This window comes from Rhipicephalus sanguineus, chromosome 9 (assembly GCF_013339695.2).
Source record: "Rhipicephalus sanguineus isolate Rsan-2018 chromosome 9, BIME_Rsan_1.4, whole genome shotgun sequence".
Taxonomy (NCBI): domain Eukaryota; kingdom Metazoa; phylum Arthropoda; class Arachnida; order Ixodida; family Ixodidae; genus Rhipicephalus; species Rhipicephalus sanguineus.
Genome location: NC_051184.2, coordinates 73913574 through 73985662, shown reverse-complemented (window position 1 = coordinate 73985662; position 72089 = coordinate 73913574). Strand labels below are relative to the sequence as shown.

At 46.4% G+C, this 72089-nt stretch overlaps 1 protein-coding gene across 1 annotated transcript; it reads right to left on the bottom strand.

Moving 5' to 3' along the window:
• Positions 1-31353: 31353 nt before the first annotated feature.
• Positions 31354-65764, bottom strand: LOC119405646 (DNA (cytosine-5)-methyltransferase 3C). The gene is made up of 11 exons (XM_049419471.1): positions 65641-65764; positions 64026-64165; positions 60013-60078; positions 58208-58400; positions 56576-56721; positions 50008-50098; positions 43146-43297; positions 37585-37670; positions 36075-36150; positions 32812-32930; positions 31354-31518 (listed from the first exon to the last, which is right to left on the bottom strand). Exons 1-11 carry the CDS (start codon positions 65762-65764, stop codon positions 31365-31367), a joined length of 1347 nt encoding a protein of 448 aa, XP_049275428.1. The 3' UTR covers positions 31354-31364.
• Positions 65765-72089: the final 6325 nt, after the last annotated feature.

The following is a 72089-nucleotide window of genomic DNA, read 5'->3' as shown; positions in this document are numbered from 1 at the left end:
AACTTGGTGTAGACCAAAATCGGCATGGGAGGGTAAGAGGATTTGACGAATATGACTCTCGCGTCATGACATGAATAACGGAAAAATCCAGTCGCGTATGTTGTCAATCCTTTTCTCCAGACATATGTGGCACATAGCCGTTTACCACTGGCCGCGGTGTGCGGTTATGCGCCACAGGTGATTGATAGTTTACATCTACCCAGGAACTGCGAGAACAGACATTAGTAATTTAAATGCGAGAGCGCTAAGACAACGCTGCCGACATCGGCAGCGTTGTGCCGACGAATGGATAGAATATAGAGATCACAGCAGGAATCGAACGCAAGCATTCTGCGTCGCAATCAAGTATTCTACCACAGAGGCACGCCAGGTATATAGACTGGTTTGGAAAAGCAGCCTATGCAGGCGTAACGTCGGTGCAACGTCAAGTTTGGTTGTGGTGCTGGCCATCTAATTTTGCAAGAAAGCAATACACAGTACGCATGTACTCCTACGATACCGGCGTCATATCAGATTAACGTCGGTGGTTCCAGTGTTGGCTCCACTTTTATAACAGTGTAATAAACGTTACATTTGTATTCCTATGATTCAGCAAGCTATATTGAAGCATTGCTCGGCCCAAGAGGAATACATTAACGAAAGTTACGTATGATATCCACATGGCTGCACCATAAAGTGCACTTAGTTTCGATAATACTGGCGTATGTACTCTAACGTGAGGGTTGACGTTACGTTGCACCATAAGGTTACCCTTTAAACGCCAGTGTTGTCGACGTGCCTGGTAAGCCCACGATGTGCACACAGCTACTACACTTACAAAAACACGTTGATCCACCTTGTAACGCTTGGCTCAAAGCCATAAAAAATTTGCAGTGGCTTAGCTCGCCTATGCCAGGATATACGTAGCGTTAGCAAAGGTTCAGCTGATTATTCTTAGCTTTCCATATTGTCTAGCATTATTAGTCTTCTTCTGTTCATTCTTCGTAAGCTGAACCGCTAATTGCCAGGCAACTACTTCGGGATCCGATAAGATAAGCTTCTCGCCTCTTCTGCGCCGTTGAGCAGCATTTGTGTTCTCCTTCTCCATGGCGTTACCCACCTGCAAACGCCAGTCAGAGGCGCTATCACGCGGCTCTAGCGCTGTGTCAGACGGCGACTGCACCGCGAAGGCGAATAGCTGCGCGCGCGCTGGCGCCAATGTGTCTACCATGGCTACGACGTCACTCCTCTCGAATTCGCAGACCAGCAGCGGCGAGTCGCGGGCGGCAGTGGCGGAGGGCGCGTGAGTTCGCGGTGGCGGAGAGAGCGCGGTGGCGGAGAAGGTGAGCCAGCTGTGTGACATCAATGAACTTTGCGCATGCGCAGCACGGCTCATGAGGATCCACGCGAAATCGGCTCCGGCTAGGCAAGTGTAGCTAACGCTACAAAATACAGCATAGAAGTACTTGCTGACTGTTTTGCATGAAACAGATTCCCACAACGCCTGGGATCTGCCCAATTTCTTCCGGTTGATTTCTTTTAAAATGTGTTGAAGCCTGATTTTACAGCGAAAGCTGTTATCAGATGACAACGGCAGTGGGGTAGTGGTCCCCCGCCGCCGCAGTTGTCCGTTACCAATATTGCGCGAAATAAGAAAAAAATAAAAAATAATAAAAATAAACAGGCCCAGATTAGATTTGAACCCGGGTCCTGTGCGTGGCAGTCCGATATTTTGCCACACAGCCACGCTAGTTTTTTTTTTTTCATGGTATTTATCACACTTAGTATTACAGTGCACAATAAGAGCACAAATAAAGCAAGCAAAAGTACAATCACATAGCGACAATAGGCGCTCAAGCGTTACTAAGTGCACACTCGATGGCTAACACAACGTGCAGTAGAACGGTGAGAGTTCTTCACATCGTGCTATACTGGAAAGGTGGTGAGGCCGAGCACCTCACCAAGAGGGGGTATCAGTACGGTCTAAAGTCGAGGTCGTCATAAATGTCATTTAGCTGAATAGTCATGCGAATGAATTGCATGCTTGAAGAAATGCTGGGTTCTGCGTTACGGTCCTGCATACGTGTCTTCCATAAGCTATGCATACCCATGAGGAAAAACATATCATATGGCACTTCATCAAGCGATGTTGGTATAAGAGAACGTACGGTGTGAGAATTGACGACAAAACTTTTCTTCAGTGCTCTCTGAAGGACATCCCAGAACAGAATAGCGTCTTTGCAGCTAATAAAGCAATGTTCTATTGTTTCCGGCACATCACATAGACGGCAGTTAACAGAAGAGACAAAAATACCTTTTCTTTTCAACCATGTGCTTACGGGAAGTGTTTCAGGGTGGAGTTTATAGAAAAATATTTTTGATTTAGGAGGAATATACATTTTGCGCACACGTTTCAACACATCGTGGCCTGAAAGATCAGAGTACAATGAACGGTACAACGGAGGCGCGAAGAGCATAGTTAGTAAATCCTTATATAGTACCTTGCGCGAGACTGTGTACAGGTATTCCATGAAAAAGCGAGCTTTAAGGAACCGAACTGCGAGGCAAACTTCCTGCATGAATCCCCACGAACACGGGCGTTCGGAGAAGTTTGATGAAACAAATAAGTCTGGCAAGTAATCAACAAGTGTAACCTGCAAGAATGAACGGATTACGGGGTGGGAATTGTCTCGAAAAAAGGAGAACCGTGAAACTGTTTGCCATAGATAGAGATGTACTAATCCCAACCCACCCTCACTAACTGGCCTGAAAATGTTGTCACGGCGCATGGGCTCAAAAGTCGAACACCATATGAAAGTAGCAAAAATTCGATGATGCGCATTACTGGAAGGAGCGCGTTCCTAAGCTTGAACGACAGGCCCAGACATTTGTTCACCATCGACTTTCAATATTCGGGAGAGCTGAAGCTTGCAATACTTTCCTAGCAACAAAGCTTTACTACGTATTTCAACTTATCCATTGCGCAAGATTTTATATACAACGCTTTCACAGCCACGCTAGTGACTGGAACTCCTTTGTAGAAACATCCTTACAGGCGTCATGCCGGGAAAGGAATCGCGTTAAATGTGTATAAATATAGCGCGTCAGAAGAGTAAAATAACGACCAGGCGTCCCACAATGCTAGTTTCGCAACAAGTGCCCGGGTTGCTAATTGCTTCAAATTCATCACAAAAGGCTCAGCCATAATTCTTCATAATCATCAGCCACAGGCAGCATCAACAATGTTCACATAACGCCTTACAGATGTGTAGTGGGTACCTCGCTATCCGCAGAAAGATGAATAATGGCATAGTGAATGCTTCCCTACTTTACAAAAATTATAATTTGCGGCGTAGTGGGTACCTTGCAAGTGTATACTTGTATTGGTTTCCCCAAGAGAGTTTAGAACGGGCTCTAGAAAGGCCACTCTTGCAGCTTTCGATGTGACTGTGCCGCGCGCAGGCCCGGCGTTTTTTATGTAACAGCTTGGCGGTCTTCGACAAATAGTAAATGTAGTTATCGAGTGGATCGCAGTCCAACAAATGAGACATCCACAACACTCGCTTGTCACCCAAGGAGTGGAGAAATTCGCCATCTGTGGGACTTCCGCGCGGGCTCAAGCGACGACCCACACGTTTCCTGCCTGGAGCAATATGGCGGCCGTCGGCTTCACCGGCGGCGCGCCGCCTCCGCTCCAGAAGTTTTTTTAAACCTACTTCGGTAAGACGCTGTGGCCTCTCCCTCTTACACTCTCTCAGCAATCACGTGGTGGCGTCGGGGAACGAAATTTTCCAGACGCGCGATGAACCAATGCGTTGTATCCTAGTCAGAACGCGCTGGCACCCGCTAGCGCGTTCGGGCCTGTGCAAGGGGCTGCGTAAGACGCTGTGGCCTCTCCCCCTTACACTCTCTCAGTAATTACGTGATGGTGCCGGGGAACGAGATTCTGCAGACGCGCGATGAACGCGCGTGGCGTGCTCCAACAAGAGTTCGGGACAAGTAACAGCAACAGCAACTACAGTGAATTCATGGTGTGCTCCACTTGCAAGGACGGAACTTGCAAGGACAGATGAACGGAACTTTAAGTCGGCCCATGTGCTGCATCGCATCCCCACATGGTTCCCTTAAGTGGGAGATGGTGCAATTATTTTCTTTATTTTCTGCGCCCCTCGCGCCAGCCTTGCTGCCGCGCCGCTCGAGGTCACGCCCGACCTCTTCTTCCCTCACCGTGCAATCCCGTCGATGTCGATGGTGCTACAACAACATGCTTTAGACAACACTCCCCACTCAAACGTGGAAAACATAGAGTTTCTTACAAGAATACCTAGAGGGAAATCTGGCGCCACCGTCCATGCGAATTTCTTAAGGGCCGCCGTTGGAGCGCTGGGAATGACGGTATATGTGCCTGCAAGGCTTGTGTTGGCTGGTGTTGTGCGAGGCTTCGGCTCAAAAGTGGATACGACTGCGCAAATAAAGCTTCTCTAAAACAAAACTTTTATAAATGGATGTCATTTACGCGTAGTATATTTTAAAATAAACGTCCACTCACCTTGATGGCATAACCAAACGGCGAAAGAAAGAAACAGACGACGAACGGTGGCAGAGAGAACGCTGCCTTTGTCGTCTGCCTGCCAAGTTTAGCGGCCGTCGGTTACTTTTTACGCTTCGTTTGAAAGTTTGAAAGTTTGAAAGTTTATTTAACATAACACATGTATTGGTTACAAAAAACACACTTTTGGGACCCAACAAATTTGTTAAAGGGTCCCTACCGAAGTTAGCTCTAGTAAAAAACATCGATAGCAGCAGTTATTATACACATTGTAATAAGATCGAACAGAAGTGTCTGAGTTAAGTATAGCAAACAAGTATAGTACAAAAGAAAATTTCACACAAATTACAAATTTTTCGAGGAATGCTTAATATAAAAGGCATCTTAAGAGGGGAAAAAGGGAGGGAAAAAGGTAACTGTGAGCAAGTGTGCTATGGATTGTCAATAAGGGAGTGCTTTAGGTTTCTTAGAAATGTTTTCAAATTTGTTATACTGGTTAGGTTACAATCGAGTTTATTCCAAAGAGATGTGCCCTTAAAGTTTAGTGTAGAGCGACCGTAATTAGTATTTACCTTAGGCAGAATAAGACGACGACGCGATACATTCACAGCAGTGCGATGCGAGTGGTGAAGCGAGACTGTTGTCAAGACGAGTTTTTCATAGATAATTTGATGCATGATTGAGGCAATGTTGTATGTTACCAGATCATAGATATTGAGGATGTTGAGGCGTTTAAATAGATCTTCACTCTTAATGTGTATATTGTTCGGTCCTAAAATGCGGAGGGCTCTTTTTTGAAGCGTGCACACTGGTGACAAATGAGTTTTGTATGTGCAACCCCAGATCCCTATACAGTAACTAATGTGACAGTGAACAAATGCGTAGTAAAGGTTGATAAGTATGTTGGGAGGGAAGTAGTTGCGACATTTTGAAAGTATATGTAAGCCATATGAAGTTTTGTTAACTACAGAGCGCACATGAAGGCGAAATTTTAAGTGTTTGTCGATTATAACACCAAGAAACTTTGTCTCGCTAGATTGTTTTATGGGATGGTTATTGTAAATGACGTCACAATGAATCGACGTTTTCTTTTTTTCAGAGTGGAATAAAATAAAAACTGTCTTCGTTGGGTTTAAGTGAAGAGCGTTCGAGTTGCACCATTGGGTGCAATATTTCTAATTCAGAGTTAAGCTTATTGATTAGGCTGGATTCCTCAGTATCAGCTATTATAAGATTAGTATCATCTGCATAGAGCACAGGGGTCGCACACAAAAGTTGTGAAGGCAAGTCATTTATATACAGTAGAAAAAATAAAGGTCCAAGTATGGACCCCTGGGGAACGCCGATGTTAATAAGGGTGCTGTCGGACTGAGAATCTCCTAGCTGAACAATTTGTTGCCGGTCTTCCAAGTAACTACGAATTAACGTCAGAGGTAATCCATTAATTCCGTAGCGAAGTAATTTTTCGTTTAATATAGCATGATTTAGCGAATCGAAGGCTTTTGCGAAATCTATGAACAGTCCTGCCACTACATAGCCATTGTCTATTGACTTACGAATTATATCTGTAAATGTTGAAACTGCAGTTTGCGTGGACAGACCTTTTCTGAAACCGGATTGGTGCCGAGAAAGAATATTGTGCTTTTCCAGATAGTCATGCAGCCGGGAAGCGAATATTTTTTCAGGTATTTTGCTGAAGAATGGCAGCACTATACATCGACGCAGAAGTTACCAATGTTAAATAAAACTAGTTTTTCTGAAATAATAAAAAACAAATAGCTCACTACGTGCTCCTTCAGTAAGAAATCAACCATTTTGACGCAAGGAACGCGTTGAAGCCAGACGCGTCTTCGAGGTTTCTGGGCTCTACGTGAAGGATACGAATCCGAGTCAAGTTCGAAGCTCACATATCCCGGCATTCCCATACGTCCAACAGCTTGCAGCGCCACTTTTCCCTCTAGGTAAGTGTAGGAAACTCTATGGTGGAAAATGCCCGCAACAATAACGTATTGTCAATGCGTGAGAACTTCGACCCACGAATAAGTAGACACAGGAATGAACAAACGTAAGAATTTATTTGAAACTCGCCCAACATGACCGACTACGCACAACATATGCCACTTTCCAGGTACAGAGCCCACAACACAGCACACGATGGCAAACAAAAATGCAACCAATGTCTAAGACCAAGGCCCGTACACCGGTCCAAAACAACAGCTGAAACGCTGGCATTAACAGGCAACTGCGACGCAACATTTGCACAGCATCCTCACTTGCACAGATGCACATGTGGATGCTGTACTTTTTAAAAGAAGTTTGGCAGACTTGAACAAAAAGGACTTCTGCAGCTCCACTGCACTCGACAACAAGCAACGCCGCTAGTAAACTTGCCGTAAAATCCTGAGCAAGCGCCCCCCCCCCCCCCCCCCCAACAGTGAAAGATAATCCGTCAGGTTTTGGAGGGGAGGCCCTTGCACGTTCGCAGATCAAAATTCAAGATGACGGCGGAAGAGCAGTTAAGAATAAAGAATGCACATCCGTGCGTCTCATGAAATGCTTAATTGAGTACACACTCATTACCTATTTTCATTCGCCTTCGACAGGCGAATAAAAACAGTTAAAATGGGGGGAGGGAAGGGGAGGTTGGCGCTAGCGCGGTCATTGGTGTAATATTTCAACTCTCCCAAAAAGGGTGCGGGGACCCTTGCTCGAGATTTTACGATACGCCGACCCTAAATAGACTGCTTACCCACACAGAACGCCCTGCAATAAAAGCTGGAAAAGATTGGCCTGATATAGGCACACAGTATTCCATATAGGCCGCAGGCTTTTAGATTATCCATTGTCAACAAAAGAATGGCAATGGATCAAGGGCTTGTTTCTTTATCAGACAACCCAATGAAAGTATCAGAATATGAATCCAAGCAAGCTACAGGGGCCATCATTTGTAGGCTTTTAACTGTAGTGCAGCAATTATGACGTAACTGGAAAGGAAAAAAAAAGTCAGAGGGAGAGATGATATTCGTTAGTGAAATTGCTGGAGAGGTTAGCCTGGTTTGTCGCCTGGCTTGCTAGTCCAGGTGTCAGGTGATCACTTTGCAACTTTGCTGTGAGTAGCGACTGGACCTACAACCTTCAGATAACACGCTGGATTCTCTACCAATAGGGATACAGCGGCGTTCGCTTTTTCGTCCACCTTATTGGGTACTTATATGCATGTAATACTCATGAGCTTCACCCTCTTGCATTGGCTTTTACCCCTATTACCACGACTTAAAAAAGTAGGTGATAATATAAATGCATAAAAAGCCGTAGATGATTGCGTTAATGATGATATAACGAGCTTTCAGTCAAAGAAAACAAACATGTCAAATGAAATGTTAGAGACCACCCAACACAGCCCTGCAAAACAGAACACAGAAGCTGCCAATGACAACTTAGAAAAGGGGACGGGGTGCTTGAGATTACTGAAAAGGAAGAGAAGCAGACATACCCTCCTCACAAACGGGGGGGGGGGGCTATGGGATGAGTTGGCGCCACGAAAATGTAACGTAGCGTATTCCGCTGCGTTACTCCAAATCAACACAGCAAGCGAGCACACTGAACCGTCAGAGCACCGATAGAATCCGATATTTACAGCGTTCAAGGTTTTTTTCGGCGAAGTATGAGCGAAAAACATGGTACTCACGCATGCATTGCAGGGATATTTCTCTAAAATAGTCTAGCCCTTGCTTGCGGCAATAAGGTCCAAAACTGCCGGCTCACAGTGCAACTCGGATAAACCCCTTATTGTATGCTAGCACCTTGCCTTTAACTTTCGCGTTTACGGTCATTACCACACATACAGAAGCCATGCGTAGGCTTCACTTGTACGGGGCAAAGGCCAGAAGATCCTAAATAGCGCTGCTAATGACGTTCTACATTCTCATTTTAATAAACCGCTAGCAGCCTGATTATTGCAGTTTCCTTGACACCACCAAAATGAGGTAAATATGAATGCCGAAGCGAGGTCAGTGCATGTGCTACCCAACACAACCATGTCAAGTAAAAATATGTGTAGTGTGCATCGGTATCTTCACCATATACGATCAAAATATCTTGTTAAGAATGACAACCTCTTCATCCAAGTAGCGACCGTAATCGAAGAGCCAGTATTTTTATTCAAGGTAAACATATTTGGACAGCGTATTCTTTTCTACCTGATGGTGCCACAAGCTAAATGACATCGACAACCGCAAAGGCACACTCGACACAACACACCGATAACTTTCAACAACCTATTTTTCTCTGATCCCATTTGTACATATTCTCTCAATACCACGTGCTCATATATCTCTAACATAAAAAGAGGAGCGCCTCCCCTATAGGAAACCCAAGCTCAAGTTTGCGGCGCGACGACAGCGCCGCGCCAGCCGCGCTGCGGCTCTGTCGGAAAGCTCTGAACCTTCTTCGCGGCCGACTCAGCTCCTTTCACGGTAGCGGTAGCGCACGTGCGCACGCGTTCTTCTCTCGGTGCGGGTAACTGGGAGGCCGTCAGCTGGGTACGTTGAACCGAGAAGCTTGCTGTGTGAAGCTGCGCATTTCCGCGATGGCAGAAGCGACCCCGCGGAAGCGCAAGCGTGGTCCGGAGTATTGCGGTTTAGCGGCCAGCCACAACAGTGTAGAGAACACCAAGGCAAGGCACACGATTCACGTGTTAAACTGTATCGTTTCCCGGGCGTGTCGTACGAGAAATAAAGGCGGCAAGCGTGGATAGCTGACAGCGCTGTCTCGCCTTCTATTTTGGTTGTCTGAGTTCATCGCTTTCTTCGTTCCGACTACCTGAATCGGCAAGTAACGCGGCGCATGCACGCAGCGACTACATTAATCATTACTCGCTGTCTTCTCGTATTGTTAAAAGTCCAGTTACGGTTGTAGGTGAAGCAACTTTGTGTTTTGATTCCCCGTGTTCGTGAGACCTACCCGTCGTTGTTGAACGTTCACATTCGCGTTATATCGTTAGCATTGTGCGGTTGGTTGAATTCAACTGAACTCGGCACAGTGTCAGAAGTTCGGCGCCTGCATTTCACGCGTCGGGAAGGCTGCTTATCACGCCGGAACGGACGTCTGTGCATTTGCAGCAAGCTTTGACATCGTTCTGCAGGTTTGCTTTGTTTTTGTCACTTTATTAGGGTGATATATATTTAAACCGCTAAATATAACTGGCACTTAATACATGCTTTGCAATTGCAACCTTGAAGTAACCACCTTCTGACTTTGTGCGATTTTCTAGCCGCGTTCACGCAGCAGGTTTTATACGCCTGTCAAGTCGATATCATAAAAAGAGACTGCAAGCATGACCCGAGAGCCGAAAAAACGAGGCGAGCAGTTCATCTTCCTTCACAGTGGTTGAAGCTCAGATAGCTGCCTCGCGTCTTAATTGGCGGGTGATTCTCCAGCGGCACGGAGGACTTGACTCTAACCTTCTCAGGAAGCAGTGCCATGGCCGCATAATCTTTTTTTCGCACGCCGCCAACGTTTGTTCACGAAAGTACACGGCTGCTACTGTAAGCATGCCGTATCAAAACAACAATCATATGATTCGTAGTCCACGCCGCAGAACATCGATAGCGTGTACGGCTTAATTTCGGAGTGCATGTGGACGATTATTCATCTTTAACATGACAGAATGAGACTTACCTCGAGGTATACGTCCTACACGGTGTAATCGCGACTTGGGAAATGCATTTCGCTTTGAGTCGGGCGTCGTTGTTGTCGATCGTCTGCTCTTCACCGTTAACGTGATTGACGAACCTTTCTCATTTTATCAAGTTCGCTTTTCGGAAGTGCCAGTCAAGCTTGAAAATGCTTTTGAAGCCGCACTGCAAGCGGTACATTGTGAGGCGGCGCAAGTGCACCGCGAGAGCTCTGCACGTGCAAAGCGAGCGGCAACGCGGCGGAGTGAAGGGAAAACGCGCGCTGCTAACACCCCAGTTTCTCTTTTTCTGCCAGAGATGGCGCTGCCTGTCAAGAGCAGCAGCGCCGCTAAGCGTTGCTTGGGAAGCCTATGGGGAAAATTGGGGCAAGTGACGCTTATCCTGCACGTGCCTGACCTACTGCTTTTCTTTCTTTCTTTTCCTTTCTTTCTTCCTTTTTTTCTTCCTTTCCTTTTTCTTCTTTTCCTTTCTTTCTCTCTTTTTCTTTCTTTCTTTCTTTCGATCGTTCACTCGCCACGGTAGTCCAGTGGCTACAGTGCTCGACTGCTGACCCGAAGGTCGCGGGAACAAATCAAGGCCGCGGAGGCCGCATTTCTATAACGGCGAAATGCTAGATGCCCGTGTACTTAGATTTACGCGCACGTTGAAGAACACCATATGGTCTATATTTCCAATGACCTCCACGACGGCTTCCTTCTCAATCACATCGAGGTTCTGGGGCGTAAAACCTAAAAAAATTATTATTTATTATTATTCTTTCGATCATTGCTTCCTTCGGTATTTCTAGATTTCTTTACGAGGGCGCGCCAATGCAGTTCGCATCGTGCCTAATGACTCACGTTCCGGTTGATGCGTTCATACCCCGGCAACAATGAAATGTGTCAACGTGAAGTGACAAGTGGCCTCGATAAAAGATAGATTTCCATACCAGAAACGGTTAATCGCCGACAAGCCCAATATCGAGACAGCATCACTTATTGGAAAAAGACGCATACAAGTACGCATGCGACGGACGCGCTTTCTAAGGCCCTATTTCCGTACTGTCGACGAATCGGCGCCGAGTTTTTCGCGTACAACGCCGCGACCGAAATATGTAAGTCATAACAAGCTTTGCTTGGACTGAGGAAGCAGCGGAGCTGGTGGCGTTGCCCTCGTCCTCACCCTCACTCCTTTAACAGCGAACCTGTTTAGCCAATCGTTCCTCGTCCGGCGAGTCAAAAAACTATCATCATCATAAACGGGTATGTGACACTGAAATTGGTTGAGTACAACTCCTCACCACCTGCTGCACTAAAAATGAAGAAGGCCACAGTTAGCCCAACAAATGGCTGCGAAGCGACGGCGGCGAGCCGAAGACCCCGAGTACGTACGAGGAGAGAATGCTAGGGAACGGGAAAGGCAACAGCGGCTGCCAGAATACCCCTAAGTGATGGAAGGCCTACGCCAACGACGACGTGCCCGTAAATCCATGAGCGGTGCCAACTCTTGGTTTCAGCGCGAGGTTCTGTCTCTGCAGTTTGGACATCCGCGTCGCGTTTGTGACTGTCTCTGGTTTCACTCGAAGCTCTCTGCGCGGAAATTAACGTACAAACAACCTCGATTCACCTAGCTAAAGCCTAGCAACGACCTAGAAGCAACCTACAAACAACCTGCATAACCTAGCGGCTGCGAGAAGGTCCCGAAGCGATGGAAGGCCTACGCCAACGACGACGTGCCCGTACACTGTAAAAAATAGTTGTAAATTTACAGATAAAATGCATGAATCTTCTGTACCGCGAAAGAAACTTTCTGTAAATGTGTCATGAAGGAAATCTGTTAAAAAGAGAAACCGAAATTTCCGGTTAGTCGTGACCTTCAGCAAAACAAACGACTCAAAACTGAACCTCCACAGTTTTAAATACTTCAAAGACTACAAATGTCTATTAAATAACATTTAATGTTTTTCTGGTTTCTCGCGCAATGCTATTTTGATTAATTAATATTCAGAGCCTTTTCTGCGGTTCTACGTTCGTGCCTCGATGGGCCCTACATTTACAAGATGGCTACTGCTCCCGTCGAAGCGCGGCTACGCATGGCTGCAGTGTAAAGCGCGGCTACGGCACCCTCCTGCTCCTGATTTTTGTGTGCCTGTCAGTGAAAGGTGGGTGGTTTGCTTCTAACTAGAGATCCTTACAACAAGATCTTGTTGATATGCCGGCCCGCTTTCGAAATTCGATCTCGCGTAGTTTCTAATTGCGTGACCACAACGTTGTGCGAGAGTTGGAATTCCTTCCATGCTTCGGTAGAAATACTGATGAGGCCTTGTAAGTGGGTGCTTGAAGGAACGCCTGCTGTTGTACCACATTTATTTCTTTGCTGGCGGCAGCGTACGTCAAGGTATGTCAAGTTGTACTTGGACGGTTGCAGAGCGCATACTACAGCGTTCGCCGAACACTTCATGTGCGTTCTCTGTGGGCAGCCATTAACGAGGTTTCGCTGTACAGAATAATGAGAGGTATTTGTTCACCTTACCGGCTTTGTTTCTTTATTACGTCAAACGTCAAATCTGTGTATTCTGTGTTTCTGCACCTATTTTTTTCTTGTTGCTTGGCCTGACTTTCTCTAAAAACTAATGAAGTGCGTATAGCTGTCAACTCAGCTAACCGAGCGACGTTACAGAGCATATAATTCTTTCTTTTTTTAATGATAGTGCCAACATCTCCATTTTTGTGTGTTTATCTACGTGTAATAGGTAGCTTTCTCCTGCATAGTGAACATGGCCCTGAGCAATGATGTTGTGGCTTGGTGTATGGCATTTAGTGTTTCGTAGTGGTCATTGCATGATAAGTTCTGCTTGGTTGTATATTGCTATGTATCTTTAACATTGCTGGGAATAAGCGAACGCATAGCTTCTTGGCGTAGTATCATTGGATGACCTTCCTTACGAAGCGCTGAGTTCCTGGCGGAGGATAGATAATCTAGGTAAAGCTAATTTACCGAATGGACGTGTGGGACACATCCACTCGGTAAACTGATTGTAGTGAATGGAGGGAATTTGTAAAGGGAATTTATATGTTTCTGAACTTTTGGTGGAATTTTGAGATGTTTGTGCCGACTTATGAGAATGAAGACGACGGCGACACGAAGGCGAGCCAGCGGCAGTTGGCACGCGCGGCGGCGGCACAAGAGAAAAGAGGACGAAAAAAGAAGAGAGGCGCGTGTGGAACGCGCAGAGGGCTGAGCGAAGCTAGCCGAAGGACACGCCGGACCAGGGCGCTGTACGAGAAGTTTGTCGTGGCCGTGCTCAGCGAGGCCTGGTGCTTGCCTGGTGTTGCGGGCGTTGGCGGTGGCTCCAGCGAGGACGTGCCGGACCAGGGCGCTGTCCGGGGAGCTCCTCCGGCCTGTTCTTGGTGGGACCTGGGGAGCCGAGGTACCTGCCTGAGGCTACCGGTACCGGGCGCGGCTCCTGCTGTGAAGCACAAGGGACGTGTCACCTGCGTGCCTGGGCTTGCCTTCAACGACACTCGTCGCCGCACGTGGACTGACCCTCGTCAAGGCAACGTCGTCTACGAGTCGTGAGACTTCGTTTTCTTGCTACCTTGAACGGACATTCCGCGGTTAAGACTTTCAGATTAATTTATGAGTGTTTATCTCTGTGCTTGTTCTCCGTGATCGTCCCTAGAATCCCTTGTCCCCATAAATGTTTATTGAAAGTTATGCGTGCGTATTCTCTTGTAGCCTGTTCCGTTGAGCCAAGCACTCGCAAACGTGACGAACTACCACTCGGTCCTTACAATTTTCTGGCGTCCGCGAGACAGGACCAAGCTCTTCCGTACACCTTAGAGCTTCACGTTGCTTGTGTGTGGTGGGCGGCAATGGACGAAAAGAGAACGCTCGTTGAGTTAGGGAAGGAGATGGGACTCAGTGGAGAGGCCTTGCAGGCATGGGTTAGCGCAGAGCAGAAGGACATGAGGGATCAGCGAGCTAAGGAGCGCTAAGAAGCGAGGGTAGCGGCGCAGGAGGAACACGCGCGAGAGTTGGCGCGTATGGACGCGGAACGGGCGCTCCTCGAAGAGCGAAGGCGTGCCTTGGAGGCAGAGCGTTCGAGTCCGAGAGTCGTAGGCAATGAAACAGTTGGTGGTCAGGGTTTTCGCAGCCCCCACAAGATGATTCCTCCCTATAACGAGGAGAGGGATGAACTAGATGCTTACATACAGAGGTTAGAGAGAGTGGCGACTAGTCAAGGTTGGCCACAAGACAAGTGGGCCTTGTCTTTGAGTCTGTGTTTAACGGGCGAAGCATTAACGGCAGTAGGTCGGGTGTCCGCGGAAGACGCTACCGATTACGCCAAGCTCAAGCAGACCTTGCTGAAGCGGTTCCGCTACACAGAAGAAGGGTACCGTGTGAAGTTCCGGGATGCCAAGCCTGAAAATGCTGAGACCGCACGGCAGTTTGCTGGTCGTCTTCTAGGATACTTTGACCACTGGCAAGAGTTAGCCAAGACAGCAAAGACTTATGAAGCGCTGCGAGACAAAATCGTGTCTGAGCAGTTTTTACGACGCTGCCAAGAAAAACTGGCGATCTTTCTGAAGGAAAGAGGATGTGATGACCTTGACACACTGGCAAAGACAGCTGACCAGTACTTGGAAGCTCAAGGCATCATAAATCTTGCTAGAGGCAAGGAAGGAAAAGAAGAGAAGGGGAAGCCGCCAGGCCATTATAAAGCAGCTGTGACGACAGAGAGCAAAGGAAAGCCTCTCTGCTTTCTTTGCAACAAGCCGGGACACAATGCTTCCGACTGCTGGACGAGATCTAGGGCACCGAAGCCATCACCATGCTGGAAGTGCAAGAAGCTTGGTCATAGCGGCGACACGTGCTCTATTGGCTCTGGGAGACATGGTGAAGCTTCATGCTCTGTTCTAAGACAGGAAGAATTGCAGGATGAGCAGAAAAAACAACGAAAGCCTGCCCACACAAGTGCATGCAAAAGTCATGGCATGTTGGATATTGCCCAGAGCTGTACAACCTGTTGTGGAGGGTGGAAACAGATGCCGACGGTCACGGGTCGTCTTGAAGGCAACTTGGTGACTGTCCTCCGAGATACCGGCTGCAGCACGGTTGTAGTAAAACGCTCACTGGTTCCCGACACCAAGCTAACTGGCAACACACGCATTATACGCTTACTAGACCGGTCGGAAAAGTGTCTGCCAGAGGCCGACGTATTTATTGATTCACCGTTTTTCACGGGAGTTGCTCGTGCTGTTTGCATGGAGAACCCTCTGTACGATGTTATCCTTGGCAACATCGAAGGTGCTGTCCCGATTGCAGATCCTGATTTCAAGCAAACAGATGCACCGAGTGAGGAAGTGACGGCCGCTGCAGGAAAGACGGGAAAATTGCAAAAATTACCTGCACCGCAAGTTGACCCCTTAAACGTCAGCCGGGAAGAACTTCGGCAATTGCAGAGCACGGATCACACACTGGAGGCTTGTTTCCAAGCATTGGACCAAACAACAACGTCCAAGAAACGAGCTACTACCAAGTTCGTGCTGGTCCATGGCATCCTTTTCCGGCATTACCAGACTGCGGAACAGCGACACTTCGAACAACTGGTGGTTCCGAAGAAGCTACGCGCCACAGTAATGAAGATGGCACACGAGGGATTGCTCGCTGGACATCAGGGGCAAAAGAGGACAGTAGACCGTGTCCTTGAAGAGTTTTATTGGCCTGGAGTACAAGCGGATGTCACACGCTTTGTAAAATCGTGTGACATATGTCAGAGAACAGTACCAAAGCACCTCGTGGGTCGTGTGCCTTTGGGGAATATGCCCATAATCGAGACTACATTCCACCGAGTCGCGATTGATATTATCGGTCCTGTGTCTCCAACTTCGGAAAAAGGAAATAGATACGTCTTAACCATGATGGACTTTGCCACGCGCTACCCAGATGCGGTAGCCTTGCCGAGTATTGAAACGGAGCGAGTAGCAGAAGCGCTACTAGAAATGTTCGCTCGCGTTGGCGTCCCACGGGAAATCGTGAGTGACCGTGGCAAGTAATTTACATCTCGTCTGATGCAAGAACTAGGACGATTATTGTCGTTTAGACAACTCCCCACTACGCCGTACCATCCCATGGCGAATGGGCTTGTGGAAAAATTCATTGGGACCCTCAAACAGATGATTCGGCGAATGTGTCAGGAGTGCCCTAAACAATGGGACAGGTACTTGGCTCCACTACTGTTCGCTTATCGCGAAGTCCCGCAAGCGAGCCTTGGTTTTGCGCCATTTGATCTCCTTTACAGACGATTCGTGCGTGGCCCAATGTCCATACTTAAGGAATTGTGGGCAGGCGAATGCGTCGATTGTGAGATCAAGACCGCGTACAGAGATGTCATCGAGCTAAAAGAGAGGTTGCAGAACACCAGCAAGATAGCTCAAGAAGAGGTCCAGAAGGCAAAAGCTTCACAAAAGAAGCCTGATGACAGGACGAAAAGACTTCGAGAGCTCTCTGCAGGCGATAAAGTGTTGCTGCTCCTTCCATCGGCCAAGAATAAGCTAATCCTCACGTGGAAAGGTCCCTTTACAGTCCTAGGGAAACGTAGCGAAAATGATTATCTATTAGACCTAGGTTCGCGAGTTAGCTTATTTCATGCTAACCTCCTCAAAAGATACGAGGAAAAAGAAACACAACCCCGTTACCGATAGTGCCTGTTAGAACGAAGGTGTGCTGACATTTGCTCAGAACTATCGCAAAACATGTGCGACTTCACGTAAATAGCATTATTGCGTTGTTGGACTTCATGACTGTGTAAAAGTTTTTGTGCCGAACAACTTTCTTGAGTGGGGGGATAATTGTAGTGAATGGAGGGAATTTGTAAAGGGAATTTATATGTTTCTGAACTTTTGGTGGAATTTGGGATGTTTGTGCGGACTTATGAGAATGAAGACGACGGCGACACGAAGGCGAGCCAGCGGCAGGTGGCACGCGCGGCGGCGGCACAAGAGAAAAGAGGACGAAAAAAGAAGAGAGGCGCGTGTGGAACGCGCGGAGGGCTGAGCGAAGCTAGCCGAAGGACACGCCGGACCAGGGCGCTGTACGAGAAGTTTGTCGTGGCCGTGCTCAGCGAGGACTGGTGCTTGCCTGGTGTTGCGGGCGTTGGCGGTGGCTCCAGCGAGGACGTGCCGGACCAGGGCGCTGTCCGGGGAGCTCCTCCGGCCTGTTCTTGGTGGGACCTGGGGAGCCGAGGTACCTGCCTGAGGCTACCGGTACCGGGCGCGGCTCCTGCTGTGAAGCACAAGGGACGTGTCACCTGCGTGCCTGGGCTTGCCTTCAACGACACTCGTCGCCGCACGTGGACTGACCCTCGTCAAGGCAACGTCGTCTACGAGTCGTGAGACTTCGTTTTCTTGCTACCTTGAACGGACATTCCGCGGTTAAGACTTTCAGATTAATTTATGAGTGTTTATCTCTGTGCTTGTTCTCCGTGATCGTCCCTAGAATCCCTTGTCCCCATAAATGTTTATTGAAAGTTATGCGTGCGTATTCTCTTGTCGCCTGTTCCGTTGAGCCAAGCACTCGCAAACGTGACGAACTACCACTCGGTCCTTACACTGATACATCGAGTGACTAGCCAATGGGGCACGGGCTTGACGTGTACACGTGCTATCTTGCGTCATCGCATTCCGCCTGCGTTGCGGTGGAGCACGTCTTCTCCTCGCTGGAAGAAACTCGGCGCGTTTAGGATTGGCGTGTTCCCTGGTGGGGCTCATGTTAGATACGCGGTTGTTATCCGTGGTTTACACACAACGACGTGAAGCCATGCACACTTCAGAATAGGGGGCTCAAATGCGCTCGTAGTACAGGCGGTGAATCGGGGCACATGTCACATGTGATCTCTCAGTGGAGCACCAACGCCGACGCCGCTGTTGTAGCCGTGCGTGAAGGCTTATTGTGGACATTGATCGTGACTACCGTTAAAGAATCCTGGTTACCGGAGGGGCGGACTTTGTTTTTAGTGGCGTATTGAAGGGCGAATGAATCTTTCGTTGGCTCTCGTCCGTTTTGTTCACCAGAGCTTGGCGGCAGTAGTTATTAGACTTCGATCGTCGAATGAAAGTACCGATACAAATTTTGAATGACGCCACCAAGTTACGAGATGTTTTCTTCGCTGAACGCGAAATTTTTTAGCTCTTTCAGGCGCACGTTCTGTCGCGCGTGAGGTTTAGGGCGTCTGGAAAAAAAAAAAGACATGCGCACGTTTTGGTAGACAGCTTTAGAAGGGCATCCGTTCTATACCTCCGCCCTATCGACAAATAGGCTACAAAAAGAGCACCTTGGCAGCTAACAGCGGCTCCCGAACTGCTCAGATGACTGGCATATGACGGATTGGTCTGTGTGTTTAGCCAGCTATGCTACCGCGACAGATGCGCTTTGTTTATTTGACGGCGCTGTTTCCTGCCGAATGACGCCATGCGAAACAAAGTGTAATTGCGCTAATATTATCACTAAAAAAATAACATCTACTCCTCTAAGCGCATCGCTCCTTGAATGAAGCGAATTGCTAACTAGAAATGTTCTGCGATTTCTAAACATTCACAATATTCTATAGATTTTGAACATATATATTGTTTTCCTGCTCAGTTCAGAACTGACGGAACAACTTTGGGCCGTCCAGCGAGCCGTGGCGGCAGCGCGGGAGCAACAGCTCCAAGCGGCCATCTAGGCGGCCCCAGGCCCGGGCCTTCCATTCGCCGGATCTTAAATAAGGTTATTTCACTCACTCACTCTTTTGCGGAGAAGCATATTTCAAGCTATGTAGATTAAAGCACGTAATAGGCAGGAATTGGCGTACGAGGGTTCAACCCCCCCCCCCCCCCAATGAATTGTTAGATTTTGCATGTGTAAATATGCACGCACGAACATACATAAAGAGCGGTTGAACCCCTCCCTCGAAAAGAATTTCTGGCTACGGCCCTGCAGGCAAGTGCAATTCGTCTTCTGGCCCATTGGCTTAGCCCATCTCGAACGAGTTTTTCAGAAAAAATAAAAACCAATTGACCCTCTACTTTTCATAAAACGAAGGACATTTTGCTCCATCTCAGGTGGCAAGCTTTCCCAGATTGATACAGGTCAGTGGACAAATTTCCCCGCCACGTGCCCTTTATAAATGGATTCCTGGTAACGAAAAAGTGTGTCGGAAATCACAACTTGGTGGCTCGCTAGCCCAAATAATGAAATAGTCGACGCGAAGCAACCGTCATTGCGAACGTCATTGCGTATGCATTGTTGATTCCTTGCGTAAACACTTTCTTCAATGAAGGTTCACTGAGCGCCCCCACGTGCTCAGGTGTTAATCGTCTGCATGCTTAGCCTCACGTCTGTGAAAATGCGCATGCCTTTAAAGGCTTTTTGAAAGCATTAGGAATATGTTTCAATTAGTTATAGCATTTCATGTTAAAGATTCATTCTCTCTGAATTGGCAAAAATGTTTGTTGCAGTCATGCATTAGCCTCCTTTGCTTTCTTTTTATAGCTTTACAGAAGTGCTTACGGTTATAACAGACTTTGCTATTTCTTTCGGTAATTGCAGTTTTTTATTTATTTCAGCGCTTGATGTCTGCAGTCTCTGTGGTACCACCAAGACGACTGTGCCACGTTTAATGAACTATGCCGCACGACACAAAAACATGAGTGCATTCTGCATGAAGTGCCCATTGGAACAGCACAGAAAAGTGTTCCGAGAGTTCCTTCTCTGAGCTAGTGCTACGAGATATCGAGGACGAAAATAGGACTGCAAAGAAAACGAAGAGTCCAAAAGGATTTATATGGTTGTGTGTCATGGAAGCCCAAATTACCTGCACTAAGACACAACATAATGGATCACACTAAGTTGGCACTGATGCTATAGTGCCCTAAGGTGGTGCTGCATCTCGAGCTACGGGAAGGTAAGAGGATTATTTGACAGTGGCCTGCTCCTCAAATTGCTCGCTGCTTTAATTTGCCTTCTATTATTGAGAGCATTTATTTATTTCCATTTTATATCACATCTACAATGTCTGTAGTTCAATAAAAATATTGTCTAACTTTTTAATTGTCTTCGTATGCTTGTTTGAACTCCAGGGTACAGGAGTTTTAATGACTACTTATCGCATAATTAACTTCAAACTTTTATTACTGCAGGAAAGTACAAGTGAAGATAGCGTCGGAGACGTGCCGTGCTCCGCTTTCATCATTGCCAAAGGTATTTCTATGAATACTTGCAATATATTGCTGAATATTTCTTAACAGGAAATATTTTATTCCAGGAGAAAGCTTTCTGACTGCCGGGGCATGCATTTACCACCTGTATTGATACCCATGCTGTGATCGAATCCACCACACGATGCCAGGCATTCAAGTTGATGTTCTTTACACATTTCGCCTTTACTACTGAATACCGCAAAGGGGTCAGCCTAACCCTGGAGTTCACACAAAGGTAAAACTTAATAGAAGAAGAAGAACGGAAACTTTATTGTCAAATCAATGAGATTTGATTTTTCTGACTTTTTGAACAAGAATCATGCAACTAACTTAAATTAAGCCACATTAGATAGTACAAAAGTAGGCAAGTACTGGGGAATTTCTAATATCTGATACTACACTACAATTTGGCTAAGCCAATGAGGGTGCTGATGGAGGGAATGATCAAATGGAAACGTTCAGCTTAAGTGTAAAACTGTCTACGGGAATTCTGAGAAATCATAAAAGATTTTAAATAGTAACGATAGTATATGGGACGGTTGACGTGTGAAGTATTTTTAATCTCTGTTTAATGAGGATTTTGAAGGGGCACCAAGTAACATGAAAATTTTCATTAATTTAAATAAGAGCTAGCACTTTTTGATGCAGTTCTTCTGCCGGAGCAAGGTGTGTGTCCGGGCTAGTTGGTATACCATAGTTGTGAGCACAACGCAGAGAGAGAGAATAAACAAAGGACCGACATGGATTGCTGCAGTCAAGCGAGAATTCCCTGTAAGCAAAATGGGCACAGGTTGCATCAGCGACACGTATATAAGTTTTTTTTTAATATCTTTTTAATATCTCTTATTGTTTGCAGTGGAGAACATGTGCACGCATGCGCTTTAGGATGAGTATGTTCTTTCCCTGATTGTCTGAGGCAATGCCATAAAATCCGTGGTGAAAATTGTGCCCGTGGTGGCCCGTCATCCACTTTGTCCGGGTCTATCCGCGCTACAATGGTTTCAGTGTAATTTTTAACAGATCTAAATTGTGGGCGTGGAGGCAGTACAACTGTGGCAATGGCTTACGAGCTTCGCTTTCACGTTATACAGGTCTTCTTGGTCTGGCTGCCCCTCACGGTTCATTCCGAAAGGCCGGCTGACACCCTTGCCAAGCAGCTACAGTTTCCCGAAGACTGCGGCTTTTCTACGGATCCAAGTGCCTGCGTCGATACATCTGTGCCTCCCGAGCCTTTCCAGGCATCGTCACCGTCAGGGACATCAATCTTATCAAGCAATATAAGCGGCAACAGCGGACGTCACTGGTTCAGTGGGCGTGGAGGCAGTACAACTGTGGCAATGGCTTACGAGCTTCGCTTTCACGTTATACAGGTCTTCTTGGTCTGGCTGCCCCTCACGGTTCATTCCGAAAGGCCGGCTGACACCCTTGCCAAGCAGCTACAGTTTCCCGAAGACTGCGGCTTTTCTACGGATCCAAGTGCCTGCGTCGATACATCTGTGCCTCCCGAGCCTTTCCAGGCATCGTCACCGTCAGGGACATCAATCTTATCAAGCAATATAAGCGGCAACAGCGGACGTCACTGGTTCAGTGGGCGTGGAGGCAGTACAACTGTGGCAATGGCTTACGAGCTTCGCTTTCACGTTATACAGGTTGGTGAAACCTTTACTTTATATGCTAAGAAGACGAGTAACCGTTGCTTACTGCTGCTTCCACGCCCACAAGTGTTGTACGTCTTGTCTCGCGAGTGTACGGATGCCCTTTGTTCACTACTCTTGTGTTGCGGCGACGTTGAAGCGAACCCAGGGCCCCCTAAAAAGGCTGCTGGGCCAGTAGATGAGTTTGAACACAGTACCGGTTTTGATGATGCGCGCCATAAGGAAGTCATGGCAATGCTTTCCAAGATTAGTACACGCTGTGATTCGTCTGCCGCAGTGCAGTCCAACTTGGCAAAGGCGATCGACGAGGTGAAAGCGAACCAGCAACTTGTGGCTAACAAATTATCCGAAATTGAAAAGCGGCTTGCAACAGTTGAAACGAGGGCTAATTCGGTTGCCGACATCGAGAGGGAATTGCAAGTCACGAACGAAGCGGTCGGCAGCATCGCTCAAACAAACGACGTCTTGGTGTCCCGTTTGAACGACCTCGAGGACAGAGCCCGAAAGTGCAACTTAGTGTTTTTTGGTATGCCCGATAAAAATGAGACCTGGCAAGCTACCGAAGAGGCAGTCACTAACTTACTCTCTAGTAACCTAGGCGCGGAGTTTCACCCGAATACAGTAGAAAAGGCCCATCGCTTAGGTGGTCCATACATACGCGACAAATGTCGCCCTGTGATAGTAAAATTTGCAAGCCTTAAAGCAAAACAACTGGTGCTAGCACGTCGATCTACGTTGAGAAGCCATAACGTCTCAGTATCGGAGGATTACTGTCAGGCCACACGAACAGCACGCAAGATGCTGCACAACTTTGCTAAATCGTTGCCTGGCAAACCCGCTTTTCAGCTTCGTTACGACAAGCTCTTTGTTAACCACAAAAACTATTCTTACGATGCTTGCGCGGGCGTTGTTCGCGAAACCACTGCTCATTCTCGCACTAATGGTAGCGAATTCCGCATCGAAAATAGGACGCACTCCACTTCCGATCACAATCGTGACTTTCACGCCCACTCATCGTCTGATACCGCACGTTTATCACGCGCGCAGACTTTTAATGCCACGTCCTAACAATCGGCAAGGGGAAGTGGTAGTGGGAAAATGTCGCGTCCTATATCGGTGCTCTACACGAACATTCGTAGCATAATAGGAAAGCGGGATGCTTTTGACGCTATTATCGACTCCTGTGAAGCTGACGTGATTGCTGTAACCGAGACGTGGTTGAATGCTCATGTTTGCGATAACGAAATTTTTACTATTTCGAAGTCGTTGAACATTTATCGCCGCGATAGGGACGGAAGGCAAGGTGGCGGCACTTTGCTTGCCATTTCAAAGCATTTCAAGTCTTTTCTTATAAACGTGACGTCTACATTGGAAGCAATATGGTGCGGGGTGGTGGTAGATAACAAGACGCTTGTCTTTGGTGTTTGTTACCGCCCCCCAGATACGGACATTAGCTTTGTCGAGGAGTTTCACGACAGCATCAATACAATTATAATGCGGTACCCATCAGCCTCAATAACTATTCTAGGCGACTTCAACTACCCTACCATAATGTGGACGTCATCGTTACCACAAGTCGTACCATTTTCTTCCAACGGCCAATGCTTTCTTGATGCCTGCAACCTCTTTAACTTTACGCAGATGGTCAACAGCCCAACTCGCGTTACCAGTTCTTCATCGCACATTCTTGACTTGATCCTTACCACAATGCCCGAGAGTATTCATTCATTAAATACACTTCCTGGTCTCAGCGATCACTGTTTACTTCATTTTTACATAGATAACAGCATGCCAAATGCTACTAAGAAACGCAAGGAAATCTACAACTACAATGCAGCAAATTTTGAGGCAATCAACCGCGAGCTCTTTCTCTTTTATGACGCTTACCTGCATGACTTTGACAACAGATCTGTGCAAGAAAACTGGGATCTGTTTGTTAATAAAATCTACGAACTTACTCGAACCTTTGTTCCTAAAAAGTTCATACCTGTAAGCTCTCGCTCACCCTGGTATAATACATATTTAAATCGACTTTCTAACAAAAAGAAACGGTTGTTTCGTGCAGCGAAACTCCAAGGTACGGTTGAACGCTGGCGTTCCTACGAAAGTGCCGCGCAAGCTTATTCATCAGCAGTTTCAGATGCTAAAACTAACTTTCTATCTTATACTTTGCCATCAATGCTTGTAAACAACCCGAGAAAGTTTTGGAAAACTGTAACAGATACTAACGACAGTGAAATCGTGCTTGTTGACTCAGACGGCCTTCCCGTGTCTTCCGGGAAGTGTGCAACACATTTGAATGAAAATTTTGTCTGCAACTTTTCTGCATCGTCTACTTCTGTCACTGTCTCTTTGTCAATGCGCAGTTATCCATCAATGTCTGCTATTGTCACTGAACCTCATGGCATTGTAAAGTTAATTGAATCACTCCGATTGTCCTCTGCTTCTGGTGTTGACAATATAAACGCAAGATTTCTTAAAGAAACTAAACATACCTCATCTCTTTTTTTTGTGCAAAATATTTCAACAGTCTTTGGATGAAGGTGTGGTGCCACGCGCTTGGAAAGAGGCGAAGGTGGTTCCACTACATAAGTCAGGAAACAAGCATTCTGTCACGAATTACCGACCTATTTCACTCACTTGTATACCATGTAAACTTTTGGAGCATATCATCTTCTCTAACTTGGTCACCTTTCTCGAATCAAACTCGTTCTTTAACATGTCGCAGCATGGATTTCGAAAATCATTCTCATGCGAAACTCAGTTGCTCTGTTTTACCCATTCCTTACATGCCATTCTAGATCGGGGTTCACGGGTTGATTGCATTTTTTTAGATTTTTCGAAGGCATTTGACAAGATTAATCATCACCTACTACTCTACAAGCTTAGGACCCTTAATATTGACGACGGCATTCTTACTTGGATCGAGTTTTTTCTAACTAATCGCTCACAGTACGTTATTGCCAATAATTACTGTTCACCCTCTTCTCCGGTTACTTCTGGTGTGCCCCAGGGCTCTGTGTTGGGCCCTTTACTTTTCCTTATTTATATTAATGACTTACCCGATGTTGTAACCTCTTCGATTCACCTTTTTGTAGACGACTGCGTTGTATACCGTGAAATTTCAAGCAACTTCGACACTAGTTCCTTGCAAACTGACATTACTAATATTGCTAGCTGGTGCACAACTTGGCGCATGGACCTCAACACTAACAAATGTAAAGTTTTGCGCATTTCACGTACTACCCAACCTCCTGCTAACTACACCTTAAATAACGTTACTCTAGATACTGTTACTTCGTACAAATACTTGGGGATTCACATATCATCTGACTTGAGCTGGAATCATCACATAAACTACGTTATTAACAATAGTAACCGTACGTTAGGATACCTGCGACGCAACTTTAGTCGCGCCCCTCAAGCCGTGAAACTAACAATGTATAAAACATTAGTCCGTCCAAAACTTGAATATGCATGCTCCATCTGGGACCCTTTTCAACTGAACTTAACTCATTCGCTTGAGATGGTACAGAATAACGCAGCACGCTTCATATTATCTAATTACCATCGCACTAGCAGTGTCACGTCAATGAAACGCACCTTTTCCTTGCAGTCACTTGAATCACGCCGCAAAGCATCTCGTCTCATACTTTTTCATAAGATTTTCAATCATCCATTTTTGAAACCTCAGTTCGTTACGACCCCATCTTATCGCTCAGCTCGTTTAGATCATCAACATAAGGTACACGTCATTAGCTGCCGCACTATCACTTTTTATCATTCCTTTGTCCCACGCACGTCCTCGGACTGGAACCACCTTCCCTTCGACATCGTTTCCATTTCAAATCATGCTTTGTTTTCTTCCACCGTACAGAATTACTTACTTGATGACGCGTGAAGTTCGTATTATATATATATATATATTTATTTCAACTTTTTGTTCTATATTTCTTATTGTACCTGGATTTGTATTAAGTTGTATTAGCCCTACATTGTATCTTCATATGTATTGTAATTGTTATTATTTTGATGTTATTTTGTTTGATTTGTTCATAATCTGTTATTTCATGTACCCCACTCCCCTCTGTAAAGCTTTTGCGATTGAGGGTAAAATAAATGAAATGAAATGAAATGAAAACCAATAGTGCCTGCCATGCAATCATGCGTGTGCACTTAGAAAAATCGGATAGTTCGGCGGTGTTCTCTGGCCCCAGCAAGCACATGCATTATTTATTGACACCTTTGTTTTGTTTAATAGCATGGTAGCTTTGTTTTGACTTGTTTGTTTTGACGCAATGTCACGAAGCTCATACATGGTGGAAACTGTTGAATATGAGGACCTTCAGCGGTACTCCGCAAGTTGACATAAAACTCGCTTGTTACATTCCGATGGACAAACAATCAGTTGCCGGCCAATTTTTTGGCGACAAAATGATCATCACGTGGGCGTGGTGGTGTTGCTCGCGGAGGTACGTAATAAGGGATGGGTTGACAAAACGTTTCGGGTTAACAACGGGGTCTTGGGCCGTGGTCTTATTGTGGATGAACCTAATAACAGGAATTGTGGCTTTTACTCTTGTGCAAAATAGATACTGGATTTGCGCATTCATCAAGAAAATGAAAATGCATTGATATAATAGTCACTTGTTTATTTTTTTCTTGATACTCTCAGTAATTGGGCATTCGATTAATTCAGACGTTTTTTCCAGACCCGTGAAATCCGAATTAATGAGCTTTTACTGTATTTGGGTGAGTGTTTAAAAGCACATGAACCTTGCTCTGTGAGGAACATGATTTCCTTTAAAGTCCTTACACTGAAATCAGGCCCGTAGCCAGAGAGGGGGGGCCCTAGCCCCCCCCCCCCCCGAAATTTTGGTGAAGTATATGTTTTTACCAAAAATAAATAATAAATATAGGTGTTTTTCTCAAAAAGCCAAGATTTTCAACAAGTACCCCCCCCCCCTCGAAAAAAATTCCTGGCTACGGGCCTGACTGCAATACATGACACTATATGACCCATAACGTAATTTTATAGAAATGAATCTTCATCTGGGTCTCGAGGTTATTTTTTTAACTGATTTCACACAACAAACCTTAAAGAGGCAATGGGAGGGTTTCTTGAGCGCTCTACTAACGTAATCAATGTTATTCTCAGTGTGGCCCATTATGTTCAGCATAGTCATGCAACAGACTGGTGCACATAAAAATATCATTATTCGTTTTTAGGGCAGCCGCAGCACCCAACCCTGACAGAAGGAACAAGGTCGAGAAGTCAAGGAAGCAGCGCTGCCTCACACCAGAAATGACCAACTTAATCAAAGCTCTGCGAGACTATAAATGCTAAGTGTTTTGACGAAAAATCTGCAGTGTCATTATGAATATACCTATATCTGCACATTTTCCAAACCAGTTTGAATCTACGGCGACATGTATGCAGTTTTCATTATTTTGAAGGTGTTTACATGCAGCATTTCCTGTGCTTAAATAAAGATTCGTTTCTTTTATCATGAAAGGAGAATCTACTGAAACGTGCCTGTTTTTATTGCGTTATTTACTAGAGTGCTGGAAGCAACACCTTGCGGGTCTAGCTCCAAGAAGTTCACAATGTCCGCTGCGGTAGTACAATGGCTCTGGTGCTCGGCTGCTTACCCGAAAGTCGCGGGTCCGACCTCGGCCGCGGCGGTCGCATTTCGACGTGGGCGAAATGGTAGAGGCCCGTGTACTGTGCGATGTCAGTGCACGTTAGAAACACTAGATGGTCGAAATTTCTGAAGCTCTCCACTACGATGGGCCTCATCATCATATCGTGGTTTTGGCTCGTAAAACCCCAGATATTATTATTTAAAAATTGGAATATATTTGGGTTATGCAAACGCAATATATTGGTATTTTTGCCACTGCATTTGGCTAAACAAAATATTTCTGCGTATCGCTTGGACAAGTGACATAACTACTTTTTAGTACTGCTGTATGCTTTTCTAAGTCATTATATATATAAGTTGATCTTTATGCATAAAAATTATGTTCCCGGGTTAAAATGCAGTAATGAAATAGCCGCAAGGCAGTAACAGAAAACACAGCCTTTGTGACTCGATATCCGAACTTGTACTTATATGTAACGTTTCTGTAAATGATAACAGACACTATTAGCGAAATCACAGATAAATGAGAACAGAAAACAGTTATTTTCAGTGTCTGAAAACTGAAACGTGTTTTTAAACATAAAAATTCTGTACTGTAAAAGAGAAAATAACAGTGAAATAACAGAAAGAAGACCAACAGAAAACCAAGTTTTTTCTGTAACGCAAAACTGAACATTGTGTTTATACAGAAAACTTCTGTAAAGTAAAACGAAAAAAACCTGTTAAAACACAGAAAACTTCATAATAGAAAACATAGCTTTACAAAAAGATTGTGGCAAGAGAGCTGCCAGAGAATTTCTGTTGTTTTTTTTTTTCACAAAATATTTTTTACAGTGTACATTTATAAAAGGTGCGAACGCTTGGTTTCGGCGCGAGGTTCTGTCTCTGCAGTTCGGACATCCGTATCGCGTCTGTGACTGTCTGTGGTTTAACTCGAAGCTCCCTGCGCTCTGAATCAACGTAGAAACAACCTAGCATCACCTATCTGAACCCTAGCAACGACCTAGAAGCAACCTAGAAACAACCTACATTACCTAGCTAAGGTCTAGAATCGACCTAGAAGCAACCAGATTAGCCTACACAATCCTGGCTGTTTCAAGTCTTGCGCAGCTTAGTGCAAGCTTCGCCATTTCTTCCCCACTCCTTGCTATGCTATACTATACACGGGTATGCTTGCTCTCTGTCTTTTCTATATCTTTATTTGTGTCTGTTCCTTTCTATATTTTTTTTCTCTCTGTCTATATCATTATCTGTATATATTTTTCTTTCTTCTCTCTCTCTCTCTCCCTTTCTTTTTCTTTCTTTCTCTCAACTCGTTCTCTCAGCTTCTATTTTTTCTCTTTTCCTACCTTTCCTCTCTATTTCTCTCTCACTCTCAGTACTCGTTCTCTCGGCCATCAGACGATTGCATACCACGCCGAACATATCAGCGCAGGCGTTCTCGGAGCGAAGCAGATGAAGAAGAGGATGGAGATGAAGATAACGAGTAGAGCGCGCGCCGCATCATGATGACGATAGTTTTCTGGTGTCCCCTCACGGCATAACAAAAAGCTTATCCGCTCCATTGTAAAAACCGTGAACCACTCACAGACACATCTCACAGATATGACGAACCAACATCACTGACCACGTGCAGGCACATTTTTTTTTCCATTTTGCTCCTCGAAGAACACTTCACTACTAACACATGTACCCTAGTTCTTTAGTTGACAATTGACGGACTATACTCACCCATGCATCAACAAATGTTCAAATTCTGCTGCCTTCTTTTATTAGAGATGTGAGTTGGGCTAGTCGGCGCGAACTAACTTCAGATATAATTACCGCAAAAAAGGAAAATAGAAAAGGTGAAGACAACAGGTAGGACGTGGCACAAGTTTATTTATGTATTTATTGAAATACCTCAAGGACCCTGTACATGGGGTTTTACAAGAGGGGTGGTAGAAACAAACGAGTTAATGTTCACAAAATATGACTCAACAGCGTTTTTGAAGTGAGCATGGTTGCCGTGAAGGAAGATGTCTAAAGGAAGATTGTTCCAATCGATGGCAGTCTTGACAACAAATGACTGCACGTGCGTAGCTTCTCGTACTTACTGCTCCTTTTGATAGCCGTTTCTTTAAATCTTTAGATAGAGAAGAAAGAGCGAGACAACGCATTTGATAATGAAAGCAAGCAGAATTTCGCGACTTCTGGACACATGCACAAGGAGTCAATCAAGTGCCTAGTAAAAAAATATTAACAAGACTGTTTCACCACCACTAACGTGAAACCTGTGGAGGAGCGAAACATGCAGTGTGCGCCAGTGTTTCCCACAGCAAAATCACTGCTAATGGGCAAAGAGAGACAAAAGAGAGATTAGACACAGAGACCCGCAGTCCGCTTTTGGTTAACGTGCACGCTGCGAATCTTTATAGATCAACACGCGCACAAGAAAAATCTCCCACCGGCACTACAGTGCAGCTCTAGATTCAGTGCCTATATATACTGGGTGGCCGGGGAACGGTTGCGCCGCGCGAGCAGTCGCTTTTTTCAATCAAGAAACTCTCTAGTAGATGCTGCCTGCGTCGCCGTCGTCTCTCGCGGGCGAGGGCGCGTTCTCGCTCCTTGCGAGCTGGTAGTTGAGCGTTCATCGCAGAAAGAGCGTTTCCACAGTCAACGCGCGCCGTTCGCTCACTCTCGCCATATGGCGAGCACTGAGGCGGTGGCACCCTCACTTGCGCTCAAGTAAATGGACCATCCGGACAGCAGACAACGATGCACGATGCACGCCGACACGCCGAGATTCTAAGGTGCATTGCGCCTAACAAAATGTGACCGAAACGTGGAAAATCTCCCCGCTGCCAGCACGATTCAATGCGCCACCAGTAGCGAGCGTTCATGGCCTGTGCAGGGATGCATAATACATGTCTGTGGTCACGCAGCCATGTGTTAGTTGTATAAGTAAGCCAATGGTAAATGATATATGCGTTCACATCGGACGTCGTGTAGTCTGTTAGTTATCTGTCACTACAAACGATTTGGTAAAAACTGACATTTTATTTCAGAAGATTTCTGTTACAACTTCTGCCACGAAGCTATACACCACAGCATTTAAAGGACCAAAATTAGTTAATCTTTGCAGTATGTGGAGTTGTACTGACCTCCGTTCACCATTACGGCACAATATTTTTTATACCTACATTATCAAGTAGAAATATATGTCGCGTTCCTACTCCGAATTATTGCAAGTATTGCAACACGATAGGGACCTTTTTAGCAATGCTTTACAGATGTGAACGTTGCTTCCTCAAGTGAAAAGAGTTTCTCGGTCATTTGGAGAGCGCAACACAATGGGAATATTAAAAGCAAAATAACTTTAGCGCACGTGCGAGAGTAAAAAATTTTACGAAACGAAAAAATTGAGATATGTTCTTCTACCCAGGCGCATCCTTTGTGGTTCGATTCTGGAAACACCTCAAACCTTTTTGCAAGGAAAGCCAGAAATTTTCAAAGAATACGCTGCCGCATTCAAACGGCGATTGTATGTAGTCACAAGGCTATCCGAGTCATTGTGTGCGCTCGGTCTCTGTCCTCGCGCAGTTTACACAGCCAACGAACAATAACATTTTTTTCCAGGATCAGGCTGTCGCTTGTGCGTGGCGGAAGAATGATCGCAGTGGCCGCAAAATATGGCACACGACTGGCACACTCCAGGCCTTTCCCAGCAGCTGGCGTCGTTTGCCCAGCGAAATGTTGCCCACGTCAGTGTAGTGCCTCGGGAATCCGAACAGCCTGCGCGTGAAAGGTGAGAGCAGTGGCAGTGGTACATAAAATCCAAGAAGCGTGAACTTTGACGAATAAAGAGCCGCGAATGAAGTGGGACACAACCAAATGATTCCAACAACCAATTAGGACAAAGAAAGCATAGGGTCAATTAATTGTTGGCTTGAACCATAGTGCAGACATTATTATGAAGACTAAAACGCATTAGTGGATGAAAAAGCACCATTTCCATCTGTGGGATTTCGAACCCACAGCCTTCAGATGTTGTGTGTTTGGATCCCACATAAGTGCTATTTTGCCCACATTATTTCATTTCGATGATCTTAAAAATTACTACACTGTACAGTTAAATACAACAATTATTCGCCTGTATACTTTTCACGGCTTAACTGTCTGTTTCATTCATTTCGCTCTGTCCAACAAATAAACGAGCGCCTTGGCAAAAATGGCCCTCATTTCATTCAGTGAAGGTGGGAGATGCTTACATTAAACAATCAGACACCTGGCAAGCCTTGATGCAGTGTCTAAGAGAGTGCCGTTTGTTGGGTGTGGCACATTTAAAACATTTGAGCGCCAGCGGACAGAAGCAAGGCACCCAGAGCACGATACGCTGAGTAGGACACTCCAGTACCAGAAAGATTCAGTTTGAAATATGTGTGGACGGTGATAATTGATGCAGTGCTAATAATTCCGCCGGAGTCAACTTTTCCAGAACGACACTAGTCGTAGTGCTTACAAAGTGGCGAAAACGGAGTTCTATTTAAACATGATACAACTTGAATGTTTAGTAGCAGACCGAACTCTACATTCCTGCTCCTATTATAGGGAGCTAGAAGGCTGTGTGAAATAAATCAGTCAAAGCCTCTTTTACACTGCCACTGGTCCCGCGCGATGGGTTTTTACGCCCTGTGTTGTTTTTCGCGCTCCTCGTCACTGCCGACATGAATCACCACCTAGTCTAGTCAGCCACCTGACTTGGCCAACGTGGCCGTATAGTATGCTCGACCAAGCTGACAGCCTAGCTAACGTAACTCCCGTAAATTAAGCGGGGGGGGGGGCAGGATAGGCCAGATATAAAAGAAAGCATAAAAGTGACAGACGGGCCGCTAAAGGCGTCTGTCAATCTTTAACGGTGCATTCACTGTCATGTGCGATCTCCACCCAGGGGCGTAAACTTCAAAAGCGTCGGAACTGGCCCGCAGTCGCCCATCTAAAGATTGACCTCCACGTGACTATCTGGGGTGTCGCGGGAAACGTGTGCAGATATGATACCTCCCACCGCTTAAAGAAATTGGCACCCACTCTTCTAGCTCTGTGGCCCACAGCACGTCTTCTTCTCCATTCATGGTGATAGGCAGGACTCCATGCTTGGTTTGCCGCAAAGAGTTTGGATTGGTTGTCACTGTCCGCACTTTAGTGACCTGCGAATAGCGCGACACACAAGCTCGTACACACATGATGAGCATTTTGGGAAAGGCGCATGCTCAGCCATCTCTCAGCAGTGACCGCGTGTTCCGGTCTAACGATGAAAAATAGGCTATGAAAAATAACACCTGGCGAATAAATCTGGTTATCGGAGCTCACTGGCGGTTGTTTCTACTAGAGACTGTAAGGCGCCCGCCCATGGACGCGTTGTGCATGCACATTTGGCGAGCACATTAATGGATAATGCGCAATATTGGCGCCTATGCGTATTTATTTCGGCCTGGGTGCCTGAGGAAGCATACCTCCAAGAGCGCGTGACTTGGTCCTGTATTTGACCGATGTTCACTGAGATTAAAACAGCGCTAAAACACGAACCATACAGCGAAGGAAGTGTGTAGTGTAACAAGTGCTGTATATTGCATTTGTGTTAGCTTTTATTAAGGCGAAAGCCTTAGATGCCTCACGAAACGCGAAAATTGAACGTCGGCGTCGGCGGCGTCTACACGAGTTATGAAAAAAACTACAGCATATCCACGGGTGAATGATGAAGAGCTTGGGCGAAGTTCCTGAAGCAATCATGGTTACACCGTGAAATGTTCAGTGGCTTCGCTTAGCAGTAATCAAAGCGATACGCCGCTTTGATTATTTTTCATTTTTCGTTTTCTTTTTTTTTAGATTTTTTTCTTTATTATTTTATTTTTATTTTTTTATTTTTTATTTTATTTTTTTATCTCTATGGGACAGCGTCATCTATTGAATGATACGGGAGACGCGACGGCGGGGGAAAGCCGGACGGAGCGACAAGCGACAAGGTGATCATATAAGGACCTTCGCTCCTAAAAAATGACAAGCACTTGATGACGTCACCACATGACGCCACAGACAACCAAAGCTTATGACGTCATCATGACTTCACATAACGTGACGTCACCTGATGACGTCATTGCACTACATCGTCCCTTGGACATAAGTGGGCCGATCACGGAGGCAGTACAAAACCAAGTGAGGTGCAGAAAGCTTTGAATGCCTCCGATACTGGAGGCAGCGCGAAACCACGTTATAGGGGCAGAAAGCTTTCGGAGCGGGGCAGGAAGGATCAATACATTAACTGTGAAGAAAAAGAAGGCATTCGCCTTTAAATCGTCTTAGGCTATGCATGAGGAATCCAGGGGGATTTGTTCATGGATCTGTCGCCTTGAATGTTATTTAGAGCGACAATAGCTTTGCCGCACCGTGTCCGTTGTTTTAGCCACCCCCGTCGTTGTTTTTTTAACACGAAAGTGTTTTATGCCGGGGTCCACCAAGTACATACGTCACGGATAGGACGTTTATAAAATGGACGCCAACGGGTGAGAAAGGAAAAAACCAAGAAATGATACCCTGCTGGTAATCGAACCCACGACGTTGCGGCCGCGACGGCAAGCGCCCGACGCCCTACCGACTAAGCTAACTCGGGAGATGCTAGACACGACGCGAACGCGCCTTAGATCTTTCACACACTCTCTTTCGCCGCGGGCGGAGCGAGGCGGTGCCGCCGTCTGTGAGATGTGAAAAGAAGTAATGCTTCACGATCGACACTTACTAGCGCTTACTCCGAGATTGCACGCGATATCGGAGGTCGGGGTTAAAGCGTCTCGATACCATAGAGGTAGACTGGCCGCGCTGGCGTCGCCGAGGCACCCTTGACGCAGTTACGTTCTTTGCCTTTGGCTTCGTGTTAGCGTGCGTCGGCTCATCGGAGTAGTGCAGCTTCCACGTGCACCAACGGGATTTCTCCGCCGCCGACTGCTTCAATTGCGATAGCACCGACTAACAAAACTGCTGCAATACGCGTTGCAGAAAGGACGCGATTTCGACGGGCAAATGTCGTGCCTTGGTGGAGCGAGAGCAGCGCCTGCGAGACAGAAACCAGCGGGACGCACGCGTTTGCGGCTCAGGCTACGAACCTCTACCTCCCGTGTTGCTGAAGCGCAGTGTGTGTTATGTATGCATGAGCACAGGCGTCGGTCACCCATTGCTAGAAAGCGCACACCGTGCCGTTTCTCTCCTTAATTGACGACGCTTTGAAGAAGTGCATACCGGGTACATGTGCTGATTATGAGCTTGTTAATATCATCCTTACGCGGGATTCACGACTCGCTGTGTCCAAACATATGTTCACACCTTCAGCTACCGTGCGCAACGGTTTAATCATGATCATGGGCGTTAGTCGTCGCGATAGATACATGCTGTTAACATGGGTGCATCCACGTCAAACGGTGTTATAGCTGCCAAACACGAATAGACATTGTACAAGCTCTCACATATCACTACACTATGAGCGCTACTTCTGTGAAGACACGTTTCACTTTCGTGTTATACCGATTCCTAGGACGGAGGGATCAGCCATGTTTTTTTTTCTTTTTTTGCCTTGTACTACTTGACAGTGATAAAGGTTGTGTTGCTGCCCTGACGAAAATGATTCTTCTCGAAACTTTCGCTCAAGCGACATACCATTTTGGATTCCCTTTCATTCATTTTCTATAACACTCCTATGCTGAAACTCCGATGATTACGCACATAGAAATTCCCAAGAAAGTGGACGGGGGAACGACAGCCGCCGAAGCTCAATTGGCAGAGCACCGGATGCGTAATCTGAAGATTGTAGCTCTGGTCTAAGTATTTTTTCCCCACGTTAATTTTATTCTATTAATGTTGTAATTGCCAGACCAAAATTCAAGACTAGCAATCGTAACCCCTATCCTTCTTTGGCTTCGTTTTCCGTTGGCTCCATTAGGCTTTGTCTAAACGAGAAAACAAGCCATTGCTTAATTCCTCTTTCGTTCATTTCTTTGCTGTGAAATTCATGTTTATAGCACTGTTTTCACACTATTACGTGGATCTGGTTGGCTACGCAAGAGTGAACGATCGCGAGCAAAGCGATATCGTCATCTATGCGACCACTGTGGTCTCATGTGCAGACTGCGGTCAAAACGTAGCAAGTATAAGAACAGCGGCCTTCAGTCCTCTCCCTGCCGTTTAAATATACCTCTGTGCAGGTATAAAGTATTTCGAAAAAAATGTATCTCCACATCAGGAGTTCCAAAAGCACAATCGCCTCGTTTCGTAACAACCATGCAATTAGCAGATGTGGTACTTACCACAGCCTTCCTACTCAGCATTGGATGAAGGATGCTCTGCAGGCTGGTACTCTGCACGAGTTCAGGATTTAGGGATCTGCGGCGGTGTAAGACGGCGCATCGCTGTTGTCCTTTTATTGGAACAAGGTCTTTCAATATTCTCCTCTGCACGCTACCGCCAAGGAACATAAATAACTGGCACCAACATAAAAGGCCGATAAACCCTGCACAAGTTCTTTCGCGTTGGGCCGTACTGTAGTTATTCGGAACTACCCATGTTTCCTAACTGCTTCACATGAAGCAAGCATATATTGGCGTACTAGGGATGGTAGAAGAGTTGGGTCTAGATGCATCTTGGCTTATGGCGCAGTTCCAAATAACGAATTTCGCAAGTCTGCATCAGTGTTTCACACCTTTACGACTCAATCATGTGAGTAAAAATCATTGCATGCATGTGATATGTCTACTCTGCAGTTTTCAGAGAAGAAAACTTTCAGAGTAGTACTTGCGGCAATATTAAGATTGAGCAGCGCATTCTATAGCTACATGCGAAACATACATATTATTACAGCGAAGGCTAGTTTCCTATTTTTCCGCCCTAAGTAATATATTCTCACGTGGTCGTGAAGTCGACGAAGGCAGCAGACAGCGTATCCGAGATGAAACCTTTTATTTGGCCGAACTTGTGACCGGGAAACTGAAATACAGCAATACACTGATACACAGCGTACGCTGATAGTGGCGAACAGAGCGTCGACCGCCGAAAAACTGACAAGCGGTCAAGCGCGTCGGCTTTTATACAGGCGCTATGGACCTTTCCAGCGATATCGCGGGTGGCGGCGGTATCTCTCGACAAAGCTGGAGCATTCGCGTGCGGCGCGCAATCTTAACAAAACGATCTACTAAAATCGTGAAGCTTCTCGAACACTGCTTCGCAGACAGCGTCGAGCGTTGGTAACCGTCCTTTCTGGTCAAACCCGAATACATCGAAATAAAACAAGAAGTGGGCGTGGCAATATATATAGGCATGAGTTTCGCCCTCTTTCATGGGCTTTTACCCCTATTGCCACGATTTAAAAATATAGGTGATAATATAAACGCATAAAAAGCCGTAGATGATTGCGTTAATGATGCTATAAGAAGCTTTCAGTCAAAGAAAACAAACATGTCAAATGAAATGTTACAGACCACTCAACACAACCCTGCAAAATAGAACACAGAAGCTGCCAGTGACAACTTAGAAAATGGGACGGGGTGCTCGAGATTGCTGAGAAGGAAGAGAAGCAGACATACCCTCCTCCCTCCGTTGATATAGACGGGGGGGGGGGGACGGAGACCTTATGGGATGAGTCGGCGACATGAAAATGTGACGTAGCATATTCCACTGCGTTACTCCAAATCAACACAGCAAGCGAGCATACCGAACTGTCAGCGCATGATACAATCTGATATTTACAGCGTTCAACGCTTTTTTCGGCAAGGTATGAATGAAAAAAAATCGTGGCACTGAAAAAAAAATCGTGATACTCACACATGCATTGCAGGGATATTTCCCCAGAATAGTCGAGCCCTTGCTTGCGGCGAGAAACTGCAGGCATCCAAGAGTGCCGGCTCACACTGCAACGTAGATAAACCCCATATTGTATGCTAGCGCCTTGCCTTTAACTTCCGCTTTTACGGTCATTACCACACATACAGACGCCATCCGCAGGCTTCACTTGTACGGCGGAAAAGGCCAGAAGATCCTAAATAGCGCGCATAACTAATGTCTTTCTACGTTCACATTTAATACACCGATAGCAGCCTGATTATTGCAGTTTCCTTGACACCACAAAAATGAGGTAAATATTGATGCCGAAGCGAGGTTAGTGTATCTGCTACCCAACACGCCTTCTTAAGTAAAAATGTGTGTGTAGTGCGCAACACTATCTTCACCATGTGCAATCAAAGTATAGGTTAAAATAAATTTCTTGTTAAAAGGTGATAATAACCCCTCCATGGAAAGCAGTGACAGTATTGAAAGCGCCGGCATTTTAATTCAAGGTAAAATGATTCGAACAGCGTATTCTATCCTGCTTAATGGCACCACAAGCTAAATGACAGGGGCAACAGCAAAGGCACACTCGACGCAACACAGCGATAACTTTCAATAACCTATTTTTCTCTGATCCCGCTGGTACATATTCTCTCAATACGTCACACGTCATGTACTCATATATCTCTAACATAAAAACAGGAGCCCCTCCCCTATCGGGAAAATGAGGGCAAGTGAAGCCTGGCGTGTGGGTGTCTGACCTACTGCTCTTTGTCCATTCTTTATTTCTTTCTTTCCATCATCCACCCGCCACAGTAGTCCAGTGGCTACACTGCTCGACTGCTGACCCGAAGGTCGTGGGAACCAATCACGGCCGCGGCGGCCACATTTAGAAAACAGCGAAATGCTAGATGCCCGCGTACTTAGATTTACATGCACGTTAAAAGACACCAGATGTTCAATATTTCCGGCGCCCACCACCACGGCGTCTCTCTCAATCATATCGCGGTTTTGGGCCGTAAAACCCAAACAATTATTATTTCTTATTATTCTTTTTTCAATCATTGCTTGTTTCTGTGTTTCTATATTTCTTTGTGGGGGCGCGCCTATGCAGTTGGCATCGTGCCTAATGACTCACGTTCCGGCGCCGGCCCCGGAACGTGAGTTCATGCGTTCATATCCAGGCCACAATGAAATGTGTCAACGTGAAGTGACAAGTGGCCTCGATTAAAGATAGATTTCCATACCAGAAACGGTTAATCGCCGACAAGCCCAATATCGAGACAGCATCAGTTATTGCAAAAGGACGCATACAAGTACGCATGTGACGGACACACTTTCGAAGGCCGTATTTTTGTACGGTCAACGAATCGGTGCCTAGATTTCTTTTAGATGCGAAGCATCTTATGGCGGAGCTCAAACGGTATGCGGCGTCACCCCTCTTACTGCGCATACGCAAACCCTCTCCACACACCTGCTCTCCTGTCCCCCTCTCCACTTCCCCTCTCCCCTCCACCACTTCACTCCTCCTCTTAAACGCGGGATAGACATGCCGAAACGCTGCTTCGCATCGCCTCATGATCCCCTTTAGCGGGAGATGGTGTGGCCCTCCCCTGCGTAACGCCGCGATGGGCGCCAGCGCATGCGCGCGTCGCCTCCCCCTCTCTCTTCTCTCCTACGCTCCACCCTCGCGCGCCTGACGACCGCGTTCCCCGCTCGCCCTGTGAGAATTAACGGCCAGGCTAGAGGGAAGACACGATGCGCGTAGCGTTCCTCTTCGCGTTCCGCGACGCGAGGTCGGTAGCATGTCCAACGAACGCCAACGGAACGCGATCGTGCAAGTGCTCCTGCTTCGCATCGCCTCATGGTCCCCTTTAGCGGGAGATGGTGTAATATTTTTTTTCCGTACGATAACGCTGCCACTGAAATATGTAACTCATACCAAGCTTTCCTTAAAAAAAATTTTGAGGCATCTTCGCCCAGGTGGTGCGAAGACTGAGGAAGCAGCGGAGCTGGTAGCGTTGCCCTCCTCCTTTCCCTCCTCCTCAACATTTTTCCCATCCCTTCCTATACTATACTATAGATAACTACGCTTGCCCTGTTCTTTCTATCTCTTTTTTGTGTCTGTTCCTTCCTATCTCTTTTTGTCTCTGTCTATTTCTTTCTTCTCTTTCTCAGTCTCTACTTATCTCTTTCTGTTTCTTTCTTTCTTTCTGTCTGAACTCGTCATCTCGCTTTGTTTTTTTGTTTTCTTTTCCTTTCTTTCTCCTCATTTCTCTTTTTCTCTCCCTCCCAGCACTCGTTCTCTCGCCCATCAACCGATTGCATATCACGCCGGCGGACAAATCGGCGCAGGTGTTCTGGGAGCAAAGCAGACGATTAAGATGCGGATGAAGATCACGAATACAGCGCGTTCCGCTTCATGATGATGATAGTTTTCTGGTGCCCCGCACGGCAGAACAAAAAGCTTATCAACTCCATTGTAAAAACCGTGAACCACTCACAGACACATCTCACAGATATGACGAAACAACGTCAGTGACCACGTGCAGGCACATTTTTTTACCCATTTGGCTCCTCTAAGAACACTTTACCACGAACACATGTACTCGGGTTCTTTAGCTGACAATTCAGGAACTACTCACCGATGCATCAGCAAACCTTGAAACTCTGCTGCCTTCTTTTATTAGAGATGCGAGTTGGGCTAGTCGGCGCGAACTGACTTCAGATATAATTAGCGCAAAAAAGGACAACGGACAAGGTGAAGACAACAGACAGGACGCGGCGTTGCTTCATTTATTGATTTATTGAAATACGTCAAGGCCCTGTACATAGGGTTTACAGGAGAGGTTTTAGAAATAAACAAGTTATTTTTCACAAAGTATGACTCAACAGCGTTTTTTGAAATGGGCATGGTTGACGTGCAGGAAGATGTCTGAGAGAAGATTGTTCCAATCGATGGCAGTCTTGGCCAAAGAAAACATGGTTTATCCCTCCGTCATAGGAATCGGTAGGACACGAAAGAAAAACATGTCCTTAACAAAATATTTGATTGTTTACTGTACATTGATATGAGAGGGCTGGCATAATGTCTATTAGTGTTTGGCTGCTATAGCACCGTTTAACGTACATGCACCCACGTTGACGCTTGGTGGTACGTCTTTACCTCGACGGCTAACGTCCATCGCCAGTGAATAAACAAACCCTTGTGGTGGCTGTAGTATTTAACGATGAGAGCGTAATAAGAAAAAGCGGCGTGACAGCCAGAAGAGCGTCGCTGATTGGACGCAGAACTTGGGCTAAGGTCGCCATCCCGTGACATGTTAAAGAGTTATTTAAGACCACGGCCGGACTAGAGGGATACGCAACACCCGTCATGTCTCGCTTGTAGCCGGGCCACGATTTTTGACCGGCCGAGCTTTAACGGGGAACGCAGTATCACAGCCAGGCGAGGCAGGCGTGCGTCGCAGAGCTATTTTTGGTATGGATGGATGCTTTGAGCGAGGCCGACGCTTGCGCTAAGGTCACAACCTCGCGGTGTGTGTTAAGGTGTTGACAAAATTACCATTCTCCTACTGGAAACGCGCGAATGGGACGGACGCGTAGCAACGACGCGTTGCAGGAGCTAATCACGGAGGCCACGGTCATCGTGCATTACTTCACTTTACCGCTACCAGAGGGCGACACCACCCCTTCGACTAAGAGCACTGCGAGAGGAAAGTGTGAGATATAAAAGACGCACTTGTAAAGCCTCCAGAGTGTGTGTCGAGTGTGGCACGGTGGATAGCGTGCCCGGACCGAGAGGTCGTGGGTTCGACTCCCGTTAACGAAACTTATTTTGCTTGCCCACTGATCGTGCATATTTCTTCGGCATCATTTTCATGACGAAAATACAGCGCTGAAGTCTTGGTGGACCCCGGCATAGAACACGTTTGTGTTAAAATGATTGTGCGTGCGTAGCATCTCACACCTATTTATAGCTGTTTCTTTAAATCGAGAAGACAGTGTAAGACAACGCTTTTGATAATGAAAGCAAGCAGAATTTCAGGACTTCGTCACCCATGCGTTAGGAGTCCATCAAATGTCTTGCAAAATAATGAACTCCAATACATGTATTCGTGGTAGACTGCTTTAGCTGCACACAGAAAAACATTTGCCTGCGTTAATGATGTTGTTTCGTCATGTCTTTCGGATATGTATGAGCATTGTATATTGTTTCTCGTTTATGTTACAAAGCTATGCACACGTGACGTATGACGCATTAACGTATATGGAGCGGGATCCCAGAAAAATGAATAAGTTGCTGAAAGCGCTCAGGTTTGTCGAGTGTGCCTCTTTTGTTCTGCCTGTCATTTAGCTTGCGCGATCATCAAGTGTGATGCAATTCCAATAAGCCGATATGGTCTCCCTCAGCGCATTCTAATGCACTTACGAGACTCCTGAAACGCGTCACTTTCTTGTATATACCCATAGTTGCATGATCAGGTCACAACTTAGATGAGCCACAATAGAACATCTTGCTGGCGCGTTCACTTGAGCTGTCGGCTTCGTAACTATGAAGTTTACGCTATAGATAGTGCAGAGAGGCCCAAACGGCCAGCGGTCACTCGTCAGACCAATTTTAGGCTGGATTTGTAGAGCAGCCGAGCTATGTGCTGGGAAAGTCGGTACACTAAAATGAGCCTACTGCATACAAGCACAAAAAAAGAAATGCCCATTAGTTGTAGTGAAAGTGGTACAACTGCATAATAGAAAACGTTTTTTTGAAAGTCCAACCCTTTGTTATTCAGCTAGATCCAGTTGGACAAGGTCCATAGTTAGGCTAGTTGGTACGGCAGCATCGGAAGCGCGATGAGACGAATACATATGGAACAGAAGCAACAACATAGAACGTTGACTCGCCACTGGCAGTTTTATTGAAAATACATAAAGTTAGAAGAAGCAAAATACAGAAAAGCGATGCAGACATGATAAAAACTTATTTCGTAACATAGCATATCACCTAACAGCATGTACACGCGGAGCAGGTAAGCATAATCTGTCTTCTAAGGAGGACAATCCTTGACGGGCGCTTGCTTCTGCCATTCTGCTGATCTGGAAAACCTCAATATCCTCCTAATTTTCTGGCATCTGCATCTTGACAGGATATTCGTAATAATAAAAACGGTTAGGCAGCCACACATGCTACAATGCGACGCATAAATTAACGCATTTGGTTTTTTTATGGACAAATTATGCACTCCTAAACTCACATTAACGCATGTGCCGGTTTGTCCCGCGTACGACTTTCCCCATGTAACTGGGATTTTAGATGCCTCCGGAGAGGACACTTAACTGCCTTTGCAACTTTTTTGCAGTAAATTCCCCTTTGAGACGCACTGTTCACACAGGGTTTCTCCCTTCGACGAAGTAGGGAGCAAAATACACAGGAGAATGATGTCAGTGGACTAAGCACCGATGTGATAAAGTAGGATGGATTCAGCTGGTCTAATACTCGCGGCGCTTTCTAAATAACTGTCGCTAAGCTGCGTTACTAAATATGTCCACCGTACACTCACCTGTAGAAAACGCGAAATGATGCGCCGATACTCCCGTGGCATGGCAACAACGTTCTCAAACATCCAAAAAAGGTGCGTCCCACCGTTTGATTGTTGCACAGTGCGGAAGACTCGGTAAAACTCGAAAAAGAGAATTCCTGTACCTGTAGGATCTGCCGACATAGAGAAAACCCACAATACATTTGAAGTCGTTGAGGACAACACAACATGCAGAGCCCAGCTGAACACAATCAGGTGTAAAAATGTGACCTACTTAATCACACTCACGAGACGGCTGAACAAATGTCTTGTCATGATAATTTTAACGAAACAGTATTCAACATTTTGTATGGTAAAGGAGTTGTTCACCCAACACTGGACACGGGGAAATGACAAACAGACGCCCATTTTGCACTGTATGAGTGAGCGTCAAGGGTGCTTCTGTTTCGCGTTTCCTCGTGTCCAGTGTCGGGGGCGCAGCTCCATTATCCTACAAAATGCTGCAACAACAAGCACAACGTACAACTTTGATCCATAGTAAACATCCTGCTAATCCTAACCTATTGAGGACTCCGATGGAGTGAGAAAGCGTCAGTCGTTCTGCGTCAATAATTGTGGCCTAAATGGTTCCGCAGTGATTTGCCGCGGCAGTTTAGCGGCTAAGACGTCGCGCTGTGAAGCACGAAGGAGCACGTTCAGTTTGCGACCACATCAGCCACATTTCCATGGGATAAAATCTGCGTACGTAGATTCGGGTGCATAATAAATAAACCCACGTGGTCAAAATTTAACCCAGTCCGCTTCTACGCGTCCGTCATAATTGGATAATGATTTTGGCACACTAACCCTCGGAGGAAATCCTGTTTATGACTTCACAGTCAAGGAAGTAGATAGAGCACTGCAGTTACGAATATATTGTCATGGTGCAGCGAATGTTAAAAAAAAGCAGTGAAACAACTGTGAGTGAAAAAAGCCGGCAGATCCCACGCATTGTGGGAATCGATGTAATGCGAAGCAGCCAGCAAAGAGCTGCATACATCGTCTTGTATGTCATTGAGGAAAATGCGTGTCATGGTTTTCATGTTAACTCCTATTATTTATGTTCGTCACACAGTGACGTCGCGCAAGACCAATTCCGAGGTAGATCAAGCTAGCGAAACGGCCACCAGCGCGCCATGAGCGTGGCACGTAAGTCATGCTGTACATGACATGCGTGTCATGATTTTCATGATAACTCGTGTTATTTATGTTCGTCACACGGTCACGTCGTAAGAGACCAATATTGGTGTATATCAAGCTAGCGAAACGGCCGCCAGCGCACCATGAGCGTGGCACGTAAGTCATGTTGTACATGACATGCGTGTCATGATTTTCATGATAACTCGTGTTATTTATGTTCGTCACACGGTCACGTCGGAAGAGACCAATATTGGTGTATATCAAGCTAGCGAAACGGCCGCCAGCGCACCATGAGCGTGGCACGTAAGTCATGTTGTACATGACATGCGTGTCATGATTTTCATGTTAACTCGTGTTATTTATGTTCGTCACACAGTCACGTCACAAGATACCAATTTTTGTGTATATCAAGCTAGCGAAACGGCCGCCAGCGCACCATGAGCGTAGCATGTAAATCATGCTGTACATGACATTCGTGTCATGAGTTTCATGTTATGACTTGTCATTTATGTTCGTCATACAGTCATGTTACGCCATACCAATTTTGGTGCACATTCGATTAACCAAGCAACCAGGAGAGCACAAAGTCGTAGGCGGCTAGATAGATAGATAGATAGATAGATACGGTCAAAGTCGCAGAAGTTCGCTAAGAAATGCTTCGCATTTAAAAAAAATTATTGGCCGCACTTCGACAGAAAAAAAGCAAGTTGTTTGCCTTAGTGTTTCTTATAAAATATTTTCATTAGACTTAGTTATAAAGTTCCAACGAAAGCAGTTTGCTTTCAGCCATTTTATTTACATTCCTCCACCTCTTCTACCTCTTCTTCTACCCTCTTCTTTTCCGCCTTCTCCAACCGATTCCTTTGGATCACTACATCCTCCCAGGCTCCTGTTTTCATCTCTCCGGAGATGGTATGGAAGTATATTTGCGAGCGACGCCTCTTCGATCTTGCCGCGAGGTCCCTGGTAATAAACTGTCTTCAGTATACCTTGTTGTTTTGCGATCTTCGTGACGAAGTAGGGACCCGTAAACGGAGACTTCGAGTCAAGACCTTTGCGCACAAGAATCATGCTTCCAGGCTTGCACATCGGGTATCTCTGATCGATGACGCTTATCGAAGTTCCTTTTCACCGTCTGGCGATATCGTTGTTTCTTTTCTTCCGCCATAGGTTTTTCCTTGAGAACGATCTTGTCAACCAACCCAAGCTCTTGATCAGCAGGCAACCAGCTTGATTTTCCGAAAGCCGCAAAGTTGGGACTGCATCCAAGTCCTGCAGTATAGGAGCGATTGTGATGGGATACAGCCGCCTCCAGAGCACACTTCCACCCGCCTTTGAAGTCTGGGTATAAAGACATAAACATCTTCAAGTCTCTAATCATCCTCTCTGCAAGGGAATTAGCTTCAGGGTGGTATGGTGCTGGGAAACGTAATTTAATGCCTCTTTCTTCTGCCCATCGTCGAAGCTTAAGACTTCGAAAAGCTGGTCCATTGTCGGCAACAATAACTTTGACATCCTTGAACACATTCCGCTCCAGGAGTGATATCACTGAATTCGCATCTTCCCGGCCGGCCTTAGCAGCAACATATCGTGTGCACTCGTCCACGGCAACCAAAAACGCTTGAGTTTTTCGTACGCCCTCGCCTTTCTTCTTGACTTCCGCAAAGTCGAGGTGAAGTACTTCAAAAGGTACCTCCGAGTATACCGGCATTACCATTTTATTCCCTCGTGGCCTAAACTTAGCTTTGAAGAGCTGGCATTCGTGGCATGTCTTAATGTAGTTAGCGACATCCGCTTTCATGTTCGGCCAAGTGAATCTTGCAGTGAGCTTTCTGTACGTTCTCCAAAATCCATCATGTCCTCCAGATTCTGGACTGTTATGGTACAGCCTCAGAATAGCTTGCACTTCTGTCGCCGGCACGTCTACCTTTCCGTTCTTAAATGTCAATTTTCCTGTACCTTCCCACAGCTTTATAAAGTTGACGTGTTCAGCTTCTGTTTCTTGTGGTATATGCAGTCTGGACAAGGCATCAGCATCCTGGTGATTTTGTCCAGGGCGATGAGCTACCTCGAAGGTGTACTGTTGGATCTCGCTTGTCCATCGTGCAATTCTCCCCTTTGGCTGTGCGAGATGAAGCAGATAAGTCAAGGCCTGGTTGTCGGTGAACAATTTAAAACATCTGCCTTCCAAGTATGTCCTGAAATATCTCAAGGCCATGACAACTGCCAGAGCTTCTTTCTCTGTGGTGCAGTAATTAATTTGGGCTTTCGTAAATGTGTACGAAAAATATCCGATTACTTGTAGTTGTCGGGACGCCGGCTCTTTGTCATCTCTTTGGTAAAGAACAGCTCCAGCTTCCGTAGTGTGAAGCATCGGTGTAGAGCTCGAAGGGTAACGTGAAATCCGGCAGCGTTAGCACAGGGTCAGAAGAAATGATTGTAACCAGTTCCGAATAGGCTCGTTCACATTCGTCAGACCACATGAACGGGACGCCTTTCTGTGTTAAGGTGGTGAGACACTTCGTCTTTTTAGCGTAGTCTTTTATAAAAGCTCTGAAGTGTCCTGCAAGACCTAAAAACACACGAAGGGAATGAACGTCATGGGGCTTCGCAAGAGACCTGATTCGCTGCACACTTTCTTCCTTGGTACTCTTTGTCTTGCCGTCAAAGCGCCTGCCGAGAAATACTACGGTCCGGCAAAAGAACTCACTCTTCTTTGCATTAATTTTTAGTTGTGCATCACTGAGCGCTTGCAGCACTGCCGACAGGTGGATCGCATGGTCGTCTCTGGTCCTTGAATAAACTAAGATGTCGTCGACGTACACATTACAAAACTTCCCAATGAAATCTTTCAGTACAGAATTCATCATTTTCTGGAAAAATGCACCTGAATTCTTCCACCCAAACGGGAGCCGGTTGTACTCGTACACATCAAATGGTGTAACGAACGCCGTAAACTTCTTCGTGTCTTCGCTCAAAGGTACCTGCCAATATCCTTTACACAAGTCTATCCTGGAGAACCATTCACACCCGCCGGTCTCATCAATTATCTCATCAATTCTTGGCATTGGGAAAGGAAACAAGTCTGTCTGCCGGTTGATGAGTCGGTAATCTGTGCATAACCGGAACGATCCATCTTCTTTGGGCACGATCGTAATTGGTGACGCAAACGAAGACGTGGATGGTCGAATGATGCCCGCGTCTAGCATGCCTTGAAGCTCCTGTCTTAACCAAGTCTTCTTCTCGTGACTCAAGGCATACGGCTTCTTTCTTACGACGTTTTTGTCACGTAGTTCGAAAGGAACTTCAATCGCTGTGGTAGCTGTGGGATAAGTGCCAACAGAAATGAGTTCCGCGTACTTCGACGTGACTTCTTCGGCGCACTTTACAATTTTAGGATGCGTTCCTCTAATATGGGAGCAACTTTCGACATTGTCAGTTGTTATGACATCGTTCCACAGTATGTTTATTTTCAGAAGTTTCATGTCGGGTCGGGACAGAAGAAAATCAAAATTAACACCCGACATTACGAGGCTTTTCACCCGTACTACCCGGCCTCTGAAGCGAACTTCTGCCTCGGTCCATTTCGTGAACTCCCTGCAAGTTCCGTCATAGCTACACACCCTGATTGGTTTTCCTGGACAGATGTCATCTTTAGGTACTATCTCCTCGTTAATCAGGCTCACTGAAGCACCTGTGTCGATCAGCGCTGAAACGCTGGAACCATTGACAACCATCGCAGCGAAAAGAATGTTTGGGCTTACAATAAAAACGGTCTCTCGCTCCACTAAATGCCCCTGCACACAATTATGCAACGATTCTCCAAGTAAAGTGTCAGTCTCATAGAATTGATGTGACGGCTGATCTGTCACGCAATTCTCGTACGGGAAGACACCTTTTCTAGAGGATCCTGCTTCATTTGGTTGCGGTGGTGAATCTTTCAACCCGATTGCATCTGTAGAGTCAGAACTAATGTACTTCAAACCATGAAGCAGCTCCTCAGAGGTTACAGGTGCCTTGAGTTCCATTTGCATTCGACTTCCTTTCTTCATTCCCTGTATTATAAGTGGCACGACACATGATTCTGGAAGGTTCGGATCAGCGTTATACAGCAATTGTTGTTTTATGAAGAAATAGTCGACTAGGTTGTCACTGTTTTGTTCATACTTGATGGCTTTGTCCCATAATTCTACTGCATTCTTTCGGAAGGCACTGACACAGCTGTCCTTCCATGACTGCCATGAATCTTCCTTGTGTTGGGCAAAACGCAAGTCAAACCATTGTTTGGCATTTCCAGAAAGGCATGCTCGCATATTTCGTATTTTGTCGCGGTCCGTGTACCAATGATTCTGCTCACATGCACATTCGAATGCGTTCAACCAATAATCTACACCGGAACTGCCGTCAAAGCTGTCCGGGTTTACTGCCATGTGACGAGTCCTGTCTGATGCCAGAACCGTCAAGAGTGCTTGCTGGTGCTGTAGTTGCTGCTTTTGCAACCAAGTGAACTGAGAAAGAGCGTTCGACCAGCTTGACGTATCTGTCATTGCATCAGAATGGCTCGGTGGTTGCTCCTTAATGGTGTTTTGCTTTTCCCAGGCTTCGAACTCCGAAAAAGGTACATTTATCTTCACAGTACCTCTGGCGATGACGTCGCTGATTGGCTCTTTGGCAATGGTGGCGATGGATTCGATTCGGCCAGGTGTTGTCATCTCTTCTGGCGCCGCAACGAAGTTCTCGCCGTCTAGCTCGTAGCCTGCGATCCGTGGCTCGCCGTCCCGCTGTGTGAGGTAGAAGGTCACCCACATCTTCCGGATCCTGTCAAAGGCTAAGCCAAATATAAAGTTCCAACGAAACCAGTTTGCTTTCAGCCATTTTATTTACATTCCTCCACCTCTTTTACCTCTTCTTCTACCCTCTTCTTTTCCGCCTTCTCCAACCGATTCCTTTGGATCACTACATTAGTATCGCGGTGAAAATAAAAAAATTAGGATCTCAATTGGTTCTTTGAGAACAATGAGTAACTTGAGAAAAATTATACAAACTATAGAGACTGCTGCGGTGACAAAATAAGTCGCTTCATTCAACAGCTGGTTTAACCCCGCCCCGCCACGGTGGTCTAGTGGTTATGGCGCTCGATTGCTGACCCAAAGGTCGCGGGATCGAGTCCCGGCCGCAGCGGCTGCATTTTCGATGGAGCCGAAAATGTTTGACGCCCGTGTACTTAGATTTAGGTGCACGTTAAAGAACCCCAGGTGGTCTAAATTTCCGGAGCCCTCCACTACAGCGTTTCTCATAATCATATCGTGGTTTTGAGACGTTAAACCCCAGATATTGTTATTATTATTAGCTGGTTTAACCCCATGCCTCCGCTTATAAATCTCGTCCGTTTCCATTGAAGTCACTTCATCAAACGCTTACCCGAAACACACTGTCCCCTACACTATCAATACCACACGAGGCGTGGCAAAACAAAATATCGGAACTGTGGTCCTTGTACAGACGAATGTTCATAGATGCGGTCTGTTGGTGCCAGCGAATGCAATGCAGCGCCATAAAGCACATTACGGCCATCTTGGACACAGGCAGCAAGTTTCGCGCACAGCGCATTACTTCAACGTTAACGTCAATTTCACTAAGCTCACTGCCTAATCGCACATTTGCACAGTCGCAGAACTTCCTGCTCTCTCAGGAGGACACTCACCATACAGGCCCTTCCTATTTGGGTTGACCAGGGCGAGATCGCTGCAAGGGGAGCCTCCAATAAGCAGGTCGATGGGACACAGTTCCTGAAGCTGCAGTACAAACAACGCACGTTGAGAAACACTCACCTAAACGATTCCGCTGTTACATGCCTGCGCGCATATGCCAGAAGACTGGTGATAAGATCTTTATTAATTTTCAAAGTTTTACTCTTAGCTTTCACATGACGACCACCCATGGGAAATTACAATAGCTTTTATTCAACAAATCGCATTACCTTCCTTGCTACTTCGAAGTGGTGCGAAAAGAACGGCATCTTGTGCAGCGGTCAGCACAAACATATCCTTAATGGGGCCTGACTTGCTTTGTCTTCATCCACCAAAGCAAAACTTCAATAGCCATAATGCTTACGTCACTATAGGTTTCCAGCGAGTGATAGACAGACCAGAAAATTCATGGTTAAAAAAGTGGGTGAGAGTTCGTCACGTCTGGAAATCCTGAACAGCTCTCTAATAATTTGTCTTTTTTCACTCGTAATTTTCCTTCTTTCTTTTTTCTTCAATGGCATCCCACTACACATTACTGTATCTACTCGCCCACCAAGGCACTCTTATTATTGGATATCTGAGTTTATTTTGCAGTGTCGGTGCAACAGTGAAAAATGTGACCTGCAGCCACGAAAACAATTCATTCTTATTGCACTTTATTAACGTTGGTACCACGACCCAACTTCATCAGAAGAAGGCCACTCATTTTATAAATGTCAAGGACTAACATCAGCTCTTTTCACGCACTGTGGCAATCGCTTTAAGCGAAATGGTACCCGTGTATAGCAATCCTTTGCGAGTACAGAACGTAATCACGTTCTTCAGTTGATCAAGGAGAATTTCTAGGAGTCCTGACCCCGCCCTTAAAATGTGTGCTCGCAGCGCTAGTGAACGGCACCTGATTAGAAAGGTAGTCTCGTGATGACTTGTTTCCAGCCGTTTGGTTTCTTTTTTTACTGAAGAGAATAATACAAGATGGAACCATTCCATTCTACGAAGATAGGCGGCCAGCGGATTTCACAGGCACACGTCAAACTCTGCTCTTGTCGGCATTCTTCATAAGCGCGCTGCTTCTGGAGCGTTCTCACAATGAGCGGTCGACACATACTTGCCACGCACAAGCGCGCCAACGCAGCAACCACTAGGCCGGACTGAAGCGGCTGAACACGAACGAAAGGCTTACAGCTTCGCCATTTTCTGCAAAGCCTCCGGGATCAGACCGGCAGCTCCACCGGTTGCACTGGCTCGGGCATATTGGCCAGCCTTCGACCAATCGATAATGTCGATTGATGATGTCATCGCTCTCTCCGAGGAGGTCACAGGGTTTTTATTTCGGTTCATGGACGGAAATCATGTAGGTGTGCCATTTACGACTGTGCTGTTAAACATTCAGTGGTTACTAAAGATAACCTGCCACCTGCCAGAGCTTAAACAAGTCGTCGTAATGAAAGCTGGCGCAAGTGTTGAGCGCTACTCTCCCAGCTAACCCAGAAGGAAAAATAAATAAAACACAGCGTACATGGCGCACATTCCTTCTCAGTCTAGGATGCCTCCCACTGGAACTCTCGGATATACCTTTCCTGCATGTCCTATGCCTCCTTGGCGCCTGCAGAATCTTCGGATAACGCCCTTGTTAAAGCTACCATATGTATTGTTACATTAAGCGAGGATGTCTGCCTGATCAGTACGGAGTGCCCACTTGTGTACATTTAAAAAAACGTGTTGTTATAATTCTCGTTTTTACGCCAATATATTGTCGTAAGCGTTAGTGCTCTCATCATCCATGAAAATATCAAAATCTGACCTCATAAATGAGAGTTAGATCCGCGCGAGATAACGTTTGACCCACTAAATAGTTTCTTTGTGAACTTCTTACTGTATGCGCCTTGCCGGGTTACTGGAAACAAGAAAACTACAGCAGCATTGTTATACTAGAAACCACATTTGCAATAATTAACCATGTTCTACTGCACTGCTCGTATAAGCTTTCAGCGTAAATATGGCCACGGGGCAATTTATTCTGTGCACTGCGAAATTCCGCCATTTGTGAACTCTGATTGTTGGCCCAGAAGGCTGCTACGGCCACTCGAATTAGTTCCAAAACATCGCCATTAGCAGACGTGACAGTGTACAGAAAAGCACCCCACGTTCATTTACGAAATATTTCTGAAGAGGGCATAGGAATGTGTTTAACTGAGCTCGGGACTGCAGCTAGCATGGCAATGTCGGGAATGTCGGGACCAGCAGCTAGCATGGCAATACTGACGTCTGCGCATGCCGTACCACCGAAAATGCTGTAAATTTTATGAGACGGATAGCGCTCTTTGAGCAGAACAATTTACAAAATATGCAATACCACAAAATGTTCTGCAAACAAACACACTGCCAAAGTGTTTGGTGCGACGTAATTAAACATTTAAGACTGCGCAAAAGACGGAACACCAGAAAAAGATCACAGACCGCAGCGCTGACTCGCAACGAGGCTTATTCGTCATAAACGCGCTATGCGTGCTTGCGCAGTATCTAACAAAAGAAAGACAGAGCAATGAAAATATGCATGATAAAAGGAGTACAGGTCAAAAGCCTTTGCCTGCATGCCATAAAATTGGGCACAAAAATTTTAGGAAGTTACGACACGCGAAAATTTCTTCCACTGTTACATAGAGGGATCCAATGGCTGCTGACACGCATGTTGCCGAGCTTAGCCACTTCCAAGGCCTGTAAAATTTCTCATGTCAGCTACTTCTGTCACCTAACAGGGTGTGCCAGGCATCCTCTTAATGCATTAACCTGCTAACTACTTCCTAAATGCTACAAAACACGGAACAATAACCTAAGTGCTTCAGGGGGCCTATGCGCTACTGAAAGACTTCTCTCGTTGTAGCTGTGACCAAGAAAACAAATCCTGGCGTCACCATATATAGCTTTACGCACAGCACAGCTTACCGGCTAATAAATTTTACATAGTCATCAGTCACCAAAAAAAGCCATATTCATGTATCGGATACTTCTGAAATGTTATCGCTGATCCCAAACAGATTGAGTGCGCGTCGCAGATCACAGTGTATACTTTGGGACATGCGCGAGGACCAGCGACCGTGCCGAAATGTATGATGACGCATTTGGGCACAGTCAACGCGTTACCGCTGTGGATCAGATTCCGCAATCGAGAATTTCAATCGCTGGTATCGATCTGTTTGTTGCATTCACTTTTATTTCATGGCTACAATTATTGGGTCGTTATTTAAAAGACAGTATCCTTAACGTGGAAGTTGAAGGACACGGTAAAGGCTGTATTATAACCTGTCGGCAGCTTCTCATCACACACATTGATAGAAGAGAAAGTTGCAAATTTTTACAGCGTAAAGAATACGGAGTAAGAAGTAATGCCAGTTTTAATTAAAAAAAACGTAAAATACCCATAATCGCGTGCGTAAAACATCTTGAGCAGGCCAGAACAAGCCTGTCCAACACATAAATAAAAGGCAAGGGCATCATCTTTTTGAGGTGTTTAACAGAAACGTGTATGTCTTCCTTCGCGATACAAAATGACTTATTCTCTCTTAAATATAACCATGGGGTGAAGTGAAACGTACGAAACGCATTGCGATTATATATTTCATGACGCGTGTAACTTCTCAATAAATAGCTAATATGCCTAGCGTAGTGCGAAGGAAGTATGCACAATATATCCATACGAGAAAATGAATGTTAAGCGACAGATATAATTTAAGGTCGATCCAAATAGGTGCGAAGCTTCAGGCGATAAGTGCTTCAGAACCTATTACCAGCGAGATCATCACGGGGAGTTATGGGTGCTGCGATTGAAGCGCGACTTTAGGTGTGGAGGGAAAAAATACTTATAGCAAAAAACCAAGTTTTATTCAAGGGCGAAGCAATCGTTGCGTTTTACAAATGATATTCATTTCCCCAACAGTATTATGCAGGCGCAATGAGCATATAATTCGACAGTGTTTTCTTATTACCAAAATACTTTTTCTTTACGCCCTCTTAAAGAGGCGTACGCCGTTGCTATTCAGTGGAGCTGCAGCGCTTGCGGCGCTAAGAAAGGCGCGCTGCGACTGCTTTCGTCACGTGTTTCGGTGTTCCGTACTTGCATGCGTTCTCTGAATGGTTGTCGTGAGAATTTAATTTTTTTGTGTGTTCGCAGTTGTGAGCTGCGTTTCATCGTTGGTGAACGTGTTGAGTACAGTGTCCAACGGGCAACGTGACGTTGGGGATAACACTTAACGCCGAGCGCTTGCCTCAGTACCAGCGGAATGTGCTGTGCAAGGATGCAATAGCAACACACGTACGCCTGGCGACTCATGTCTTCTTGATAAGAAACCGCGCAACGGTTTGGAGTAGTCTGCTCGCTGGATTTTCGTGAATCAGCATTCCTGCGGCCCGGTTTTCTTCGCGAACGCGCAGTGTCTACCGTTGTTCCTGCTATCAGTGAGGAGATCGCCAAGTTATCTATCGCGCCACAATTCGCATGCGTGTATACGTTACAGGTAACGGCAATTCATCGCAGCATAAGGCAAAACGTAGTGCACGTAGTGTCCCTGCGCACATTTTGTACTTATTACCACACTTGGTGCTCATTGTCTTCAGTGTAACAAAAGTGCGTTATTGTTACCAATGAATGAAACTGAAATGTCCTAATTTTGGCGCGACTAGGCGTTATTTTTTTCCTTTTAGAACTGAAGCGCATAAGCAATGTGCACTTTAAGGAACCTGCGTATGTGCGAAGCAAATAAGCAACGCTACAAATATGAGAGGTACGCTACTGCTTGCTTCAATCCGTCCGCGTAAGATGCCACGAATGCCGAATAAAAATTTCAAAAATAAGTTTCACATTTAAACACCACTGTCTAGTCATGAGCCGATATAAGTTTAGCTGGCGTTGACTTGAAGCGCACTCGTCAAGGACTCACCGGCTGGCCTCAGCACGAGTACTTAGCAATCAGGGGCCTACGAAAACTATTTTTCGATCAAATTTCGCGCTGGTGCCAACAAAATGACGCCATTTGTTTACCGGATATTGCCAACATTCGCTTTATTTTTTGTTCCGCCGGAAGTGTTCCCTCCTCACACAGATGGCGCTAAGCCCCATGAGCAGCTGATGAGCCACCATTTTCTGAACGTGTGGGCTTCTATGGAAGCTTCGCTACCAGTTACATTTACCTTGTATAATGTTCAGTTAAACAATTTTTCAACACTTTTATGGTATTCTTTTTGTGGAAATAACTCGTTCACGATTTTCAAACGAGATATCGGCAGCACTGCACATGTTCCCGCGATGTAACCAAGCTATCTCATTTTTTGCATATTATATGCGAACTTGTTATGTAAGATAACCAGCCAAGTTAACCTACAAAGAGGGCAGTTGCCTGTAGACGGTCCTCTTGTTTCGACCTATTCATAACGAATATGCGGGCTTGCGGCGCAAGCGGTCAACAACTTCCTAGTGCCTGCTTCTAAGCATGCCAAGCACCAGAAACGACTATAGTTATTCAATAATCCACGTAGCGAAAGTACATAGCGATTATTTGAGCTTTTCACAGCATGTTCCCGATCTGAACGGCAGTTGGCCTCTATACAGTACATGTCGATATTGCAGGTTGTCAAACACACAGTAGGTCAGTTCAATGTCCTAACCTACTCTGCCAATTGCGTAATCCTTCTTCTGGTAGACCAGATTCACCTTTCACCAGGTAGACCATGTATACCTTTCATCGATTGTTCCTTTAGCAATGTACCGCTTGACCTAAGACGATCAGCTGAGGTCAGAGTCACTGCTGAACAGGACATTAATTGCATTTCATTTACGCCTTCGCTTATAGAACTTCTCGCGCCAGTCACAACCGCTATGCTGAAATTGTTTCTTTGCCGCATATTGTTTCCAGCCTAGTCGGCAATCGAGTTTGCCTTGCACACAAGATTGCTGTAATGAAGCGGGTTCCAATCTGTCCAGCACTTGAGCAATGGTGCGATTTTTCTTATGAAGTGCATACCCAGTGACTGCACGAATGAGACGCATTCACGGCACATTAATGCCAAACGTGTTCTTGGAACAGCCGTTCTTCACTTGTGGTAATCGCCCATTTCTGCTTCAACGAAGTTCACTAAAACTCACAAGCTGTTGCATGCGTCGCATAACCAGTGACTGCCAGCCACGGTGAGTTAGCAGCTATATGGTTGTTCTGCTAAGCCCGAGAGCGCGGTTTCGATCCAGGCCGTGGCGAACGAACTACCATGACAGCCAAAAGCACAAACACCCATGTGCACGTTGAATCACACCCTGTGGTCTAACTTAGTGACGGCTCCTAAAGAATGTCGCGCCATATGTCGTCGTTTTTCAAGCAAAATCCCAGCATTTAGCTTTTGCTCAAGCTGGCTACAAACCTGAACGCCTCCACGACCTACCCAGTAATGCAAGTTATTGTCGAAGAAGGCGGTTACTGAAAACCGAGCGTACTCCAAGAATACCAGAGGCAATAATAGCCAAAGCATGCCGACTTTTTGGTCGTCCAGGTGCTCCACTGGCCCCAGGTAAGTAATAGAAGAACCATGACGAGTGAGTCCAACATGGATGGCGTCCTTGTCTACTTCACTGGCATAGTACGCCTCCACTGAGAGGCCGAGTTGGTCCAGCACGTACTTGCCTGCATGGCGATCAAGTTTGTGTAACTCAATGCAGTTAACGTGCGGCAACAACGCTAGGCTCTAGCAGTTCAATACTCTCGGCTACGTAATCTACAGCATGGTTACTTCGAATATCGCGAGATAAGGGCCCAGGTAGTCGGCTTTACGTGTACAAGTTGGAACTGCGCACACGCGGAAACCAACACAAACGCTACTGTCATGCGTTTGTTAGAAGAAACCTTTTAGGTTGACAGCACTGCATTGCGGGTGATTTGCGAAAACGCTCGTCTGCGCACAGCTATGTAGGTCCATTCAAGGTTTCCATGTACAAAAATCAATATATTCTTTTGCACTATTGAGCTACTAGTATCGTGGTTTCGGCACGTGAAAGTAGGTAATTTTTACATCACTGTATACAGAACTGAAGTCTATTATTCGCACCACACTATATTATCGCGTAAAAATACACCCACATAAAAGGGATGTACGAACAATGAACATCCCATGCCAATGGTACAAAAAACGGATCATTAATGCCGTGTGTTACATTTTTTATAGCATTGGCTTTCATAAGAATTATGAAGCCAGCGAGAATTAAACGCTAGAATTACACATAGCATACGAAATGAGCGCTCCTGTTCTCCCAGTATTGCTGTAGCATCCATAGGAACACTCTAGGCAAACTTGCACCAAGTATGCTGCTGCTGCTGCTGCTATTACGTTTCCGGTCATCGCTACAGTCGAACCAAAATCATAATGATTGGCTGGGCGGCGTCTGCGGGTAACCAAAAATGCGAGAAATATATTTTGCAGTAGAGCATTATCGTGACGTTGTCTTTCTCTTCCTCGGTAAACGAGCGCGAGGACCTAAGATCCGTCGCAGTTCTTCTTCATGACACCTGGCCGTGACTGCCAGCACGCGGAGGTGCTCGCGAAATTGTATCTGGAGGGCGCCATTGGCTGTTGCGTGCTGGACGATCAGGGCCGCGCCGCGACTCGATGTGATGAGCTGCCAAACATGCCTCCGGCGGCCGGCATTGGCTCTGCCACGGCGGTAACGGCGGAGACGGTATGCCCGGGGGAGTCTACCAGAACAGCATCTTAGGAGGTATCGCGGTTCGCCTGGAGTCTTGGTATGTCGTTTATCCCTCTGTGAAAAAGTCTGTTGCATACGAATCCTTGTCAACACTGCGAGGATGGTCAGGACATTCGTAAGGAAAGCGATTCTTCTGTGGTTCTGGGGATACCGAGAAAGCTTTTTCTTCGGCCATAGCAAGCCAAGTAGTGTAACTCACAGCCACCCTTCAACAAGGGCGCGACTACAGTGTAAGCCTACTGCATTCAGAAGTCGCAACAAATGCGATAGTTACGACAATACGCAGCTCAAGCTTCGGCTAACCTTACCGAAAAACACCCGGCATTCTCCTCTTCATGGGAACCTATATTAACATTCCCGTATCTAAATACATCGATATCAAGTATATGTAACTGTAAAGTAAGACCAACCAGTGGCGATTCCATCGAATAGGGACAGCACGCGCAAGCTCCTTCGAGGGAGCTGTTCCGGAACAGGAGACATCGTAATCTGTGGGTTCCGGAAGAAATCAATCACACGGGCCTCCCAGTCAGGCCGCGGCCGAAGGCGGCCAGCGGTTCGCCCTTCACAGATGTTGCAATGCCAAGGAGAGCATCCAGACACCTGTAGATCGTTAGCAAAAAAAAATAGCGTCACTACTCGCGTTCTGGACTCTGTCAACAAAGTTTCTGGAGTTAATGCATTTTAATTCAAAAGTTCCACCTGTCCGAAAAAAATCTCGCGTTCTGGCAGCGTCGTGAACGTGAAAATGCCAAAATTCCCAAATACCTTTTCTGCTTCACTCTCCCCAACAAGTCGCTCAATGCACTGTGAACAGATGCACCTGCAAGGAATCAAAGCGCACAGGCTGCACTTACCAAATAAAAGATACTCCTGCCTGAGCATTACGTTTACCGTTTCAAATGAGTACTCTTACTCAAGTTTTCGCTATATTCCGGAGTGCATATTAATGTCCGTGGATACGGTTCAATAACATATGCAGGTTGTACCTGAAGGGTTGCACAAAAGGAGGGATACGTTAATACATGACAAATCATTCCAGTGTATGAAAATTCACACTATATACTATGTACAGTAAACGCTCATGGCCATGCTCACTCTTGTTAGCACGTCATTTGTTCACTACTATCGGCCAAGACACTGATGTAAGTGCAGCAGGATCCAAGATGTTTAACACTCTATAGACTCCTCTCAGTCCTGTCAAAAAAAGTGGCATTTTCTGCGGTAGCAATATGGCTGGCATACTCGTGTGGCTCTACTTTGCCACAGCTCAGTGCAGCAAAGGCGTCCTACTTAGCAGTTTACATTTACCAAATACGCGGACTGTGCCCTCTGTAGCATCAGTCCGTTGCGTCTTTCTCTCTCTCTCCTAACAATCAAACGCCCACCACCCCGACGCACCAGTCTTCCATAAAAAACTTCAAACGGAATCTCCCCCCCCCCCTTCCCGCTTCTCGGCGGACCAGTTCTCATCACTTTCGACTTCGTCGTACCCAGAATTCCGATGTACTGCCTTAGTAGCAAGGTAGGGGCACGAACGCTGAAATGCCTTTCTGATCGCCCTGGGCGAACCCATATTTACTGCTAAGATGTTAGCCTACTCTACCGCCATGCTGTCCGAACATGCATAGGCGTGTGCAGGAGGGGGGGGGGGAGCAAGGGGGTGGCTGCCCCATCCCGCCCGCGGCGGCTGCATTTTCGATGGACGGGAAAATGTTTGAGGCCCGTGTACTTAGATTTAGGTGCACGTTAAAGAACCCCAGGTGGTAGAAATTTCCGGAGCCCTCCACTACGGCGTCTCTCATAATCATATCGTGGTTTTAGGACGTTAAACCCCAGATATTATTATTAATATTATTAATATTATTATTATTATTATTATTATTATTATTATTATTATTATTATTATTATTATTATTATTATTATTATTAGCCCCATACATTGAGTTAATAGGGAGGGGGGTGCTGCGATGAACCTTCGCCCGATTCGTGCCCCCCGCCTCCCTGAAGGAGAACCCTGCGCACGCCTATGCAAACATGTATTTCTGGCCTTTGGGAAACGGAGGTCTCGATAGCTGTAACAAGATCTCGTGTGAAGGGTGAATTTTTTAAGGCAGAGATAAAGGACACTTCTATACGCACAGCTGTGTGTTGTTGGTGTTAAATACTTTGCACAATTACTAGCGATGTAGAATGTGAAGAGAATGCACACTCACCTGCCGCAATCCACATTGTCGCAAATGAAGAGCTCGTCACCATTTGCACAGATGAGGCAATATGCCTACGAAAGCAATACATCGTTTAATAATAAACACCAGAGATATAGGGAGAACGCTTGCCTCTTATGCAAGCAATATACAGGTCACTGTAATTTTATTACGATGTCAATTATATAGAAACCTCAGGCGATTCTCTGCTGTTGCCGTCGGGGTCGCCGTGATGTGCCTTATAAAGTCCAAATTCATGACACCGCTCTGCGCGCCCTATGTTCTATGCGCCCGTAAAAGTTTGTGAGATCTGTCTTTCGTCGCGCTCCAGAATGTATTTCGAGCACCATTCTGGGCAAGTTGGTAATTCATTATTTCAGTACGATTGCGCAACAAAAAAAGACACGCGGACAACAAAGAAGAAAACATACCCAGCGCAAACTTTTAACTAAATTTATTGCGCCAATGAACCTGTTAATATAATGACGCAGTATAGACTGCACATGCGTATACATGTAATAAAACAACAGTTACGAGTTATAAGACGCCGCCACCAAGATCACTTCTTTGTCGGTGAGAGCCAGTGAAGGTAAACCCACGCACTTAGCACCAAATTTTGCATTCGCCTCAGCTTCGGTGATTTTGCGAATCAGCTGCGTCCTGCCACGGGACACAATATCGCAAAGATCAAATGTTAATGAAAACCAGCAGATAATGAAGCCAAGAAAAGTATAGGGGACGTTAATTGTACTGTTCTAAGTGTATTGAAGTAATTGTGATAAAGATGTGACGGAAGTAAAGTGTACGAAAAGACAACTTGCCGCCTTCAGGAACCAAACCTGCAACCTTTGGATTACGCGCCCGATGTTCTTACCAATTGAGCTACGGCGGCGGTCGTCCCCTCGCCCACTTATTCCGATAAGTGGACGAGGGGACGACAGCTACCGTAGATGAAAAGGTAAGAACGTTATTCGTCCTTCTAACAGTCCATGGGCGCCTCCTTTCGGCCTTTTTGCGACGAAGGATGGTTCTGTGCGGTTCTTTGTGGACTACCAGCACTTAAAAAAACTCAGTTTCGCCGAAAAGGCGATGCAATGAATGCGATAGCAACAAGTTAGAATGTTATACGAAGCATGGCTATGAGCTAACTCCTTCAGGATCCCATCTCGCGTAACTCTACAAAAGGCTGGCGCAAGGGAATATGGCCGCTCCAGGGAGTGAAGTGGTTTTCGTGCTGTCTGTCGTCTAAACGCGGTGAGAGTGCAGCACGGACAAGGGTATACCAGCCGTCTACTGATGTCGGGCGACCGCACCCTTTCGAGCAAAGTTGGCAGTTCCTGCCCCCCTCTTCACCGGCGCCCTTTCATGCTCTTTAGCCCTACGAAACACGGGCAGGGCGTTTTCTCATTATTAACTCTGGGCTTTATGAGCCATCGATGGCAGGCCTCGCACATGGGGCGGTTTTATCGCATGTGCCCTTCGTGCGACGGAGATGGCCGGCTCGTTTCATTTCTGCTTCAGCCACGTTCGTCGGCAGCGCTCGCGCGCTTTCACTAGCGCGTAGAACATACGACGCGTGGGGCGATGTAATCGATTTGGACTTTTGCAAGTACGTAACATAACGGAGACGGCAAGAGCGGCGGCGACGGCAACAACCAGCTATCACAATAAAAGAACACACCATGGGCGCTTACTCCCTACCGCGAATTGATGACGCGAATGTCACGCTACAATAAGCAATACTTTTTCATCGGTTCATTTCAGCTCAGAGCATTAGCAAGTGCCCATAGCAGACGAAAGTTGGCGGAGGAGCCTTTGTCACACCCGACGGCTGATATAAGTTAAGTGTCATGCTTCTTGGTCTTTGTATTTCGCCAGCGATTTTGGATGGACACACTTCTGCGAGGATAGAAGTGGCACACCTGTTTCTTCTATATTGACGAAGTCGTCGCCCTAGCCTTACGCCAAAAAAATCTTGCCCTCCCAGCAGCTTCATCAAGCGATGTTGCTTCCATGCTGTTCGCAGATTCATTTTCTGTCATGGCCCACCCTACGAGCTTTTCAATGATTGCGGACATGCCTCCTTGTCCGAATTCATAGAAGCAATCCTCAACGAGTGCCGCACTGTTCACCGCCCATGTACTGCGTATTGCCCTAATGAACGCTCGAACCATACGTTCGGCGACGTGCTTGTCTTGTACGTCACCTCCCACCGCACAAATTGAAACGTCATTCTGCCCTTCATAATCTACGAGTTCAATACCACTACGCAGGGCGCCACTGGTTTTTCGCACTTTTTATAATTGCACACTCCGTATCCATGGGACACAGTCGACGCAATCCTTCCTTAATGGCCAGATCCATCCGAGTGTGCACCTATCTCAGCCACTGCAGGACGTGCTAAAGAGTACCGCAATCTCGCACGGGCCTTTACTTTAGCTGACCAAGAGCACTACAAGAGCACTCGCAGCAACGCCGCATCTGTGTCCACTTGTCTTCCTAGAGCGGTTGTGTCACTGTCCATTCCTTCAACTTCACCTGGTCTCATTGAAATTGCTGTCCAAGTATAAAGGCGCTTACCACATCGCCGGCCGCACGTCTCCAGTCAACTACCCCACCGAACCCGCCGCACTGTCTTCAGACCTATGCCGCCATGGACGAGACATCGCAAGCGTACAGCGCCTCAAGCCGTACGATGATATAATTATAATGACCAGCTGTTATTTCCACGGCTCCCCTCTCACCTTCGAGAGTACTTGTAGCGAAGACGATGAAGGCAAGCGGGTCATCGATATAGCGCTTCGCTTGGGAACGCCTCTCGTGCTCTGAGTGCGCCGCCCACTCCGACGGTTTTCCCTAGCGCTGCTAAACAATAAACATCTTTGCAAAATAAAATCCATTAAATTTCACTACTATTCAGCTCGGCTGGTTGTCCTGCGGTCTGAAAATAAGAACAAACTAAGTGACATGCGGCAGCACCCAGCTGCGATTCATGCAAGCTCTGGTCACTGAATCCTGCTTCATCTGAACCTTCACCAACTGTACTTTCATCTGTACCTTCTTTACATGAACATGGGTAACCACAATAGCAGTGCTCATGGCCTAGATTTGGAAATATAAAAAGATACTTTTATGGGTGTACCTGGAGCGGTTACTGACCCAGCTAGGAATTGCACATTAGACAAGTATAAACTGTACGTCTTCGAGATGGAACTTTCGTCGCCTCCAGCTGCAATTGTTTCGAGGTGGAAATTATTTTTTAGTTTTCTAATTCAGTGTCGACTGGAAAAGATGTAGCCCCTGTATTCTCCGAGTAAGACATGGTGTGTGGCCAATGAGAATTGTTTGAAGTGGAAAAACCGCCAATGATTTTGACAAAATGTCAGCCTATGCTAGCAATCTCACTGGTGCTATAGTAGAAAGGCGTCCGCCTTCCCAAGATATTTGTTGTAACCATGCGACTTTATGCTGTGACATATGTAGCGTGTTCATTTGCATATAATTTATTTGAACTCCTAAGTTGGCTACGCTCGCTACCTTAAGTCATCCATCGAGCGGCTGCGAGTCATTTTCAAGGTCTAGGAAACACAGACAAAGTGTAAAGTGCATTTTTTAAGACCTACGCATGTACATGAATGCTCCCTAACCAGTGCGAATCACTAGCGTTATGGTTGGCGCTTGTGATAGGCAATGCTCGAAAAGAGTCTAACTATCCCAGTCATTGGGCGAAGCAGCGCTCGCTGAAAACACCTCCAAGGCAAATGTTATAGCGCGAACTCAGGACAAGGACAAAAGGTACACGAAGACGAGCGCAGCCATAGCTGGATACAGCTATAGCTATAACAAGATATTTCAGGTACATCGATGTTCAGGAGCAGTCTGGCCTTTTGTCCTTGTCCTGAGTTCGCGCTATAACAATTGTCATGCGCTACCAACTTGCCCAAGCCGCTAACCTCCAATGATTATGGAGCCAGTGTGATATTGGCATGCTAAAAGCTGCACTAGCGCAACAACTACTTACGCTTGTACCGTCTGGAGCAATAGCAAACAAACTCTCAAGAAGCTCTCCCCGACAGTCTTCGCAAATGGCTCCTTCCACAAGGGGGTGCTGAGTGAGTTTATCATCGAAGCGCAGTGCAGTGTCACAAGCAATGCACAGGTCTGCAAGTGCAAAGAGAACTCAGGTCATTGCGCCACCAAACGGCACCGAAAACAGCGACAATCGATTTAAGAAACATGACATGTAATGATTAGCGTTGTATGCATGGTTTCTCGAGAAGTAGTGGGTACTTCATGTAGTTATAGTGGGATACAACTTTAGAATTCCACGGTAATTCCTCATCAAAGGCGGATGCGCACAAGCCTTCACCAACGGGCACGCACTCCAGACAGATGTCATGAGCCGGATGACAGGTGACCACGCCTTCTGATAACACTGCCGAGTGCATGCGCCGGGCTAATTGCTTTAGTCGCGTAGGCGATCAGCTGCAGCGCTTAGGTCACATGGACGGGGCATCTCCAGAATTCTAAAGTTGTATCCAGCTATATTATTGTGTTGTGTTATCTCACCGTTTCCAAAACGCATGCTGCTTGTGAAGAACAGGTACACCGTTGAAAACTTACATCAGAGCACGTTATTGCGCTCGTGTTCGTGGTATAGGAAAGTGCGCGTTATAGGCTAGAGAATAACATCAGCATCGTTTCTAAAGCCGTGTTCAGACTACGTGCGCAGCGTACTGATCGTCGGTAAGGATCGCGACCGTAAACGTAATCAACGTAATGAGCTTGTTCAGACGTTGTTGTATTTAGCGTAAACTACGTAACGTTTTGGGCGTAAATGTTGGCGGGTCCGCGACTTTTACGACCACTACTGATGCGACCGTTATGGCACGACCAATGGGCAAAGTAGTTTCGGTTTTCACATTCCGCTCACGGGGCTTCCGGTCTCCCCAGATTCCGCGTCTTCATGCGCGTCTTGGCATGCAGCAGCGTGTCTGTGGAGCTGGTTTGCCCGTGTTCGTTGTTTTGTGTTCTCGCGGCAAGTTCCACGACGAGTGCGGAAGGGCCTTCATTGTGTAGCGATGAGTTGCTCGTCGATTAAATGCGTCAAAGACCCATTCTCTACGACCAACGGCGCCATGTTGGAAAATCAGAGCGGTGATTGGCCCGTCGTAAAAAACGTATATTACCGAAGGGCTCAATGTGAACACTCGCGGTTGCTAGCAACGTAAACGGACGTTGCAGCAGTTACGTGATACGACACTTATGACAGATGCGACTGCAGTCTGAACGCGGCTTAACAAGATAGGGCACGGCACAACGAGCTCCGCCCTCCTCGGAGAGTTGCTCTGTGGCTGCAGCGTCAGGCATTTGTCCTCCCTAGATTCATCCTGAAAAGGAGCCGTTCTTCTCAGCACTCTTAGGAAAGGTCGTAATACAGTTTCAGGCAACGTGCGTGAAATGTTCCAACACCGAGAGAGCTTTGGCTCATAGCTCCCTAAGTGGTTCATTTATATACCAGCCCATTTGGCCGATGTAAAATTTCCCACATGTCAGGAAGATTTAGTATACCATCGCCGTCGAGCACTCGACGAACTGAGTGGCGTGGCGCTTAGTGCACTCTTGCCCACTCCTACTTGCTGAGGCGATGCAGGGGCTTAGCGAAGCCAACTTGCGTGGGGCAGAAAATGCCACCGGCACACCATGGCGATTGGCCACATTATTCAGGTTGTGAGACACCCTACAGATATATCGGACCATGGGCGTGCGCACAGGGGGGGGGGGGGCGCAGGGGGGGGCCCAAAATCTGCCCTATACATTGACCCCCCCTAGTCACCTAAGAGGGGGGGGGGGCGCAAAATCTGCCTCGTACATTGACTTAGTATGGGGGGGCGCTGCGATCAACCTTCGCCCCCCTGATGGGGAACCCTGCGCACGCCTATGTATGGGACAACCGTCGGTCGAATTTTTTTTACGACATTGACACTCCTGAGTTGCACTAGTCTTCAACCTATGCAGGAACTTCTCTGCCGCAGCAACTACGATTAACTCAGGAAAACCAGCCTTCATCAACCTAGCAGCCTTATTTTTAACAGCGAAGCTGTTCTTGGTCGAGCCTTTCACGTCCGGCATCCGTGGTAACGCTTGTCGGCATCATAAACGGGTATGCGTCACAAACATTGGGTAAATCTCACTACTCACCACTAATAATAATAATAATATCCGGGGTTTAACGTCCCAAAACCACGATATGATTATGAGAGACGCCGTAGTGGAGGGCTCCGGAAATTTCGACCACCTGGGGTTCTTTAACGTGCACCTAAATCTAAGTACACGGGCCTCAAGCATTTTCGCCTCCATCGAAAATGCAGCCGCCGCGGCCGGGATTCGATCCCGCGACCTTCGGGCCAGCAGTCGAGCGCCATAACCACTAGACCACCGTGGCGGGGCCGCTACTCACCACTGGTCCACTAAAAATGAAGGCAACAGTTAGCCCCAAAAACCGGTATGTGCCACAGAAATCTGTGCGGCCTATCGGAAAACTATCATCATCATAAACGCGTATGTGCAACAGAAATTTGGGTAAATCCCACTACGCACAACTTCCACTGAAAAGGAAGAAGGCAACAGTTAGTCCAACATATTGCGTGCGCGTTACCACGGTCACACCACTGTCACGTGATACTTTGTGGTTATAATAGGTGGCGGCTATACTACCACCTCAAACTTAACAAAGAGTGCTTAATAAAGAGCAGTGATGCAGCACATAGGAGCATCTTAAGCGAAGGCTTCTTTGTAAACCTGTGTTTAACATTGGTATGGTCAAGATGCAATAAAACTATACTACCAGCTCAAAGCTTAACAACGAGTGTTTAATAAAGAGCAGTGATACAACACATCTGAAAGACTTGCAGAACATAGAAATGCGTTAGCCTGACGAAGAGAACGCCACCAGCTTCACTGTTTTATCGGTGCCCGCGAAGCGGAGCTGTTTGATTTTTTTTTTTCTGAACAAAATTCAGTCGCGCGTCTGTGCCCGTCCTCGTTGTCTTCTCGTCCTTGTTCCTTTTGCGCAGCACCTTGTTTAATGACGTACGACCGACTCGCCTAGCAACATGCATCATTTGAGTACATTCATTGCAATTAGCAAAGCCTGAGGTTATTTTTAATGTCTGAAAGAGAAGATCCAGACAGCCCCACAAAGATTCAAGCCCTGTCGGCTCGCTCAGCCCTCGAAACCGCCGCAGATTACTCGCTAAGCAGGACATGCGCGTCGCTTTTTACTAGCTAGGTCCCATGAATGGAGTGGCTTTCCAGCTCCCCAAGCAAGGCTGCATAAAGAAAAGATGCACGATCCCTATCCCTTCCACCTATGCCGCGTATACTTTCTATATCGAAGCCCCTCTTATATATTTGTTTATTCGCTTTCTCCCAGCCTTGTGTTGACACGAGGGCCAATTCGTGCGAGCACAAGACTGAGCAAACACGAGTCCTCCCTCCGTAATTCCAAACGTACACACCTGGTCGACCATTGTAATTCCTGTCGATGCGCACCTTTTTCGGCGGGCACACGCATTTTGTCGACAAGGATACAACAAATTAACAAAGAATTATTACAGGCGTACCATATAAGAAAAATGGCAGATAAATGTGTCAGCCAGGCCTCTATCTCGCTATAAGGCAAATAATTTGCCTTCCTGCGCACCACGTGTCGTTGAGGTTTTCTGGCATTGCTTTTGTTGACCATAAAAATGTAAATTTAATAGCGGATCATGGCGTCTCAATGCGACCACATGTTCATTTACCACAAGGTGTGCTTGTGACGATGTATTCTAGTATCCTTCTTATTTCTAACAGACCAGTTGAGAGTTTGCGCTCAAGTTCTTTCGATCTCTTCTTAATCCTTGTCTTGTGTTGCACATTGAATTACGAATTCTTTATTGGCCCCACACTTAACTAAACCTCCATTTACGCACCTTTGCTTCGGGGCTGCTTATCTGTTGCAATCTGTGTTACTTGTCGTGTGGGCGCTGCTGATCCAGGACTCCTGAGGGCTTTCTGCACAGCCGTAGGCACTGCACGGGAGGTCATCAGTGATCAAGTCGAGGAGCACACTGCGCAAGCTCACCTGATCCAGCCACATGGACGTCCAGGGCTGAGAAGTTCTCCAGAAACCATGCGACCAGGTCCGTACCATCAGGCAAAGACGTACAAGACCGGGCCACAATAATCTGCGTTATCTTGAAATCAATCTTGTCCTTGCAGCAGTGTTGTACTTAATCAGACGAGTGCAAGAAACACACGTAAGGTTTTCCGCTTATCAATTCGCCTTTCGCCTATATTTAATCGTCCGCCGCGATGGTACAGTGATAACAATGCTCGGCTGCTCACCCGCAGGCATAGGTCGGCAAAAAAAAAAATAGCAACTCACTCAGACGCATTCAAGTAATATATTTTGCTCTGAAGGCTCACTCGGACTCAGACTCACCGAAATTTACCTCAATCGGACTCACTCGGGCTCCGACCACTCACTAATCTTTTTCTCAACCGGACTCACTTGGACTGAAACTCACCATTATATTGCTCAGCCGGTCTCACTCAGACTAAGACTCACGGCTTGACCTGAGCCTGAGTGAGCCTGAGTGAGTCGACTCGCTAGTCCGTTAGAGTAAAATTAGCTTTTTCCATCCAGGTGTAAATGTTCTTTAACGTCAATATCTCACATAATCGGCGCTCTACGATACGCCTTTTGATCTTGTACCTTAAATACGAGTTATCAATAGTTTCAACGCAGTAAACCATTTGTTATGAAATATGCGACTCACACAAGACGTTTCTATCAAGAACGGCCCGTGAAAGAGTTTGCGGGGGGACATCATGGCACCCCACCACCCCTAAGTCACGCCTCTGATCAATAAACACTGAAGTGGCGCGTGAACGCTAGTACGTTGAGATATGCGTAAATAGACTGAAGTATAAACGTGAGCCGATATAACGCTGATTGCAATGCTGAAGATGAGTGGATAGGACCATAGCTCGGCAATAAAAGGTCGAGCTCACTCAGACTCACTTCGAAGTGTATTTTGCGCTTAGGGCTCACTCGGACCGTTTCACCGATATTACAGCGAAAGCTGTTATGAGATCATTTCAGCGGCCGTTTTTGGTGGCGTAGTTGTCCGCCGCCGCCGCCGCCGGTGTCCGTAACCACTATCACTCGAAATAAGAAAAAAAAACGAAATAAGAAAAAAATTCCAGGATGGAACGGGGCTCGAACCTGGGCCCTCTGCGTGGGAGCCCAGTATTCAACCTCTGAGCCATGCCGGTGCTTGAAGCTGCTTTGCAAAAAGGTCCTATACAGGCTTCATGTCGGGAAGGAACCGCATTTACATATGCAATATAGCGTGGTATAAGAGTAAAATAAGCACCAAGCGTCGCACAACGCGAATTCTGTAACCAGGCGTCACAAAATGCGAAGTGCGCAACGCGAACGTTGTTGAATGCTTCCAACCCATTACAAAAAGCTCCGCCATAATTCTTCATCGTCATCGGGCACAGCATCAACAAAGTGCGCATAATGCCTTACATGCGTTTAGCAGGTACCACGGCTCTCCGTAGAATGACGAAAAATGGCATAATGCCTGCTTTCCTATTTCTCAAAACTTACAATGATTTATAGCGTAGTCGGTTTCTCGCAAGTGCACTTGTATTGGTTGCCAAGGAAGCCCATAAGCGCATGATCTATTTCCTCGGGGTCGCAATAAAGTTCTTCGCCCCCACCCCCTCTCTCTCCCACGTCAACGTATGTCATACAGCATAGCGAGAGAGGGAAATAGCGACCAAGCGTCACCCAATGCAAATTACATAACTGGTGGGCCGGTTAAAGCTTCCAACCAACTACAAAGGGCTGAGCCATAATTCTTCACCGCCATCATTCGTCGCGTCAACGAAGTGCACAAGATGTCTTACAGACGTGTAGCTGGTGCCTCGCTTCTCCGCAGAATGACGAATAATGGCATAGTAAGTGCTTCCCAACTTCACAAAAATTGTGATTTATGGTGTAGTGGATACCTTGCTAGTGTACTTGTATTAGTAGCCCCAAGAGCGCTTACAATGGGCTCTAGAAACGCCGCTCTTCCAGCTTTCGCTGTGACTGTACTGCGGTTTCAGCGCAGGCCTGGCGTTTTTTTCCTCAACCGGACTCACTCGGACTCAAACTCACCAAAATATTGCTCACCTGGACTCACTCAGACTCACGGCCGATCTGAGTCTGAGTGAGTATGAGTGAGTCGACTCATGAGTGAGTTTGCCGACCTATGCCCAGAGGTCGCAGGTTCGATCCTGGCTGCGGTGGTAGCATAGCGGTGGAGGCAAAATGCTATAGGTCCGTGTAATGTGTGGTGTCAGTGCACGTTAAAGAACACCAGATGCTCGAAATTTCTGGAGCCCTCCACCATGGCGTGCCTTATTGTCATATCGAAGTTATTGCAGGTATAACCCAGATATTATAATTATTATGTCTGATTGCCCCGTCTGACATCATGGCAACCATTTCTCTAGCAATGTATATTACCAGGATGTCTGGTAATACCTTCGAATTCGAAGGTCGCAGGTTCGGTCCCTGCCGGCGGCAAGTTAGCTTTTTGTCCACTTTACTTTCTTCACGTTTATACCCTAATTACTACAAATAACACCGCCTGTACTTTCCTTGGCATTATTGTCAGTTAGTTTTCATTAATAGTAGTGTATAGCAATTCGTGGAGAAGGAAGGTGAGGGTGACGAGGAGGGAAAGGAGGAGGGAAGAGAGTAAAGCATAGCGTAGCCTTGTATAGTAATGTAGAGAGGTGGGCGAGTTGGAACTGATGCATTTTGAAAACTTCTCAGCGCGAACGGGACGGAGCACAAAGAAGAGGACACAAGACGAGCGCTGTCTAACAACTGAAGTTTATTGAAAGAAATATTCACACACAACCAACAACGCATGCGCAAAAGTTACCTGTAGTCAAAGAACTCATTAAGCTTACGTAGTTTTAGATTGTGAATCACGCAAGCTTATTGAGTTCTTTGACTACGGGTAACTTTTGCGCATGCGTTGTTGTTTGTCAGGTGTTTGAATTTTTCTTTCAATAAACTTCACTTGTTATCGCTTGTCTTGTGTCCTCTTCTTTGTGCTCCATCCCGTTCGCGCTGAGAAGTTTTCAAAAAGCCTTGTATAATAAGCAAGGATGGGAAAGTGAAATGAGGGTGAGGAGGGGGAGGGTGAAGCGTAGCATAGTCATGTATTGTATAGTAAGCAAGGGCTGCAAAAGGAAAGTGAGGGGGAGGAGGAGGGCAAGGAGAAGGGAAACGCCACCAGCTGCGCTGTTGCCTTAGTCTTCACATCACTAGTGCGTAGCTACTCTTTTTTTTTTTTTTTTTTTGAAGGGTAAAGCCAGAGTGTTGGTGGCAGGATCATTCTAGGATGCTGGAGATAAAGTCGTGATGACGTCTTAACTTTCGCTCCTGGAGAAAGCATGCTTTATTTCGTGGACATCTTCACGCACCTTGATGGCCTCGTCAACGGCGGCCAGGTACCGCTTGCCGCCCAGCTTTGACAGGCAACGTTTGAAGGAAAGCACAAAACTGCAAACTTTCTGGATGGGAACCTGCAACAATGGGCCAACATTACACTGAAAAGCACATAAGATGACATGTCTCCATCAATTCGGCTATGTGATTACAGTTGCTGTAGATCATTTACGCAGATCCTTGGATATCAGTGACCGAGGCCTTAAGTGATATTCCGAGAGCCTATAGAACTATATTACCTTACCCCCTACGCTCTGCACAGGTATATAATGTAAATATGGTCGCACGCCAAACGTCATGACACTGCGCTCGACCGCCTCTGATTATTTTCTAAAATTCGCATTCGTTCACGTAACCAAGTACGTGAGCTGTGAGCGGCGCAGCTGCAGCGCCGTAGGACACTGAAGAAGGGTGAGATGCGCGCGCGTCACCGGTCATGCGGCGCGATGGCCCTCTTAATCATGCACGGTCTAGACGGGCGGAGACGCACGAGTCGCTTTCGCTTCTAGTCGTGGCTGG

What these genes read in the sequence shown, in the direction of transcription:
- LOC119405646 (XM_049419471.1), bottom strand. Translation starts at nt 65,764, where the DNA reads ATGGTCCGATATATCTGTAGGGTGTCTCACAACCTGAATAATGTGGCC. An exon ending in AATATCCCTGCAATGCATGT is followed by an intron (nt 36,151 to 37,584) that starts GTGAGTATCACG and finishes ACACCGCCGCAG; the next exon opens with ATCCCTAAATCCTGAACTCG. An exon ending in TGGGCCACAGAGCTAGAAGA is followed by an intron (nt 31,519 to 32,811) that starts GTGGGTGCCAAT and finishes TTTCACGCGCAG; the next exon opens with GCTGTTCGGATTCCCGAGGC.